The sequence below is a fragment of the Malus domestica genome, chromosome 02 (assembly GCF_042453785.1).
Source record: "Malus domestica chromosome 02, GDT2T_hap1".
NCBI classification, from domain to species: Eukaryota; Viridiplantae; Streptophyta; class Magnoliopsida; order Rosales; family Rosaceae; genus Malus; species Malus domestica.
This window is the reverse complement of record NC_091662.1, coordinates 7,096,587-7,168,675: the sequence shown is the minus strand read 5'-3', so window position 1 is coordinate 7,168,675 and position 72,089 is coordinate 7,096,587. Positions and strand designations below refer to the sequence as shown.

The 72,089-nt window shown below is 37.8% G+C and overlaps 3 protein-coding genes and 5 long non-coding RNA genes across 10 annotated transcripts; 5 read left to right on the top strand and 3 right to left on the bottom strand.

Moving 5' to 3' along the window:
• Nucleotides 1-3,275: 3,275 nt before the first annotated feature.
• Nucleotides 3,276-5,802, bottom strand: LOC139192478 (uncharacterized). Of its 3 annotated transcripts, none has more exons than XR_011576656.1 (4): nt 5,571-5,802; nt 5,257-5,394; nt 4,580-4,638; nt 3,276-3,696 (listed from the first exon to the last, which is right to left on the bottom strand). It is a non-coding gene; the product is annotated as an uncharacterized lncRNA (long non-coding RNA). The 3 variants fall into 3 exon arrangements; XR_011576658.1 differs by having other exon boundaries at nt 3,437-3,696; nt 4,580-4,671; XR_011576660.1 differs by lacking the exon at nt 4,580-4,638 and having other exon boundaries at nt 3,579-3,696.
• A 3,431-nt stretch (nt 5,803-9,233) lies between these two features.
• On the top strand, nt 9,234-12,800 carry LOC103451193 (guanine nucleotide-binding protein subunit gamma 3-like). The gene is made up of 5 exons (XM_008390629.3): nt 9,234-10,290; nt 11,481-11,533; nt 11,711-11,755; nt 11,833-11,877; nt 12,246-12,800. Exons 1-5 carry the CDS (start codon nt 10,144-10,146, stop codon nt 12,637-12,639), a joined length of 684 nt encoding a protein of 227 aa, XP_008388851.2. The 5' UTR covers nt 9,234-10,143; the 3' UTR covers nt 12,640-12,800.
• Nucleotides 12,801-13,028: 228 nt separating this feature from the next.
• Nucleotides 13,029-15,733, bottom strand: LOC103451183 (subtilisin-like protease SBT1.8). The gene is made up of 2 exons (XM_008390624.4): nt 13,976-15,733; nt 13,029-13,883 (listed from the first exon to the last, which is right to left on the bottom strand). The coding sequence occupies exons 1-2, from the start codon at nt 15,591-15,593 to the stop codon at nt 13,207-13,209; spliced, it is 2,295 nt and encodes a 764-aa protein (XP_008388846.2). The 5' UTR covers nt 15,594-15,733; the 3' UTR covers nt 13,029-13,206.
• Nucleotides 15,734-31,372: 15,639 nt separating this feature from the next.
• Nucleotides 31,373-31,887, top strand: LOC103451173 (uncharacterized). The gene is made up of 3 exons (XR_531663.4): nt 31,373-31,433; nt 31,524-31,597; nt 31,840-31,887. It is a non-coding gene; the product is annotated as an uncharacterized lncRNA (long non-coding RNA).
• Nucleotides 31,888-36,118: 4,231 nt separating this feature from the next.
• On the top strand, nt 36,119-38,108 carry LOC103451178 (uncharacterized). Its single transcript, XR_531667.4, has 4 exons — nt 36,119-36,442; nt 36,524-36,632; nt 37,212-37,259; nt 37,862-38,108. It is a non-coding gene; the product is annotated as an uncharacterized lncRNA (long non-coding RNA).
• Nucleotides 38,109-44,881: 6,773 nt separating this feature from the next.
• Nucleotides 44,882-46,853, top strand: LOC103451163 (trimethyltridecatetraene synthase-like). The gene is made up of 2 exons (XM_008390603.4): nt 44,882-45,831; nt 46,003-46,853. The coding sequence occupies exons 1-2, from the start codon at nt 44,914-44,916 to the stop codon at nt 46,627-46,629; spliced, it is 1,545 nt and encodes a 514-aa protein (XP_008388825.2). The 5' UTR covers nt 44,882-44,913; the 3' UTR covers nt 46,630-46,853.
• Nucleotides 46,854-51,606: 4,753 nt separating this feature from the next.
• LOC139189031 (uncharacterized) lies at nt 51,607-52,348 on the top strand. The gene is made up of 3 exons (XR_011572504.1): nt 51,607-51,834; nt 51,932-52,028; nt 52,152-52,348. It is a non-coding gene; the product is annotated as an uncharacterized lncRNA (long non-coding RNA).
• An 11,819-nt stretch (nt 52,349-64,167) lies between these two features.
• Nucleotides 64,168-65,407, bottom strand: LOC139192476 (uncharacterized). Its single transcript, XR_011576649.1, has 5 exons — nt 65,221-65,407; nt 65,040-65,137; nt 64,859-64,956; nt 64,678-64,775; nt 64,168-64,502 (listed from the first exon to the last, which is right to left on the bottom strand). It is a non-coding gene; the product is annotated as an uncharacterized lncRNA (long non-coding RNA).
• Nucleotides 65,408-72,089: the final 6,682 nt, after the last annotated feature.

The following is a 72,089-nucleotide window of genomic DNA, read 5'->3' as shown; positions in this document are numbered from 1 at the left end:
CCTCCATAAATTTTCACCAAACTCAGAGTCTTGAATATCATCCGTCCCCAATTCTAACAATTTCGAAACACAAGACATAGCTTTCCACGGCCTTATGGCGTTACTCTAGGGAACAAACTGAAGGAACCAACATACCCAAGAAGTTTAACAGATCCCAATCTCCTTTTTCCATAAAACAAATAAATAACTGTTGCGCTTATCTGGAAAGGTTGATGTTCTCATACTGAAGTAACATGCGCTGACGTCACAAGTCAATCAATTATTATTCAAACTCCAACCTAACTATTTGGTATACGAGGAAGCTTGTCCATGAAATCCATAGTAATATTCTCCCATTTCCGCCGTGGAATGAGAAATGACTACATTATTCCAAAAGACTTATTTCTTTCTGCTTTAACCTGATGACTGATGATACGCCTACTAACATACTTCGCCATTCCTCTTTTCATACCCGTCAATAGTACATGAACGAATGGTATGATAAATCTTAGTACTTTTGGGATGCATTGTAGAAGTGGAATAATGTACATCGTCAAAATTGCTTTATTTAATTCCACACCATTAGGCATAAACACTTTGTTCCCTTGCATAAGCTTGCCATCTGATTCTCTAACTCTAAGGTCCTTCTTTATCCCGTTATTCCTTACTTTAAATAAATTCTTGAATTTCTTCGTCAAACGCTTGAGTATCGAGTACGATCTACCAAATGGGTCCAACTTAGAAATTAGCAAGTAAGGCTTCTTCTCGATTTTTGATACTCAACTTTACTCCAGTAGATTTCAAATCCACAAGAAGATGAACATAGCAAGCATACCAAGCATTAATTCTCACTGGGGTCTTCCTACTAAATGCATCAGCCACAACATTAGCTTGACCACCCTCGTCACACAATCATAATCACTAAGCAACTCATTCCACCTTTGTTGCCTAAGATTAAGATACCTCTGAATAAACAGATATTGGGTACTCTTTTGATTTGTAACAATCATGCACTTTTCTTCCCATAAAGACAATGTCTCCAAATTCTCAAAGCAAAGATGATAGCTGCTAATTCCAAATTATAATTAGGGTAATTCATCTTATGAGATCCCAATGGCCATGAAGCATAGGCAATCATCCTACCATGCTGCATCAACGCGCATTCAAGAACATTCAAAGAAGTATTACTATAGACCACGTAATTACCACTATCGTTTGGGAGTGCGAAAACAGATGCATGAGTGAGGGAATACTTTACTTGCTGAAGCTCTACTCACAATTTTTCATCCCACTCAAACTAACCTCTTTTCTCATCAATCTCGCCAAGGGCGAAGCAATAATTAAAATCTTGGACGAACTATCGACAATATCCTGCTAATCCGAGAAAACTCTGAACCTCAGTCACGGTTCGCAATTGTTCCAAATTCTCAATCGTTGCTACTCTTTTAAGAATCCACTTGAATACCTTAAGTAGATATAATTAATTTATCCAACATTAGCATTTGCTAAACTTAGCATACATCAACGTTCCTTCAATCTTTGCAACACCAACTTTAAATATCTAGCATGCACTGCTCTAATCTTATCAATCTCGTCAATGGCAACAACAACAAATCGATCTAGATATCACTGGAATACTTCCTTCAGTAAGCTCATAAAAGTAGCAGGTGCATTCGTCACTCTGTATGGCATCCCAACTTGAAATGACCATAACGAGTCCTGGATTCAGTCTTATGGACATCCCCACTGTTAATCTTCAACTAATATCATTCAGACCTCAAGTCAATCTCAGAAAGTACCCAGGCGCCTCAGAGCTGATCAAATAATCATCAATACACAACAATGGATAACAGCTCTCAATCGTTACCCGATTCAATTACCTAATATCAATGCCTAGCCTTAATGTCCACTTTCTTCCTCACAAATAAACCGGAGCTTTTCCAATGTGATATAATAAGTTGAATGGAACTTTTAACTCAACCTGAACCAATTTCTAACATAGGATTTGTACCTAAAAACAATTCAATAATGGAACCCACATCTCTGCCTGGCGGCAATCTAGGTAAGTCATCTGGGAATACACCAAGAAAATGTCTAACCATCTTTACATCTTTCATACTATTAGGATCAACATCATTTAGCACCATATGAACTCAATATCTTGGCAGCCTTTTGATAACAATCTTCTTTGCTCTCTCAACATGAATAATGGCATAACTCACTCCACTTTACTTACCCCCAAAAGTAACCTCTGGTCATCCAGGTCAACAAAAATTAACTGATTCCCCATAGCAATCTAGCTTGACACAATTATACTGCACCCACTGGTGCAAAAAATAATCACCTCAAAATCTATAATATCCAACGGAATAAAATTCACTGACATGACATTTTTCACCATCACTGGACACCCTTAATAAACCAAATCAACATAAAGTGCCTTACTTGTTTACTTACTTAACGAATCCAACAAATAAGTTATAAATATTACGGTCTGCAGCCCGCAATACAAATAACTCATTGTTGTCTCGATAACTAAGTAACAATTCCTGAGGGGTGTAATATTATCATCTTGTTCTTCCTTAGAAATACATAAATACGCCTCGATCGTGCTCCAACATTACTTTCTTTGGCAACATCGACCATAATAAGAAATATATCAGCCGGAGTCAGCTAGAATGACCTGTACGACTGAGTCTACAACTCGACCATCCATGCTAGCACATAAGTCGGAGTCACATATAGTGACCTGTACGACTTACTCGTCAATATTTCCAAGTGATATGTTAAGGAAGACTATTGGGTAACAACTGATTCCAGGGACAATTCATACCTCTATGTCCCATCCGTCCACATGAACACATTCACTGATTCCCACACTCTCCAAAGTGTCTAATATTATACCTATGGCACAAAGGTACATTTCCCTTACTCGAGTCACCTTGTCTTTAAGATCTGGGATCACCCGTAAATCTATCACTTCGCCTCGGACCAGTGGCACTAAAACCTCAGTTGGAAGAATTAGTTCTAACTTCACTTCTTTTGAAGCTCTGAGTCTTTCGACGTCCTTGATATGACGGATCTTTAACTTTCTCACCTTTCCTCTAATTACCATTCTTTTCTTATTCTTCTTTACTCTCGCTGATCATATTCTCAAAGTCCTCAAAGCCCAACAACATCTCGTAAACTCCTGGTAAAAAGTACAATGGATTGTGGTCGCCAAAGAACGTCACTTCTTCTTATTATCCCGCCAAAAACGACATAACACCTCGACCGGATTAGTAACAACATCCGAATGGAAACAAGGCAAGTCTGTATTCAAATTTAACTTATAATCAGTCTCAAAGGTTCCTTTAGATAATAGACTGAATCATAGTGACAATAATTTCCCCCCAAACTACTATATCAGGGAATTTAGGCTCATCCGAACTACGTGGCTCGCTATGAGGCGGTATAGTTCTGACAGAAGACACTAGGAAATTCTCAAGATGTCCAGAATTGCAACCTAGGCTCTGATACCAACTGACACACCCCGTCCCGAAGGAGGGCGTGCTGGCCGTCACGTGAGAGTGACGTAACCATTTACATAGTTCAGAAGCTTTAAAAAAAAATTTCCAATTACTAAGATGACACACCCGAGGGTGAGTCCTACTTTTGTGAATTCTGTCATAACACCGTTGGATTCCTCGTGGCCACCAAAGCTCTGCTAACTTGAACCTGGAGGGGCGCAAAACAAAATTGAGTGGGTCAGTAAAACAAAGTTTTTCGAAAACTTTTCATTTAAAATATTTCTAACCCCTCACCGTAAAACCTGTATACTTTCCCAGAAAATAGCATATGTATAAACATATATATAAGCAAAAATCTCAAATCTCAAACCTTTAACACTTTTCAGAAAAATATATATATATAACCATATGAAATCTCAAAACTTGAATCCCAAATCTTTAACATTTTTCAAGAAAAACATGCCATGCCATAAATCAAAATATAAATCAGGTGAAATAAGGAATCAATCGGAGACCCTGCAGTTGGTCCTATACGATTAATTCAATAGCTCAATATCTCACTAAGCCGGAGTCACCACAGTGACCTATACGGCCCTACTCTGCACATCACTCGGAACTACGTAAGGTAGTCTGTACGATGAAAGGTGTAAAAATACGCTCTAGTGCTTCTCTCATCATATCATCAGCGCGCATAACTAAGATCACCCACTAGTCGGAATCACGCCTAGTGATCTATACGACTAGCATGTCGGAACCCTCACATGGTCTGTACGACATCCACCTACTTGGATCCAAGGCGAGCGTGCGGTGTGGTGAATAAAATAAGCACTAACACCTAGGGTGCAGGTTATGAGCTTGAAACATCTTATCAACAATCAATTAAATGAATAATGAACTCACCTGACTTACCTGTGCCTCCACAGCACCATGCAACATGTATGCATCATATATCAATCATATAACTCATATGAAATTCACATTTTCCAAATAATTCTATGCATGGCATTTTCAAAACATAATTTCGTATAAATTCGTCTTCTGGGAAAAATTTATAGTATAAAGGTAATACGAAAACAAAACTGCCCACTCACCTGGAGTTCGCTCAACAACTCCCTCGCACCACACATCAAGGCGTCATGAAGATTAGCACCTAGAACAATAATCAAACCCAACCTCAGAAATCCTGCCGATAGAATACATAACTTATAGAAGACACGTCACTACGTAGTTCGATCCGGATGATCTGCAATTCAGATTTCAAATCCGAAACTTCCAGAGGTCCACAATATACCTCTAGGACAACATCCTAAAATTTCGTTACCATCCAACGGTCGGATCTCCGTCAATTTCCAAAACTAAGTGACGGTTAACATTCTATTTTATGAACTTACAATTCCAATTCCGGAATATCCGTAAATCGGATTCCCAATCCGTAAGTTCCTATAATCCTCAAATATTACGTATTACAACGTATCAAAGTTTGATGACGATCCAACGGTCGGATCGTCAATTCACATTTTCACCTAACCCCGAATCGTAACCAACTTAGGTTCAATTATTCAATTTACGTCCATCAATTATCAAAACAGAACCTAGAACCTTAATCACAAGCTAATAATGACATTGGCGGCCATTGGCCACGCGCCGCCGCGCGGGCCGCCGCGGGTGGCGGTTGGCCGCCCCCGGCTCGCCGGAAAATTCAACTATTTCCAAAAATTACCAAAATTTGCAGATTTGAAGATCTCAATGAGTAGAACAACTTTCATACCTGAGACCAAGGCCAATTTGGCCTGGAAGTGCTTCAATTTCACCAAAACCGTGAAGAACCCTAGAATTTGGGTGTTTCCAATTCGACCTTCAAACTTGTTCCAACGCCTCAATTACCTCTTGGGCTTTGTTCTAGGTCCTAAAGGAATGCTAACGGTGTTAGTAATTGAAAGAAAACATTTCAAAATTTGGAGAATTTAAACAAAAGGGTCGCGGCACCCGTAGGGGTGTTCTTCGCGAAATCACAACGAAATTCAATGATTCTTGGGGTGAAACGTAAAGAGGGAAGGCCTAGATGATGATTAGGAGTGGTACCTTGACTCAATTCGTCGGAAATTTGGACGGAAATGGCGAAAACCCGCCGATTTGGAAGCTTGGGTCGCGCGGGTCAAGGGTGACCCATTCCTCCTGTTCCCCCGCGCACCACTCTCCCTCCTTTCCCTCCTTTCCGTCCCCTGATTGGTCAGCTTCTTCCTCTCCCTTCTTCTGGTTTGCTCTCACCTTCTTCTTCTCCGATTGGGCATTTCTGCCCAGTCTCTTCTTCTTTTCTGTTTTCTGTTTCTTCTTCTCATACACATACACACACCAAAAACCTTTCCCTCATCCCAGCCATCCATTTCATTCATCAATAAATCTGGGCCGTCCAATTTCATAAAAGAATTTCTATATTTTACTAAAGTTATAATTCCTTAAAATTCCAAATTTCAAACGTTAATAACTTCTTCGATATAACTCCAAATCACGAACCGTCTGCGCCCACACGTCCGTAACGACGAGGATATGTCAAGAAAACAAATCTTAGATGGCACGACACAACGATTAACCTCGAATGATGTGCGTGCCTCGAAGGGCATTTTTGTAAAATCCTTTATTAAAACTTTAAAAATTCTTAAAATTAGGGACGGGCTGTCACAAAAATTTTAATAAACTTGATGCTTTTTACGAATATATGCTCAATGATCCATTAAGCACGGTTTGTAAAGGTATTTATGGTGGCTAATATTTTTATTTGTAGAGTAATATGTCCAACTGAATGATGTTTTATCCTAATGTATGTTAACTTGTGTGATTTAGAATGTGTCATTTGTTATGGCAGTGTTGAATTGTGTGCTATAGTTTGGTTTTGCAGTGGGTTATGTCGTATTGATACATGTTATGAATGTTTATGACTAAATCTGATTAGTTATGAAAGTATATGAAAGGTAAAGACATAAGCACTAATTGAAACAGTAAATCAAATTAACATTCGTAAATGGTATTAAATGATTGACTTTATAGTAAGGTTCTAAAAATCGCTAGACGCTAGTCGGGCGACGGGCAGGGGCATAGCGTCTAGGCGGATTTATGTAAATTTATTATATATCTTGTAAATAAGTATCTATTTATACCTAAAAAAAATTATACTTGTATGGATAATAAAAGAATGATAAAATGCAAAAATTGAAGTAGAAGAATACACAAATTATATACATCCAAAAAGTTCAATATTTAAAAAATAGTAAGCATATAATCATAATGAGGAGGATTTGGATGATAGACTAAATTATTCTTGTTCATGAATCATGATCCTTGTATTGGATTAGACATAGACTAAATTATTTAACCTTGTTGTATCTAGTTTATTTCTTTTCTTTGTATGGATCTCCTCAAAAGTGCTCCAATTCGTTTCACTATTGGATGAACTTGTAGTAAATCCATCATTGGCAAATTAGGTACACCATTTCCATAAGTATACCACCATGAAACAAAAAAAAGAATAAAGCACACAATTAATAAAAATATATATATAAAAAACCGTCTTGGACCGCCTAGGTGCTGCATAGCTCTCTGCCTAGGTGCCGCCTAGCTTCCAGCCGATTTTTCCAAACTCCATGCCCAAAATTGGGGCGGGGCTCCACCACCCAGCACCTAGGCGGCCGCCTCGGCCGATTTTTACAACATTGCTTTATAGACAAGCATAACAATATACAACCAAAAACTTGTACAAGTGTAGCATATAACAAATCATGAAATTTGTACAAGTGTGTCACGTTACATGACAAACACTAAGTACCCAATGTAGCATTTGTGAAGTTCTCCTATTAGATTTCAACTCGTAATCAAGGTTTTATGCTCATTTCTCGGTAAGCATTGTTCAAGGACTTCTGGCAACTAGCACATTGTGATTTTTTTTTGAATTTTTATATGATCATTTTATACGAATTTTTATAAGGTGTCACGTGACATCTTATGATTCATTTTATACAACTTTTCTCAAGCTCTTTTTGCATAAAAACGACGAGCACCCAGCAACGATCCCATTGCAACTTTCGAAATATTTTCTGATTGTTCTCCTATTGTACATAAAATTTTCAACTTATATTACATTTTATTCAAAATCTGCCCATTAATTAACGGGTCATTGATGAACCAATTCCACCGATGAGAGTAGTTTTATTGTAAGCCATCCAGATCGAATCCAACGGAACAACTTGGTCCGCCATGTTGTTCTGCAAAGGGTGATCCGCACAAGAGAATTGGCATAATTGAGATTAAATCTCTGATCGCTGAACCTGACAAAAACGACATTGCAGGGAGTAGGAGACAACGCCTTGGGTTTGGGGGGTAGAAATTAAATTATGGGAAGGATCTTGGTGCAAGAATATTTCCCCAGTACATGAAAAAGTTCTCAAAAGCGGGACTGAGGGTAAAAGAGGACTATTATCAATGTCATTTTGTTTGTAAGATGCAGTAAAAAGGTTACCCCCAAAGTTCAAACCCAAAAGGACAACTTGTTTGGACACTCTTGTTGAGAGAATTTTCAATTGAAATGTGACCCTATCATGGTATATGGGACTACCTGTATTAGAGAGTGCTTAACAAGTACGATGAGCGGTGAATCGGTAGTATGGATTTGGTGGTATGCAGTTGCCCATGATAGTAGCCGCAACGTGAAACGGCGGTGAAAGCGTGGAAGAAGATTGAGCTTTATTTTATTTATTTTCTTCTTATTCAAACCCTGACCAAAACGACGTTGTTTTGGCCATTTCTAAAATAGAAAACGTCTCTTTTAAAAGCGACTTTTTATGAGATTGCGTATGCCTTTTTCAGCATCTTCTCTATTTCAAACCTATTTCAACAAAAATTACTCACTTCGCTCAAATTTCTCTATCCAACTTCTTTCCTCAATTCCTCAGTGAGAAAATAACTTGTTAGCTTTTATATTTCTCTCAATATAATTTTTTTTTAATATTCCATGTCAGTTTATATGTCGAAATAGCATTACTCTTAGCATTTAGTCCATGTAGTTTTAATTTTGACAATTGTGAATATGTAGTTTGTTTACTTTTGCAATTATTGAAAAATCAATAGTTTGGTGACTTACGAATGAAACCTAACGTGGCAGCAATGTGCATTGGCAATTTTGACATTTAAAGTGCGTTGATTTTACAAGAAAGCGTCACTTGCGTGGACACAAATCAATAAGAGAAAAGTGAAGATAACACGTGAATAAATAAGAATGTTCATGGTTTTTTACGAATTTGGATTGTCGTTTTAGGTACATGAATACCCAGTATGCATGTATAGCCATGTCAAATATTTCTACTTCAGTTCAACGAAGTTAATGATTGAAACTACCAAATTTACAAAAGTAAATTAACTATGCCAAAATTGAAACTTCAAAAACTATATGAAAAACTACTGCTTCACCTAAAAATTAAGATAAAAGTTGATGATGGTACAACTTTCATAACACGAGTACGTAATGTCTTATACTAATACTACAACAATGTGTGTAAATTCCTCTTCCCATAAGGTTAAATTTTTGGCACGAAACATCAGTATAGCAGCTAGGTAAGGGCAAAGGTAAAATTGACATGATATTTTACCCAGATGGTTAGTTATTCTCAGAGTCAGGGCTGATTTGTCCAAGGGCTCTGATTTGCCCAAACACCTCTGATTTCCCCGCCTTTTCTCTTTCCTACGCAGTGGTCACGTGCGGTCTGAGGTACTTCCCCATCGTGCTTTTCGCTTCTTCCTCTGCAAATCCTGCAACTCACTCACCCCTTCACACTAAAAATAATGCAAATTGGACCAATTTATTTATTTTTAATTTATAAAAAACCCACAATCATACAAAAAGCTTGAGTTTTTACTTGTTTTTCTATAAATCCAACTCCAAAAATCTCACTCAAAAGCTCTCAACTTTGACAAATGTGTTCGTACAGACTACAGAGAGACACTTGCAGTTGCAGGCTTTTTGCACTGCCGTCTTTACTATTACCATTGCCATTATTAACTGATTAATTTATTTATTTATTGGGTTAATTAATTAATTATCTCTGCAATTACCAAAACATGCAAACAAAACACAGATTAGATGTGCCTCGAGAAGGAAAACAAAACAAATCAAAACCCAAAAACCCATCTTTTTTGAAAAACATTCATTCACTCGAATCACTCCATTGAGCCCTGTGAGTTGTGAGAATTTTCAATTAATGGCGACCCCTTTTTGTAATTCTAGTTAATATTAATGCCCTTTTAATTATGTTTTGATAAAGTTTAAATCTTTACACTCCCCCATTAATCCCCTCTTCTGTTTGCAGAGCATTTATGCACCGTGCAACGTCTCTTTTTATCCCTGTCAGAGCCCCTAATTACTGCTTTCTACCATTTCATTTCTACACCTACCATCATTTGCTTTGCCGTTTCATAAGTGCTTTTCTGCTGAATGCTTTTGATTGATGAGCTTTTTTTTTTTTTGTAATTACCAATAGCTGCAACTGCAGTGCTTCTATCAGCACCAATACTGCTACTGCTTTTCTCTCTGTAATCTCCGCTGTCGTTTTCTTCATTTGGGGTCTGAGTTTTAGGTGATTTAGCAACTGGGATTTGGTTACTATTTGGAATGGCAGCTCCTTCTGGTAGCTCTGCTTCTGTGCCGTCTCTGCCACCGCCACGCCCAAAGTCGCCGCCGCAGTATCCTGATTTGTATGGGAAGCGCAGAGAAACAGCCCGGGTTCAGATGCTCGAGAGGGAAATTGGTTTTCTTGAGGTAACTGTAATTTTTCTTACTTTTTGTTAATTAATTAATTTAAATCTCCTTTGAGTTGAAAAATCAAAACTTTGAGTGCAATTATCATTGGGTTGAAGTTCGTAATTAAAAATTTTCAAGTCCTGTTTGTCTTTGTTTTTGTAAATCATTCTTGGATTAAGAATCTAATCTTTTAGTTAATTGGACTGGAAAAAGCTTAACTTTTATTTAATTTCATTAGCTTAATTCTGTGAAAAGTGCAAAGGTGGGACTTCCATTTTTGTGAACAACAAGATCATGATTAAGAAAATCTTCCTTTGAGGCTGTGCTCATAAAGCTAGACAATATGCTGGTTTAACACTTAATTTAAAGTTAATTAACTTGGAAATGATCAGTTCAAGTTATTTGGTGGAGAGTGATCCTGATTTACTACAAACCATTTCAATGTTGTTCCGTTTTAAGGACTAATTAACTCGAAAGTTTCGGAACTCAATGTAGTCGATCCAATGAATAATACTCCTCTGTTTGCTTGGTTTAGTAAGTTTTGGTTAATCATATTATACAGGTGACTCTAATTAACTTCGTTTAGCAGCGCAAACCCCACCGGCGTGGAGGATGAACTCCGTGAACTATTCTTACCGGTTTTGCATAATCTTCAACCGGAGATCAAACTTGAATGAGTGATAGTGAATTGGAATTGGTGGTATTCTGTTTGTCCTGTCACTTCGTACAATCGATAGTGTTGGCAGGTTTTCATTGACTTCATATGGTACCCTGTTTATCTTTTAACATATCAGATAATAATACCAAAGTAGTTTGTCGGACCAATAGATAGGGATGGTCTTTGGGTTCATACGAGATCCGTATGTAACTCGATCGGATTAGATTAACTCGAGGCATTGGAGACATTTAAGATGTTTCCAACTTGAGCTCAAAACGGTTCATCTCTCATCTTTCAATGCTGATGTGGTAGCTTTCAACTGAATAGTTGAATTTTGTGTGGTCGTAAACAACTTGATGTCTATTTGAACCAAAGGTACTTTCGATAATTGAAGTCCTGCTCCAACGGATCCCCAACGGAAATGCGCCTTTAATCAATCATGTCATAGTTTCCAAACAGAAAAGATATTACTTAATGTGTCATTTCTGTTTAATTGATTCTTCGTATTTGGTTTTTGTGGAAGTTAAACAATTACCTTGTTTGTTCGCAGGAGGAACTAAAATCTGTTGAACGGCTTCAACCTGCTTCCAGATGCTGCAAAGAGTGTGTCACTTTATCCATTACCTTTTGTAGCACGTAGTTCTCAAAATTTGAACTATAAGAAGTCAAACTGAAAACCTACTAAATTTGTTTGCTTTAGTCATTTCATGGCGAGGTGGTGATTCTCTTTAAATGTCGTGTTCGTCAATTGACAGTAGATTGAACATTACTATTTTGCAGGGTTGTTGATTTTGTGGTTGCAAACCCAGATCCGTTAATACCTACGTAAGAACAATGTCACAATGTAAAGTTTAGTGCACCTTATGTGTATATGATCATTAGATTTTCTCTCTTTTAAACAGGAATAGAAAGAAACGCAGGTCATGCCGCTTCTGGAAATGGCTATGGTACCATTTTCTCTTCGTCTTAAAGAATTATGTTAGTTTACGAGTTTTGCATTCCAAAGTTTATTTGCTTTTTATAAGATGAAAATCGGTTTATACTGTACAGTGACTGCAATAAGAAAATCTGTGTTGACATTTTAGAAACATTAAAGGATGTTGACTACTAATACTTTGGGTGATCTTGAATTAGTATATGCTGAGCACCGAGCATCCTTCCGTCAATATTGCAAAGACTTCTAACATTTAAGATGCAGTAGAACCTTTTGAGTTTTGTTGTGCTTTACATTAACGTTAATGGACTTCTACATTCGATAGCAGTATTAGAAAAGTTGAATTGTTCCGAATGTGACATAAGCTTGTTTGTGCTACAGCGGAATGCCCTGTTTCAGCTGCTCATGGATTTGCTGTTGCTGCTGCGACGGGTGCTCTCTCCACCTAGAAATGCCACGCTGCTGTGACTGCGGTCTGTGTAACTGTAATCCATGTGCCTGCTGTCCGCTACCAAAGTGGCGATGTTGCTGCTCATGTCCCCGCTCCAAGTGCTGCAAAAATATTTCATGCAGCAGAAATTGTTGCATTTTTCCATCCTGTTCATGTCCCGATTGCTCTTGCGCAAACTGTTGCATTTTCCCGTCCTGTTCATGTCCCGATTGCTCCTGCGCAAATTGTTGCAAATGGAAATGCTCTTGCCCTAAATGTCCGAAGGTACGACCGTGTTGCTGTTGTAGAATAACCTGTTGCAACCCTTGTAGTATATGTTTTTAGTATTTATGCCATCACTGTGGAAGCTTTGTTTTTGCTTTTTAGTCTAAATTATGCAAATATTATGTGAGGTGAGCTATGAAGAAACAGTTATGTATGAGAAACTCTCGACCTAAATGATCGACAATGGTTTTCAATACAAAAATTTGTACCTTTGTACGCAAGGTAGGTCTTATGTATGTGAAACTCTCGAGCTACATGATTGACTAGCGTCAAATCCGATAACAGTCAAGATTTCCATAGCGGGCGGGGAAACTTACGAGTCAAACTCAAGCAGTCTGATTCCTATATATGAGAATTAAACGCGCATGAACTAATGTGGAAGGTATTTTTAACTTGCTTACGCATCGGTGATCTCTAAACAAAATGGATTGATGCAATTTGGAACAAGATTATATATGCAAGCAAACTCCACTATGCAAATTAAACATCGGTAAGTCATATTTTGATTCTATTACATTAGTTTTCGCCGGTAAACGAATTTCCAGCAGTTCACTTATGAACTCCCACCCAAATTCAACCCAAAACCAAAAGCACTTTCTGGCCCAACAGCAGAAAAAACCGGAATTCTTAGTCTATCAACTGCGTCCATGCAAAAGTAACCGGGCTTTTGACTTGGTGTTGTGGGTTTGCCCACACAATTGACCCAAACTCCGACCTTGCTGTTTTATCTGCACCCGGCAAAGCCACAAATGTGACCGTGTACTTCTGCTTCTCTCCTACATTGTTGAACACGAGCCTTGTGGGCTTCACGATGGTCCTCACCGTCGAAGGACTGGTCACGGAGGCTCTGTATACAGAGCCGGCTGCGCCGACATTCGTCAATTCCCGGGTGTACCTCACAACCCTTTTGTTTTTGCTCCCGAACACGATTGAGAAGGAAGGGTAGTTGAGCTGGCCGGGGTCCGAATACTTTCTCGCACAAGTAACATTGGGCCTCTTGACAATGGCTTGGACATGCTCATTGGTGTACTCCAATGAGCACAAAAATGCAATGTAGTCCTCGGCGGTGGTGTCGTAAACCAGGCCCGGGGAGAGCGCCTTCGAGGGGTCGACATGGCCGGAGCCGTGCGCCCACGGGTTAGAAAGCGTGCCGTCGGCCGCGTCTCGGAGAGGGGAGTTGGTGTTGTCATGGGTGTAAGCTGTGGTCATTAGGGCAGATTTCACAGCGCTTGGGCTCCATTCTGGATGGGCCGCCTTGAGCAGTGCGGCAAGCCCACTAATGTGTGGGCATGACATTGATGTACCTGCAACAAAATCAGAGAGGTCGAGTCAACTTCAAATAGGTCAACATCGTCAACGGTCATGATCAAATCACTGTTAACAAACTAGCCGTTACCTGACATGATGTTGAACTGGCTCTTCCTTTTGTCCTCCTCAAGCCCGGTGGGCCCGATCGCCTCCGACCACGCTGCCAAAATGTTGACACCTGGACCAATCACGTCCGGCTTCAAGATCTGGGGGTTCACAGTATTGGGCCCCCGTGAACTAAACGCCGCCACGACCGGTGACGGCCGTACATTCAACACGGTCCCGCCGAAGGTAATAACAGCCGTAGGATTGGGATCGTGCTGAGCGTATGCCCTGATTTGATCACCGACTTTTCTTCCGACGGCGACAGCTGGTAGCAAGTGACTGTCAGCCACCAACTCCTCACCGCTGGCGGCGGTGTTGGCGATTATCATCCCAATCCCACCAGCTGCGCGCACGACGCCACCTTTCTCGACACGTGCGTTGACGCCTCGGTCGCACATCACCACTTTCCCACGCACCAAATCCGGGTTGAGCGAACCGGGTAGGCACAAGTTACTAGAGCCGTTGGACCCCTTATTGTAAACCAACTGGACCGGTTTGTTTCCCATTCCGGTGCCGCTGTAAAGAGAGACGCCGGTGAACCGGAGTTTGTTTCCTAGCAAAGCGTAAGCCGGGAAATCCCGATCCAAGGTTCCGGCTCCAACGGTCATGATCCATGGGGCTGTGTTGGCCAACGAGGCCTCAGTGGGTCCACTGTTCCCGGCCGAGCATGAGACGAAAATACCCCTCTCCATAGCCGTGAACGCGCCAATCGCGATCGTGTCGCGGTAGTAAGGAGCGGAGCCACCGCCTAGAGAGAGCGACAAGACGTCGACGCCGTCGATGATGGCGCGATCCATTCCCGCGATAATGTCCGAACCGAAACATCCGGTGCTCCAGCAGACCTTGTAGGCGGCGACGCGCGCGTGAGGAGCCATTCCGCGAGCCGTTCCGCTCGCGTATCCGAGGAGGCTGGCGTTGGCCACGAGGGACCCGGCGGCGGTGCTGGAGGTGTGGGTGCCGTGACCGTCTATGTCGCGAGCGGACACGACTTCCTTCGGCTTTCTCAAGTTGCTTCCGCCGGAGGCCATTTGATAGCCTTTGGAGAAGCTCCGAGCTCCGATTAACTTCTTGTTGCAGAGAGTAGCAGCAAAATCGGGGGCAGATTCGCACTGGCCGCGCCACTTGGTCGGGATCTCGGGCATTCCGGTATCGTCGAAGCTCTTGGACTCGGGCCAGACCCCTGTGTCGAGAACTCCAATGATAACGTCGTTGGATGCCTGGTTCAAATCCTGGGTCGAGTGACCCGCCCAGAGTCCCGATTCGGTATCAAGACCCAGGAACTCGGGGGTACGAGTGGTGTGGAGGTTGTAAACCGTGTCTTCGTAGACGCCAATGACAGAGTCGGACTGGCGGAGCAGCTCGGCCTGGTCCGGATCTAAGGAGGCGGCGAAGCCGTGGTAGGCGTCGGTGTAGGTGTAAAGGAGGGAATCTGAGTCGGAGGAGAGGGACTGGAGGCTGGCGGAGTACCAGTCATGGTGGGTCGCGTAGGATTCCGGCTTGGAGTGTTGGTTCATGTGCACAATGTAAGTCTGCTTCGCCATGGCTGAGAGACATGGAAGAAGAAGGAGCAGAGCTCCGAACCAGAAGGCCCCGGAGGCCATGGCTAAAAAGCTTGAGCTGGGTAGATTTAGTATATCCAAATGTGGAAGATGAAGAGAGAGTGAGAGAGTACAGTCGCTCTGGAGCCGCGACTGCCTGAAAGGAATAGAGGAGGGTAGAAGGAGAAAGAGACCGATGTCGGGCTTATAAGCATGCGGGGATCTCGAATGCGACATTCATTTGGGTTTAATTACTCCGATGCCATTTCCCTACAGTAATAATCAAAATTTTGTTTTGGTTATAGTTTAATAGTTAATTAGGATTAGTAATTTAGTATCATCGAAGTAAGCCCTGGTTTGGTACTGAGGTGATTATGAAAAAATGGCTATAAAAAAAAAGCTTTTTTTTTTCACAGTTTTGGATTAAAAAAAAAGTCAAAAACATTCCGCTTCAGCTTTTTTTGACAATTTTGGATAAAAAAAAAAAGCCAAAAACACAAAGCTGCAAAACCCAGCTTTGAAAAACCAGTTTTTTTTTACAACTGTTTTACATAAAATTTTATCAAACACTATAATACTGCTTTTTTTTTTTCAAAAGCACTTTTACAAAAAAGTTTACCAAACATTTTGCTGCTTTATTTCACAGCTACTTATTCTCACAGCACAGCAGAAACAGTTTTTTTCAAAGTACAGCAATACCAAACCAGCCCTAAAGCTGGATTCTACGTGATTAAGGTGAGGTTTGGTATTTGTTAATTATATTTGCGTTGAAATTCAGTGTTTTATATGGTTTTTTTTATTAGCACCCCAAAACAATGTTGAATACACCCTACACTTTAAATAACTTATAAGTTCTAATATGCAATGATAATTTTGATCTAATTAAATATACAAATGGAACACCGCCAGAAAATGGAAGACATGGCCAACCACCACTGGTTAACACTACCCTATCTGGATGGAAATGAACAAAGCTTCCCATTTGGGGATTAAGGTCACTTGACCATCTCGTATTGCTCTGAACCCCGTACGTGTTTGTCATAGCAATAGAAGCAAAGGAAAGTAGGATGGTGAAACAATCCATTACGTGGGTAAAGCCCATATGGATCAGGATTATTTTCTGCATAATGTCCAGAAAAGTATGAAAGCGACGGTTGCTCGTATTGCCTGGGAAAGGGACGAGGAGCTCCACTGTGCATGTGAAACCCAAGATGATCGCCATATCTAGGATAATTGTTTGAAATATGCACAGAACAATGTGGATTGTCTGTACAAAATGTGGAGTTTATGTTTAGAGTGTAGTGTGTGATGATATTATTGGAAGTAATGTGAGGTGTATTAAGATAAATTTTAATTAAAAAAACAAATATGTGATGTATTAGTATGTTGGGTGTATTCAACAATATATTGGATGTTAATAAAACAACCCGTTTTATATTTCTAATCCTAGGCATGTTCATGGAACTTTCTTTATAGTATTCACTTTATAATTAGATATTAATTTCAATCTTTACCTTGGTTTCTACCAATAAAAAGAAAGATGGTGGAAAGACTGTATTTTGTAAACAATCAGATCTCTGTATAAAAATAGGGGCCTGATCCATGGCATCGTTTTCTTTACACAAATTTTTACACATGTTTTTATGGGTCCATTTTATAGTATATTTCAACAAGTTTGAAATCATATAACCGTTAGATTAATTGTTTAGGGTTTTATGTAGAATTGTACACATCCATTTTGTTGCCTATAAATAATGCCTAAGTGGTTTTGGATTTATAATTTTTTTACAAAAATGATCTATGAATGATGATATAAAAGATAAACAATCCAGATTATTAAAATATATTACCGATTGGACCTCAGAAAAATGTAGGTAAAAAATTGAGTAAAAAAGTAATATCACAAATCCGTCTCTTGTTCAATAAAAAGAGGATTAAATAGATTAAAACGAAATGCAATTATTGTAAAAGCATTCACGGGCGTGTTGTAGATCTTTCACTTTAGCGAAAGGAACAAAATTGTTTGACTATAGGGTTAATTTGTCTATGGATCAAATTGACGCATGAGGACACTACGGATGAGAGCTGGAAGCCGGTCACTTGGTAGGGTCCATGCTCAAGCATCAATTGTTTTCTTAATTTTAAGGAACCTTAACGAAAAGTTTTTAGTACTGTATATTTCAAAGAAAAATCATATTTTTATACTAAAAAAATCAGTCATGGTACTATTCACTTTACCATTTATTTTGTCCTTATCGTTAAAATTTAAAGTTTTCAAATCATTTTCATTAATTTTTCTTAATTTTAATTACTAACAACAACTTATGAATAATGTTGTCAGGTTCAACCGCGTGAGGGCTTTTTCTCTGTGTGAGAGTTTTTTTAATTGTGTGTGAGTGTTTTCTTTCCTAGTTTTTAGTGTCAGAACCAAAATTTTATCACTTTGGAGGCGTAAAAGAGAAACTCTTTGATTTTGTTTACACTACTTTAATTTATCATTACATGGTGGCTCAGTAGTTGATGATGAATTTCAGACACATATTTCATACAACATATCCTGGGTTCAATTCCTTATGTTAGTGAATCGCATGAGGTGACCAGAAAAGGCTAAAAAAAGAAACTCTTTGATTTTGTTTACAATGGAGGCGTAAAAGAGAAACTCTTTGATTTTGGTTTTTTTTTTTTTTTGGCAAACATTCTTTGATTTTGTTTACACTACTTTAATTTACCATCACAGATGATCCAGTGGTTGATGTCGAATTTCATGCTTGTATTTCACACAGCATGTTCTAGGTTCAATTTCTAGAGCTAACGAATCGCACGAGGTGGCCAAAGAATGCTGAAATGTCTTTGTAAGTTTTTCTGACTATCGAAAAGGTGATCTGCTATAACGAAACTATCAACTGATCTCTTTTTCAAAATAAGAAGAGAACTCCGAGACCAAAAATAAAAAAAACAGTTGTCCACAAACAATTGTACGAGAATCGAGTGATATGGAGTGCAGATCTGCTAAGCCCGCAAAGCCTCCGCTCACCCTCACTCTCCGCCTGCATCCTCGCTTCAACATCTGTCCTCCCATTTGACAGCAATTTACAGAATTAACTCAGTGATATGATATTTCCTATTGAACAATGTCGGCATTGAGCAAGGTTTTCAACAAGATCAATAAACAAATAGGTTTTTTAATTTCTTCTTAATTAGATTGCTTAATTAAGAGTTTACCCATCGATGAGTCATCAAAAATGTCTAAGCAGTAAAACAAAGCAAAAGACAAGGGTAAAGTCGTAATTTCCGGTGGCACGAGGTTCAAGAAATTGAGTCATGCAAAATAATTTTGTCGTTTATTTGACTAATGGAGATAGGAAAAGACTAAAAAGCACAGCAGCGTTCAACAGTGGCAAAGGAAAAGTAACGGCTACATTTTTTGGTTGCCTTATTCGCCCTTTTTTTGACCGGGAATGGGTTTCCCAGCCATTCTCAACTTCAAATGGGAAACGTAACTGTGAAGGGTGGTTGGATCTCTCAATTTTCATTATAATACGTGGCAGTTAGGCTTCCATGTTCTTTGATCAAAGGTAACCTTTGATCTTCTCTTGGGGGAGCAGAATTCTCTCGTATATTATTTTTTGTCTTATCATTTTTATAAAAAAATTAATATAAGATATCGACGTGGTTTAATCATAATTATTTAAGTAGGAGGGGAGGGAATCATTCTACTATGGTCTAGTGATATTTATCTTCACTTGTAAGGGAGATCTTACGTTCGATTTTTGCCAAAGATGAATTTGAACTGATTTATTGGTAGCTCATTGTGAGATTAAGCCCACCTCTTCCCCTTTAGTGTAGATAATATTGTTTGTTTGGAAAAAAAAAAGTTGGAGGGGAGGGAAAGGAAGATAGATTAGGAAGACAAAGAATCCTCGTTCTTATGCACATCCTCAACCGGTTATCTTTTTAGGGTTGATGCATGGGATGTGTTATGATTGGTAGGTTTGAGACTCGCTATTTCGCTTATCAAATTAACTAGTCGATTATATCTAAGCATCTCTTAATAATCATGACATAATTAGGTATGGCATATAATTATCTCGTTTAATTTATTACGAGTGTGATCTAGTTATATTCAGACATCGACATACGTGTCCAAGCAGACGTCTTGGCTATCTTTGCTTAACATGTGGATGTTTCCCACATGTAAGTGAGAGGGTAATCTCGTCAAACACACCCTTGCCCGTTCACATGTAATTACTTTGTAGGGAACCGGATCCCTTCCTAAGCTTAGGAGGCTGAGCCTCCTGAGCAAAGGATCCGGACCATTGAAATTTAATCAAACGGCTATAAACAAGGGGTCCCTCTAAAAGTTATAATAATTGCAGCTGTTGGATCAAATTTCAACGGCTCGTATAATTTGCTCAGGAGGGGGTCTGGTTCCCCCTTATAGGGTGGTGAAATTTGATTACCACACTTACCTTAGTGTTTCTTAGGATAGAAAGAGAGTCTAATTGACAATGTTAGAATGAGAATATTTCTACATTGTGCTTGATGTTAGAAACACACGGTTTCAAGATGTAGGTTTGTATTCAAGTAAAGCAGGTAAGTAGATGCATGTTTCTATCACGTATGTACATCAAAATGGAAACGTTGAAAAACAACCGTGCTTGTTCCAACTTGCAATTATTCGAATAGCCACGATCAAGCCAAGCGAAAGTTGACTTCTTTATAAAAAAAATAAAGACAAGAAAAAAAAGAAGAAAAAAAAAGAGAGAGATGATGAGAGTGAAGAGGAGGAGAACTGACAGAAATAGAATCTTATCCACATACAAAACAAAGTGTGAACACATGACTGCCTCACTGTCATACTTTGGAGAAAGAGAGATTTTTTCAAGGAATATTTTGGATACGGTCTTTAATTCTTAACATTCTTTGATTAAAACCTTAATGATATTTAAAGTTTGATCAAAGTCCCTTGACTTTGTACACCTCATTATATTACAATATATATTTATAGCTTTATAGTTTTGACATTAATTGTTTGATATTTTATGAGATTTGTAATCCTATAAATTTAAAATTCCTTATTATAATACTATTAGAAATGGTTACAATAAAAAAATTCAAACATTTTGATTGAATAAATGGATAAATACTGGGGAACTTTAACGAAAAGCTCCCGGTACTGTTCACTTTAACGAAAAACCACATTTTTACATTAAAAAGTCAATCCTGATACTATTCACTTTACATTTTATTTTGTCCTTATCGTTAAAACTCAAAGTTTTCAAATCATTTTCATTAGTTTTCCTTAAAAACTATGTAAAAATAAGAAATATAAATGGAAAAAGAATGTATCCACAGTGTTAAAAAAAATTGTTACATTTTACAAAAAAATTGGTACATTTCACATATAACAAAGTGGTACATATTAATAAAGAAGAATAGGTACATTATAAATAAATTAAGGTATAGATAAAAGATTAAAAAATTATGAGTACAAATGAATTTAAAAAAAATATAGGCGCTAAAAGAAATTAATACATGTGTACAAAATAAAACTAAAAAGAAAATACTACAAATTTAAAAATGTTGCAAATTAAAAGCGGGTACAAACTAAAAATATAAATATATGATACAAAGTTTAGGCATAAAACATAAATATATGATATGTAATTTTTTTTATAATTGATTAAATATACAATGTCACGTGAATGTATACACATGGGTACAAATACAAATAAAACTTTAAAAAATATAGGCAAAAAAAGAAACTAATATATCGGTACAAATTAAAAATGAAAAAAAAATTGGTACAAATTAAAAATAGGTACAAACTAAAAATATAAATATATGATAAAAAATTTAGCCATAAATATAAATATACTAATTGTAACATTTTTCACACTAAAAGAATATATTTAAAAATAAAAATATTTTATTATTCAAATAATTAATGATGTTATTAATATCCAAGGATCTTGATCAAAAATTAAAAATGAATAGGATTTTAATCAATGGATTAGCAAAAAGAAGGATGTGAACCGAATACTCAGAACACAGGGCGAGACATTATCTGTAATTAAACAAGTTGTGAGATACTTATTTGAAAAATTAAACAACTTAAAATATAAAAATTCATCTAACTTATAAAGTGACACGTAATGTATCATCGGACCCTATAAAAGATCTCCCGCAGATGGCGCTAATAGAAGGATCCCCAACGTGAAAAGTGCATAAATTACGCACGCCCGCGCTGCTTTTCAGCAGTTTTCTCTCACTCTTTTCGCTTCCCAATTATCATACTATCCTCCACGCGCCCTCTTTTCGTTCCCAATTATGTCGCCGACTTGATCTTTCATCATCTCCTTTGAGTCCAAGAAACAACCTCAACATCAATACACCATCATCTTTTCCTTTCATTACTATCATATGCATGTGCCTAGTTTAATTATTTTACCTAATTTGTGTCACACTTTTGATAATTCTTTCGATTATATTGGTAACCCCTCCATGCCTAAGACTATTTGAAACATTTTTTCAAGCATCTTGTACGTGACATCCATGCTCGTCGACAATATCAGAGAAACGTTGGAGAACTTTATATCTAACAATAGTCGAAGTGAGGGCAATTGCATATACAGAAGTTGGTAGCATTTGAATCATACAAAAATTAAGTAAATGGTCTAAATTAAGTTAAGGGGTCTTTTTTCCTATGCACTGATGCATAGTAAGGATTCACTTATATCCTTAACCGCATATTCAATTATTGAGTAAACTGCCGATTAGCCATCTGAACTGTTATCTAACTTTCGATTTTATCATGAACTTTTCAATTGGAAAATTAAGGACTTAAACTAATTTTTTTGCCGATTTGCCCCTGATGTTAATTTTTCATTCATTCCATCCAAATTTCTGTTAAATGGAAGCATGTGCACAACATGTGTGGGTCGTTCGGTCGTTTCATTATTTAAAATAATTGAAAACCTTATATTTCTATAATATAAACCTATGCAAATATGTGTGATTCTATAGCTTTTGTGTTTGAATGTATAGTGAAGTAACGTTTTTGTTCACAAATGAGAGTTACGTGGTTTGCACATGATAAGAGTTAACGTTAATTTGGATAAAATCTATTAAAAACTAACGGTAGGGGGGAAATCGGCCCAAAAAATTAGTTTAAGTCCTTAATTTTCCAATTAAAAAGTTCAGGGGGGAAATCGAAAGTTGGGTGATAGTTCAGGGGGTAAATCGGCAGTTTACTCTTCAATTATTCATTGATCTAGTGCAATATATATATCGGAGTGCTGTATCTCAACAGAATTGGCAGCTTGGAATAATATGAGTATAGGTAGGTACAGCCCGCCACTTTATATGTTATGTAACTTATGTTCTGTTAATCGTTTCCAGATCTGGGAGAGAATATCACCATAGACATGGAGCCTACCGTGATGGAGCCATGATAGGCAGCTGTGGGCCTCTCGCACTACCCTCATCGTTTCTAATTTAGGTTGGCTTCTCACATCAGCAGAGCACCAAGTGAACCACAAATGAGGCAACTCACATGGATGTCAGGCCAATGGAGTTTTCCATTTTTTTTTTTTTTTAATGGGGACATATGATTGGATTGGTAAATGAAGAAATGACGGAATTTTTGTTCAAGTTGATAATAGAAGATGAATTACTGATAAATGAACTTGTCTTTTTGAACCCCAACAAAACGTCGAGATTCATTTATATTCAAGTTGATAGTAGAAGATGAATTACTGATAAATGAACCTGTCTCTTCGAATCCCAACAAAACATCGAGATTCAATCTTTCACTTTTACATTCATTTCTTATTTTAATAAGCTGTGACTTTTTTACTCATTTGATTCTATCTTAAGCACCAAACAAGTCTTTCGCTTATTTTGTTCTTTTATTGTTGTGTTGTAGGATAGAAACTTTCTTGCCCCGACTTTTTTTACTACATTTTCTTATCTCCCTCCTCATACGACATATGGTATGAGGAGATAGATAAGATGAAGAGATACATGTTGCAGGATGAGAGAAATAAGATTAGGGGATTATGAAATTGGGGGAGGGAACTATATTTTATGTTGTAGGTAGAGAGCAATATTGGATACGAAGAGGTCCACCCCCAACACCTCTTTGTGCAACAACTCTCATACACATTTTCGCAAACTCACTGTGTGGAGGTGGAGCTACAACTTTTCCCCACTTCAATATAGTGCTAAATATCTGGTGGGATTTGTAAAAATCTTAATGTTTATTTTTATTTTTTGAGAGTGAGGGTCTACTACTTTTTAACAGTCGAGATTTTCTTCAGATTTACATGCTTGGAACCTAAAGATTCAAAGATCTAAGTTGTTGAATAGAGACAATAAAAGATCGAGACCTTTATTTGTGTGAGGTGGATCAGTAGAATAAATTAATGAGGACCACATAATTTAAAATGAGTAGTTCAAATTTTATAATCCGTCAGCTTCATACAAAAAAATCTGGAAATAATCTCAATTCACTTCTTAGTGGCAGTACAGCAATTTAAGGGTACACATTATCTTTTTAATTCCAAAGTGGAACCTTTATACATATAAAGTAAACAAAGGCTGCCCATTATATGAATGAAAAAAGTAAATAAATTGGATGTCCTATAAAGCTTGTGAAGCTTTTAAGTGACAAATAGTTAAAGGCATCCAGCACTATGAGTGGCTACGAGGTCCAATTTCCACTACACATGATGTACAATTGCGCATGTCAATTGTCACACAATTATTTAATTTCTCTATTGATTCAAACGTTATACCTAAGGAATAGGGATAGAGAAAGAGGAAAAAATCAAAGATTTCACATATTACTTTTGATCGAAAAATCAATTTGATTTATTACGTACTTTTCGCTCAATGATAAAATAGGTCAGATTCTATAAGAACAAACTTATAGGACTTAAGGAATGATGGAAGGGAAAAAAAAAGGGAAAAAAATTATGAAGTAGAAGATCCCAGATTCCAAATGAATGAAAACGTGACTAAATTGGTCCTAGTTACTTACTCTTTGGAATGGAGTGGAAGAAGGGAAGAGATTCTCGAATGAGGAAAATGATCCAATGACTTCAAAAGAATTGAACGAGGAGCCGTATGAAGTGAAAATCTCATGTACGGTTCTGTAGAATGACAGTAATGGTGACTTATCTGTCAACTTTTCCACTATCACTCCCAAAAAAACCAAACTCTGCCTTACGTAAGGTTATCAGGGTACGCTAAGCAACAAACATTATGCACTACCATCAATTTTCTGCTATACTCTATGCAAGAATAATGCTTTTCTCTAGCTAGTGGATATGGTAATGTGTCGAGACTACTATTCGGTATACCAAGTGGCAAAATATAAGTTATTGAATTCTTAAAAAGAAATTCCAACTACTTATATAATATGACGTTTGACGTACCGAATCGTGTTTCTGTCAATACAAAATTTCGCATATAGTAGAATCCATTTGCAGTTGAGAAAATGTAAATCTTTAAGCTATATTTCATAATTTTTTCCAATGTTTTTCTGGGCCCATCATGCCTTGGTCAAATTTCATGAAGTTCCTTGCCCAATGTTGATGGTATTTTATGTATGTGGTTGCAATTAGTTATGTTCGAGTTTACTTGCAGATCGTGTATGTCTCAACCGATTAACAAATTTGTAAAATAGTGTAACAATTATGTTCAAGTTTACTTACGCATCGTGTAATTGTCTACACATCGAGTTGTATATTCGCTCATATGACATCTGGTGCTAAAGAAACAAGAAAATGTGTAAGTCTCGAATTTCTAATCATCTATACTCTATTTTCAAAATTGCCACACTGTGATTTGTTAGGATGTGAAAGAAGAGAGATGCTAAGGAGATTATCTCAAAGTGAGACTCTCATGGACTCTCCACCACCTCGTACTTTTGGCACAATGTTTTTTGGCACTGAGATTGTGCCAAAAAACATAAAATGACAAATAGTCTATGGAGAGTCTCATTTTTTGAGAAAGTCTCTATAACATTTCTCGTGAAAGATTGTTTCACATTGGAGAGTTAAGCAAACCTTGCTTGAAAACTTATAAGATCACCTAGCTTTAACCTCATACAATAATACTTTATAAACAAAATGATTAGTTTAAAGTGCTAAAAACAACTCCCGTCATATGTTGTTGGGTTGACTGGTGAAGAAAAAGAAAAGATTCGAGTAAACAAGAAGTTAAAATATTGATGGCTTCAAGTGTTTAGAGGAGTAAGCATTCCAAAATGTAATTATTATTAAAATAAACACAATCATATCCCTCTTTAGTTGTGCCTTCTCAAAGCTTGTGTGCAAAATTAAAAAAAAATAAAAAATAGAAAAGAAAAGAGTGTGAAATGTGAAGAAATACAAATGAGAAAGTTCGGTTGGTGTTTCTTACTTTCTCTGTTGGCTGCTGGTGGGAGTAAGCACATGCAGAGATGCTCTGTTTCTTCCTTGTGCTCTCGGTCTCAGACTTCCAGCCAACAAAAGCATCGGTAGTTGGAAAGCAGCTGCTGTCAATCGTCAAAGTATTTCAGATTTTTCGCTCTTTATTTGTACAATTTTTTATGTTCCATATTTTAACAACAATCCCTATTGAATATCTAGGTCTCAAAAGCTACTTTCGCACTCTAATTTTCGGCTCAGCATATTTTTGTTTATTTTTTGTCGATAGAAACACAAAATAGTCAAATAATTGAAAATTTGAAATGCATGACATAGTATATATAAAAAGAGAAAATGAATGTGGAAAATCATTTTCTTCAAGTTTTAGGACTTCCTTAACCAGGTGGTCAACTTTCGTATTTGATTACTAGTGATGTTGACAAAGTTATCTAATAAATAGACAAATAATGTTTCACATATAAACGCTGAAATTTTGACAAAATTAATTGAATGATTAAATAATTTATAATTTTTCATTTAATCTTCCGTTGAGTTAATCTTTACAGCTGACTGTGAACTTAAAACGGTTTTGATTATTAAGCAACAAAAAGGTCTGAGTAACAAGGTTCTTATCATTCTCATTCTTTCATTTCTATTGCCAAATAGCATAATTCAACCACCTCAAAATCCGCTTGATATCCAAAAAGGCAAAATTTAGATAAAGCTGAATGAAAGCCGTTGGATTTTAAGTTGTCAAATTGACTGAGTTAAGAAAGATTAATGGACAAAAATTAACAAAAATATGTGAAAAGTAAAAAAAAAAAAACCGTGTTAATAGCATTGCCCTACTTTCTTTGCAGTGAAATTTATCTTTTCGAACCAAAAAAAAAAAACAAGAAAAGAAAAAACACAGAATTACGTAAATAGGCTCGGGCTACTCCTCAGTTTGCTACACTCCAGGCCCAGTATTATTGATGGGTTTTAGCCCAATTGTTGTTATATTGTAGAAAGGGATGCCCTGATTTTCTACGAGGCTCAAAACAAACTACCTACTGGTCTAAGGGAAGTACATTTTTTACCGTCATATAAGCTTTCATTAAAGAGAGAAACCCTACACACCGGAAATATTTTTGCCGGTGGTGGTGACGCCCATCACTTCATTGATTTTGATTAGATGAGTTTCATTTAATTTAGGGTTTTTTTTTAATCACAAATGGTCCATGAAATTAACCCTCACCATCAAGATGGTCCCTGAAATTGAAAATTAATCAATGTAGTCCCTGAAAATAGGTGTTGCCAATTAATGTGGTCATTTTGTCATAATTCTGTTAAATTTTTTGTTAAGTGTTGATGTGGCACATAAATATGCCACAAATTCATTTTTTTTCTCACAAATTGTCATTGAAGTTGACCCGCGACATCAAAATGGTCCCATAAATTGACATCCGACATCAAAATGATCCCTGAAATTGAAAATTGATCAATGTAGTCCTGCAAGTAAGTGTCTCAAATCAATGTAGTTTTTCCATCACAATTCTGTCAAAAATTCTGTTATGTGATGATGTGACACATAAATGAGTCACACAAGTCTAATTAAATTTATAAAAAAAATTACAAATAGGATTAATAATTTAATAGTTAATAAAAAAATTGTCAACCCAAAAACCAGTCCTACAATCACCTCTGATCCCAGTCCACATTTCTCTACCTCATTCGTTATTTGTTCTCCAAAAAAAATCTCAGTATACACATTTCGATGCCCTTCACCGAGTTAAACCTGGATCGAGATCACATTTGGTGACGACTTGGCTATTGGCAAAGACTTCTGGGACATCACCGTTGACATTTAGGCGATCAACATCCTCATAACCTTAACTTGTTCAGTGCTTCCCTGGTGGTCTAGTGATGCAAAGAATGATGATGTCTGCCTTGAGATAATGAGGTTATAACTGAGGTGTATCTATTGTTGGTTGAAAACTATTTCCACACCCCCTTTTAGGCCTTGGTTAAGTCTTGTGCCTTTAAGAATTTATGGAACGAATCTCTCTTTAGAGTAAGCCCTACTATAAGAAAAAAAAAATTTCATTGTGCAAAATGGTATTTCGACAGCGTTTTTAATTAATTATTAAACCCACATCAGGACATAACAAATTTTTTTACAGAATTGTGCCGGAATTGTCATATTGATTTGCGACACCTACTTTCAAGGACTACATTGATCGATTTTCAATTTTGGAGACCATCTTGATGGTGTGGGTCAATTTTAGGGACCATCTTGATGGTGTAGGTCAATTTCAGGAACCATTTGTGGTAAAAACTTGTAAATCTTGTGGGGCCCATTTATGTGCCACATCATCACTTAACTTAATTGTTAACAGAGTTGTGATGGAAAGACCACATTGATTTGCGACACCTATTTTCAGGGACTATATTGATTGATTTTTAATTTCAGAGACCTTCTTAATGGTGATGATCAATTTCAGAGACTATTTGCGATAAAAACGTTTTAATTTATTTATTGGTCAAATTTTAATTTAAACTTAACTACAATCTATGAGTTGATGAGTAGCACCACCATTTAACTTAATGGTAGTGAGCAAAAATGCACTCTAGTGTAAACAAGGCCAACATGGGTCAGAAGATAATTCACAGTTCAGACAATTATTAAGAATAAGACACTACTACAAAATTATCTATAGCTGTCGGTCCAAAAACAAACAAAAAACGTATATTACCGTCAGATTTTAAGCAAAATTCGACAGAAAATGGATGCAATGACAGATATAATAAGCGACATAATTGCATGTGTTAGGAAATGAATTTTCCGACAGTACTCTAAAACCGACAGAAATTGTGTCAGTTATAACCGACAGAGAATATATCAATAAGGAATAAATAACAGTATTTCTGTCGGCTAAAACCAACATAAAATACAAAAACCGACAGCATTTCTGTTGAATTTAACCGACAGAAAATGTATTAATAAGAATAAATAAAAGCATTCTTGTCGGATAAAACCGACAGAAACGATATTAATAATAAAAAATAAATAAACAACCACTTTCTGCATTTTCCATATTCACTGCACTTTTTGCATTTTCCATATCTCCTGCATTCACTGCATTTGATGAGATCTATGATAATGGAGATCTATCATAGAACCTGCAACAAGTGGGAGGTGCTTAACATAATCCAATTTGAAGTAATGGCCACACATTTCATGAATGCACCACAACACTTTTGCGAGAACACGGGGAACATTTTCCCGAAGAACAACCTCCAACCATTTCCCAGAAACTGCGATGTTCAATACAACCAAATCAGCTATAGAAGTAGTATTAGAAACATGGAGAAGTTACAAAGAAATCTAACCTATCAGAAACAGGAAATGACACACAGAGAAGACCAAGCCAGACAAGGCCATAGTATAGATCAAATCAGATAGGAAGCTAGATTTACTTAGCATAGTTTCCTTAGCAAGTGGCCAATATAGTACAGTTGGACAACATATTGCTTCCAAATCATGAAATATTGAGATAACAAAAATAACTACGTAGAACAAAGACAACAACTAGACTGCAAAAGAAGACGTCCAAAATAATCTCTTAAAATGTTAAAAGGTGAAATTTGTACCTGCACTCCTTGGTCCAACATCTTATGCTCCAAACTGTATGTTGATGCATCTGTATCTGACGATTTCATGGTTGTAACCCAATAAACTGCAAGTGTTGAACCTGGCAAAAGGAAGGGAGGGGAGAAAAGGGGGAAGGAAGGGGGAAGGGAGAAGGAAATGAGGAGAGAAGGGAAGAGAAGGAAATGCAGGGAGGAGAAAAGGGGGAAGGAAGGGGGGAAGAGAGAAGGCACCGGCGCAAGAAGAGATGGAGGGGTATTATGTTGAAAAAATTTCGTTACTGTCGGTTAAAACCGACAAAAACATTTTTTTAAAATATAAACCGACAGAAAAAAAATGGCTGCAAAAATCCCTCCAAAATTCCCTCCCAAAATTCTAAATTCCCCTACAAAATTTTGTTACGATTTTAAAAAATAAAATAATAATTGTTTGGTTTTATAAATAAATAAATAATAAGTATTTAAATAGAATACGTTCTTAAAAATTAAATAAATAATTGCTTGGTTTAATAGATAATAACTCATGTAAAATATGCAATAAAGAAACAAAAAGATAATTGTACAATGAAAATGTTATCACATAAACTAAATATTGTCTAATCAATACTTGAAAAACATAAATAAAAATTTAACACAAATTACTTTTCGCACTTCAAAATTTAGGCAAATTTAACAGAGATATGCATTCTACGAAACTAGTTTCAATGATCTAACCATCAAACTTGTTTGTAGATACTACAAGATCGCATACGTAAAAAATCACAAAAAAAAAAACATTCAGAGATTAGGTAACGGAACAAAAGTTTTCGACGGTTATAAACGAAAAATCACAATTTAACGGTTATTTTAGCTTCGATTTTGATGATTTTTTTACAACTACACTCCTCGATCCTATAATAATGCAATGAACGAATTCAATCTTCAATTTAAAATATTTACAGTAGTGGATACCACAAAATCCTATTTTATTCTTATTGGAAGTATAATATTAACTCCAAGTGTTTGTTTAATCTACCGTTTTGACGCAATATGCATTATACGAAACTTTTTTCAACGATCCAACCGTCAAACTTATTTGTACACACTCCGAGATCACATAAAAAATCACAAAAAACAAACATTCAGAGATTAGGTAACGGAACAAAAAATTTCAACGGTTATAAATGAAAAATCACAATTTAACGGTTATTTTAACTCCGATTTTGATGATTTTTTACATTTACACTCCTCGACCCTATAAGAATGCATTGAACAAATTCGATCTTCAATTTAAAATATTTACACTAGTGGATACCACAAAAATCTTATTTTATACTTAATGGAAGTGTAACATTAACTCTTAAGTGTTTATTTAATCTACCGTTTTGACGCGATACACATTCTATGAAACTGTTTTCAATGATCTAACCGTCAAACTTGTTTGTACACACTCCAAGATCACATACGTAAAAAATCACAAAAAACAAACATTTAGAGATTAGGTAACAAAACAAAAGTTTTCGACGGTTATAAACGAAAAATCACAATTTAACGGTTATTTTAGCTCCGATTTTGATGATTTTTTACACCTACACTCCTCGACCCTATAACAATGCATTGAACAAATTTGATCTTCAATTTAAAATATTTACACTATTGAATACCACAAAATCTTATTTTATACTTGATGGAGAAGTATAACATTAACTCTAAGTGTTGGTTTAATCTACCGTTTTGATACGATACGCATTCTACGAAACGTTTTTCAACGATCCAATATACGAAACGTTTTGATGCGATACGCATTCTACGATACGCATTCTGAGCGTGTCAATGCAGAGATGCTCAGGGATTTTTCACAGGAAGTTTATATATTGAGGTGCATCCATATACCTACTTATACTTGTTGATGACGGTTGTCATTTTCCATGCAGCGTTGTAAACTTCTTGATATCATGACATTTGGCAGGAAGATTCGGCACAAGAATGTTGTGCAATTTATAGGAGCATGTACACGACCTCCAAACCTATGCATTGTGACAGGTTTATCTGAGAGAATATATATATATACACTAATGATTCTCATGTGCACAAGTATCTTATTTCTTGAGTAGTCATGATTTCTATGGATGGGTGCCGTACTTTCATCTTTGTTATACCACGTCTAATTGGTTACAATTGAAGAGAATAGTGATATATTGATTGTCAACACTTACGAATTTTAATTTAATGCGATTTGAATTCACTGATGACCACCTTTTGATGCTCATGTTCCTGCTTATCAGAATTTATGTCCAAAGGAAGTGTATACGATTTTCTGCATAAGCACAGTGTTTAAGCTTCCAACTCTACTCAAAGTAGCAATTGTAGTCTCCAAGGGAATGAACTATTTGCACCAAAATAATATAATCCACAGGGATCTTAAGACTGCCAATCTTCTTATGGATGAACATGAAGTTAAATAATAAAATTTTCATTTCTGTCGGTTATAACCGTCATAATACTAAAATAATAACCGCTAGAAAGTAAAATAATAAAATAGTCAAATTCCGTCGGTTATAACCGACACCATGAACTTAAAACCGTTAGAATATGTCAAAAATATATTTTTTTTAAATTCAAAAATACTGTTGGTTATAACCGACATGATTTTTTTGATATCCGTCACTAAATATCCGCCAGGATTTTATGTCGGATATAACCGACAATATTTTTCTAATATCCGTCACTAATTAAATGATGTGTCGGATATAATTTATCCGACAAAATATTTATAATATCCGCCACTATTATCCGCCACCTAAAGCTAATATTGCAATAGTGAGAAGGGATAAGACAATTGGATTGGGTTCATGGGTTAAACTAGGTCAGAATACATATCAATAAATGATTTTTCTATCCGAAACCCTCACAATCAAAGATAAAAGTGTTTCTTGCTGCATAAGGAAGAGTGTACAATCCAAAAAATAAGTACCAGAAACAATACAGCACGAGATATTGCACTTTAACCTTTATTTTTGGTCTCGGAAACTTTTTAGTTTGATCATCTAAACCTTATGATTATTCCTCCATGTCATGTAGTATTATTCCTTCGTTCATGATAAATGTCTATTTATTTATCAGTATCATATACTCCAAGTCAAACATAAAGTTTTCGTCAACACATTATAACACTTGACTTAATAACGACACATTTACAGTGATTGTTACATTAAAAAATCCGCGCAAATGATTCTCATAAAAATTGGTCAATTTTGACCATAAAGCATTCATCTATGACTTATAGACCAGTTCACTTGTATTGCCTAGTGTTATCAAACTTTAGCTTATGCACTTTAAATTTCGTTTCTCATTCAAGTCCCTTTCAACTTGAATTCGACCATAATATTTTTGTTCAACATCATATTTATCATCGATAGATGAGTTTAAATTTCAAGATCTGTATAGTAAATAGGCACAAATATCAAAATTAAAATTCACCATACAGTAATAAATAGGTTAGTGAGTAAATATATGCACCCATGCTGCTAACTTGTTTGACCTTACACCAAATTATTGGAACGTTTGATCAAACATAGTTGGACAAGCTAATCCTTTTGTTTTTCTCTATTTCTTCACAAAAATACAAAATTAATATTCTTCTAATTTTTCTTTGATCAACAACGATATGAATAAATAGAAGAAAAAACACAAGGATCATCGTAAAAACAAGAAAAATAATAAATAATAACAAAAAACACTTTTATATCCAAGAAAAATCCAGTATTGCTGGGATTTGCTACACTTTTATATTCGTATTTATGAAAATAAACTGTACTATATTCAATCCATCTTATTTATTTTTGATACAAGTGATGTTTAACGCTAAATTCATCTCAAATATAAGGAGAAATATTTAAACTTTAATACGTAGATGAGAAAACACAAGCTCTAACCAACTTAATTACAACTTAATTAAGTCTTTCAACACATTTTGTTCTTATTTATAAATTGTATATGTTGAAGTTAAAGGAATATTGTTATAAAATTAAGGTGCATGGAGCTCCATCCAGGCATCCACCCACCCTTCCCAACCATCGATGTACAAAACATTTTGTCACCACCCTCATGTGTCCCGGTACGATGCACTGTCAAAAATCAGATGCCAAACATAAAGAAGAAACAAAACCAAGATGACAAGAAGGATTTCTTTAAGACACCAACAGTTGGTAGGACGACAGCCGCTGTTGCCACGGCGGCGGCCGCTATGACCGCTTTCCTTCTCCTTGTGTCTCCGTCGCCGCTGGTTATGCTGCTTGGTGACTTTGTCTATGCTTTTATCCCTCCCCATTTTTTTCTCTCAAAAGTACTATCAATGCTAAATTTAACAAGAAAACGACCCAAAAGTTTAAAGGAAATATCTGGTAAAAATATACAAAAAACAAATCGTGTTTGTGATTCTGCGAATGCTTTTGGAAATAAAAAAGAGTTAAAAGAAAAAGCATACCATGATGATCTATGAGTTTCCAGTTATGGTGTGAGCTAGGTTTTATAACTTGATTTTTTCAATTTTTGTTAATTTAATTAGGTGGTTTCTGGGGATAGTGGAAGCAGCTCCGGGGAAATTAAGAGGCGTGCGCGTCTGAATTCTACTCGGCTTCCGGCTAATCCAATCCACGAGTTATGCAAATTTGCGAATGGTCGGAGTTTGGAGTTTTCTGAAGGCTTTTGGCTAAAATAGTGGTTTGGTATATCTCTTTACTTTGGTTATTCCGTGAAAAAAAAACTATTAATATTCTCATTAAATAGTCACTGAACGATCACGTGATTACCGTTTAAAGGATATTTTGGTTAAACCAACTCATCTGATTAACGAGGATACTGACAAATTTTTTACGAAATGACCAAAATAAGTTACAGTTGAAAAACTCAATAACCACTTCTATCAATTTTTATTGTAAAGACCAAAATGAAGAATTAGGTTCCCAATCTCATAGAATATTAGACACGTCTAAACGAACTTTTTCTTTTTAGGAAAACTAATGAAAAAAGTTTCAAAACTTTGAATATTAACAAAAAATCATGTACTTATTTAATGGTTATGACAAAGCCTAACTCTAAATCAGTCCAATTAAAATGACCCAAAGATTGAATTTCCAATTTTACCCCTGACAGCAACACAACACGTCGTCCCTCCCTCCTCCTACTTCTGTTGCATTTCCTCCGTTCATATAAAAAGTACAAAAGTATTCTCCAAAAAATAAAAATAAAAATAAAATAAAAAAGACAAAAGTTGATTTTTCCTACCTCTGCTGCATATCCTCCATTCATATAAAAATGACAAAAGTTGATTTTTTTGTTAAGCTTTACATTTCATTGTTACTCATGGTGGAATTGAAGCGGCGCTCCCGGAAAGAGAGAGATCGAGAGAAGATGAGATAGAGGATGTGCTTCCCGTGGAGAGAGAGATCGAGAGAAGATGAGATAGAGGATGCGCTCCCTGCGGAGAGAGAGATCGAGAAAAGATGAGATAGAAACCTCATTTGCCCTCTGCAATTTCTGAAATTGTAATGAAAGTTTGATGGACGCCATCTCTCTTCTTGGAGAGATTTTTTAGTGTGACCGGCACACGAAGTGGTACACCACGTGTCATTATACAAATGGTAGGATATGTGTGTTAAAAAGTTAATAACTTAAAAAATAAACAATTTCACCACTTACATAAAAACATGTAGTGTACCACCCATGTTCCCGTCACAATAAAAAATTGCATCTTTCCTTGGAGAAGAAGGTGGGTGGGCGGGTCCCTTATAACTTTTAATTTAGTTTTATTTTTAAAATGGTTTTTTAATATTTAATTAATTTTTTTCCCACATCATAAACACATGTAAGTTTTATATTTGTCATGTCATCACTTAATGATCAAAACTGAATAACACACATTGTTTCTCATGGTTCTAAAAGATGTTAGGTGCTAGTCGAATGGAAGTCTAGGCAAATATAAGTAAATTTATTATTTATTTTTAGTACTTTGGTGAATTTGATAGAATGAAATGAAAATTTAAATAATTACAACTCCATAGTACTTTAAGAAATATGTTATAGAAATCATATGAATTTATTGTAAATTTAAAACAAAATGAAAGTGTAAAACATATGATGTAAAAAGCATTTGAACAACTATATATATATATATATGTATGTATGTATGTATGTATGTATGTATTTTTTTAAAGAGAGAGCTAAATGATGTGACGCATAAAGGGTGAGAGGTGGGGCACCACATAATTTCTTAAAACATGTAGGGATGCTAGATGTTCCAATTTCATTGGAAAACAATTTAATAAAAAATTAAATATGAGAGTGAAGAGAGAGAAACTTTTATTCTTCTCTTTTTCAATTATGGAAAGTTACATTCGAGCGTGTTGGGCCTTGTAACTCAGCCTGTGTATAATTTAGGGCTTTTGTCTTTGTTAAACCCCGTCCCAAAATATGTAATTTCGTTTTAACGAAAATAATGAAGTTACGAATTCGCCCCCTTATCCTTCTACCCTATCCAGATTTCCCATCCCTTTTTAGATGCTTGTTATCATTTTTATAACTTCTCTTCCTTTTTCTGCCTGTCATGTGGCAACACCCCATCTCCTTCTCTCTTTCTCCCCCCCCCCCCCCCCGAGTCAACACACACTCTTTCTCTTTCAACTCTCACTCTCATCTCTCCTTCTTATAGATCTCTCTCTCGCGGACCCTTTTCTTTTTCCCTTCCTGGCGACATACAACCACCCACACATACACCATCATCACCATTTGTTGGCAGTGACGACGACCCTCGACCTTGACCAAACACCCAACTCTCCCTTTCTCATTCCCTACACCGTTGCAGTCACGGTGCAAGCTCTTCCGACAAAGGTAAGTCGAAATCACCCTTCAATCTCTTTCCCTCGTAGTCTAGACTTCTTAATTATTAAATGGAAAATGGTTTTGGTGAAGGTTTGAGCACGAAAATAGCTCAGGGAAGCAGTTTTCAATTTTCCAGCAAGAGACCATAAATTGCAGGCAATTTTCTAGCTAATCCCAACCTCGACACAACCTCATCTTGGTACAACTCGGATCTCTACTATTTTATCTTCAATTTGGCTTTAGAATGATCATTTTTGGTTGAGTTTCAACCCCTAATCGAAATCGGGGGAATTTTTCGATCAGATTCCAGCTTTCTCTTCTAATGGGCCCAACCCTTTTAGCCTAAACCCCAAACCCTATGTCACTTAGGCCTTTGGGCCATTTAGGACTCGAGCCTTAGGCCCCCCAAGACCCAAGCCCTTTAGAACCCTCAGACCACCGTTTGAACTCGGGCATTCAGCCCGTTGGACTCCAAACTTAACCCATTAAACCCAGGCCTCTGGGCCATAGAACTCGGCCTAGTTGTGAAGCCCAGGCCCATCAAACCCAAGCCCAAACCCCATGCCCGTTTGACCCGGTCCGTGATCCGACCCAGTTGACCTGATCTGACCATTTGACCGTTGACCCGTCAACGTTGAATTTTTGTTGACTTTTTTGGGTTTCGGTTGGGACCTCCCCTAGGCTAATTTTGACGTCCTGGATCCGTTTTTTTATGTTCGTTTTCTGAAATTCAATCATTTGAGTAGAGTTTTATTAATTGGACCATTTATGTGCTTAGGTGCAATTATCGACGACGGAGTATCTGTGAGTGGACCCATTCTAAAATGTATGTTTTAATAGTAGAAATGCATACATAAAAATCATGATTTAATGGTTACGTTTTATGAGTAAATTAGATTCACACTTTATGATTATCATGCTTACTGAGAATATTTTGGAATACCAAACTTTATCGAACTTATGTTCTTTGTAGTATATATGATGGATGACTATATACTATTTATGAACATGTTTTTACACTCTTTGTAGTATATACGATGGATGACTATAAACTACGAAGTGGTTTTGAGATATACGCATTTGTGTTGGAAAGATTATATTAAATGTTTTGTGCCTATCTAGTGGTCACTATATATGTCTTCAGATGGGTGATGTAGGAGCCTATGGGCGATTGATACTTGTGAAGGAACTGTTCTGAAGGAAGAGTTCTATGTGCCTTCGGGCAATACTGATAGCACTAGTTAGCACACTATACACGACATATGTTTTCTGAAAAGTTTTATGGCATGCTAGGATTTTCGGAAAATCTATTACATATTATGCTACCGAGTTTTCATAAAACTTGGGGGGTTAGTATGTTGATAACTGTTTCAGTATTATATGTATATATCAACTTGGTCCACTCATGTTTGTTTTGCGCCCCCTCAGGACATAAGAACGAGGCGTACGATATGAGCTACAAGGCATTCTCTTACCAGTGATATCATATCATCCTCTCTGCTTTGACATCTATTGTAATATCACCTCTCTATTTTATCTTCTGCTTGTATTCTGGATTAGTTGTATGCTCTGAACATGTCATTGTTGGCAATTGAATATTATTATATTATTTTAGTAGCTTGTATTTAATTATTACATTGATATTTATGTGCGAAATTTAGATGCATGTTTCACATGTTCTCAGCATATGCATTCATTAAATGGTTTGCGTCACCCTCGGGTGTTAGCCAACACGTGGCCATCCCGATGTTCCTCGGACATCAAGATTGAGGCGTGTCAGCCCTTATGGTTAAATTTAAAGAGTTTTTTGTTAAACAATATTTTAGGTAGGTTTTTTGTTAAAATAATCTTCATCCAAGCCCTTTTTATTAAAGCTCTATTTTTTTTTGTGTGATAAATATATCATTATTACACACGGCTAAAAGAATTTTTTTGAAGGGAAATTTTATTTGAACCCATATAACATCTTTCTACACCAAATTTACTCTTCAAACCCTTATTATTTTTAATTAAAGAATTAATATCTCTTTAAACCCAAAATTATTACCTAAATTACCCTCCCAAATCCAATTAAAAATGTAATTTATCTTTACACCCATTTAAAAAATAAAATCCAAAATTAATTAATTTGGTGAAGCTTCTACTTGTTTATGAATCTTCCATATACCTAACACTTTTCAATTTCTTGTTTTCTTGGTATTCATGTACCCTTGATTTTATTTGCATGTAGGAATAATAGATTTTCTTGAGCAGAAGAAGATGCTTCAAAGGTTGTGTATTCAAAGAAACTTGAAATAAAAAATATTTTGGGTCCTTTGTCTCCCCTCCCACCTTGAGCTCTTTGAAACAGAGCTTTTAGCCCTTTGTCTCCTCTTAAGCTTTTAGCTAGTGGCTAAGCTTTTTAAAATTTCTTTCTGAAATTTTTCTATCAATTGCTTCACTGCATCTTATTTGATTTTTTTGTTAAGTTTCAAATTTCCAACCGGAGCTCTTTTACAAGACTATGGCATCTCCTATGTGTGCATCTTATTTAATCTTTTTTGTATAATCTTCCTAGTAAAGCAAATGCCCCTCAATTTTCACGGGCTATCAACTTATTCATGAAAGGTCAGTGATAGCATGGTAACTAATGGTTGCTTAATATGGGAGGACAAACTAATATGGCAACAAATTGTAATGCCAAAGAAACAATTTTTTCTTTCTAATATGCCAAACAAATTATTAATACTTCAACCTTCCATAGAAAGGGTTTAGTAACCAAGAAATTTGGTGTCTGCAACAAATTCTTAATACTTTCACTGCGATTGTTGCAGATAGGATTTCGTATCAAGTAAATTTGGTGTCTGCAACATCTTTTGTAACATCTGCACTATTTCCCATAGAAAGTTTATCAAACTATGCGCAACCTGGATTGACGAAAAAAATGAAACCCAAATACTCATTTTCTAAACTCTAAAAAATTGAAATCAAACGATTTTTTTTTTTTTCACAAATTGATTTATACCTTAGGAGTATTCAAAACTTCAAAATCACCATCTATCGATAAAAAAAAAAACTTGTTTTTTTCTATAAGAGCTATTAGGGTTTTAGCCGGAATGAACATAGAATAAATAAGGAATGATGGTGGGTTTAATTATAGGGTGTGAGTTTATTGATAAATTTAAGTTTTATTATTAATTTTATATTGTATTTGATTGTAATTATACAATATGATAAAAAAGATAATTAACATTTAAAATTTAAGTTAAGTGTAGAAAGAAGTTATGTGAGTTCAAATAAAATTTCCCTTTTTTGAACGAGCATGTTTTTTTTTTTTTGAATGAGCATGTTGAGTAGGACTTTAATTTGCTTCATTATTGGGCTTCCAGGTTTTAAATTATCATTGGGTATTTTTTTTGGGTGAATATCATTGGGTATTTTTGGGCTTATGGATGGCTGGACACACTTTGTTTTTGTTATATTGGGAAATTAGGACTTTCAAGTTTCAACAATTAGAATTTGTAGCAGGATGAGTTTTTTTTTTTTGTTTTTTTTTTTTAAACAAATGATAGTATCTACACTAAGATAATGAAAATTTTAGTTAAATCTCACTGAGGATTAGCCATAACATGCAGTAGGATATATAGTTTTTTGCACTTTATTTTTTGGGATATAATAAAAGTCAACGAAGAATAAGGGACATGAGAAATAAAAGAAGCGCAGGAGGATAAATCATGAGTGTGAAAATCATAACCCTTTGTAATGCAATATTTCTTTCAACACTGGTTTTAGAGCTTCTAGTGTTTTTGTGATGTGGCCACTTTTTAGCCTCATACATTACTTTTATTGGGATGAAGCCCAAGTTTGTAGTTGTTTTTATGGTGTGTAGAAAAGAACTATTACTTGTGTTATGTTTTATAAGTAGTGTTCTAAAAATCACCACTAATGTTGTTTAGGCGTTAAGCGGCTGGTCACAATTCCAATTTATTTTTAGGCGTTTGAAAATTAAGAAACGACACCTAATTTTCTAGGCTTTTGAAAACTAAGAAAGGGTGCCTAGGCAGGCAAGGCGCCATTCTAGCTCATCTAGACTTGCCTAAGCACCTGCCTATGTCACAACTCTTACTTAGATAAAAGATAAATAACTTTTATTTTGCATTTATTTTTTTAATAAATTGGAAGTGACTTGTTGAATACTTGGTGCACACTCATTATATGTTTGTTCCCTATGTTTTTAGTATGATCTAATACTTTATAATCTATATGTAATTATACTTTGCAATTTATATATCCAAGTACAATTATGTAATTTTCAAAGTATAAATAAACATTTATTTATATGTTATATATTAAATTTCACTAAAATTATTATAAAAAAAAAAGCCTAGGTCCCTCTAAAATTATTATATTAATTTTCAAAACTGTCACGCCCCGGAACCAGAGTTGATGGGACCCCACACCCAATGCACGAATAAAAGTAAAATAAAACTAAAAACGTAAAACAAGAACTTCTTTTATACAAGTAACTATTACAAAATCCTACAAGAGTACAAAAAATAAGGAAAACTCTTAAATCCCTTGTCTAAAACAATCTCAGCTCGTCTAGCATCTGTCTTGTCAAATAACTCATTTGTAAAATAAAAAAGTGAGGGATGAGCAACAACCACGTCGCTCAGTGAGTAGAATATGTAATATGCCAGTCAAGCGATGTCATTTTAATCACTATAGAAAATACAATAATAATATCAAATCATTATGCACGTAGTGCCATATCACATCATCCATTTACGTGTTTATTATATCCTTCATAAATAGTAACTCACCACGTGACTCCTATTGGTCATTCTGCCCTAATGTCTCTGTGTGCAGTTTACATTTATCCCTCGGATTAATGCAACACTAAAGTTCTCATGCTCCATGAACAATTCCAAATATCCACATATACTATATTAATAATTCCGAAAGCATTTCCACCAATCCAACATGCTTGAATTGAAATAGAGATATTTGAAAATAAATATAAATTGTATCACATTACAAAAGTCACTCATCTTGATAATTCGAGCTTTGACAAGACAACCCATCTAAAAATCTCCAGAACTTAAGCTTACATGCATATTGACTAACTCCTTTGCATGATAACAAAGGAGAGCATTTGCTCTCTTACTTAGAAAAAACTCACAAGTCTTGGCCTCTTTGTGCATGCAGAAGAATGAGAGAGTTTGAGGGAAAGAGAGATGTAAAATAGAGAGACGAAGTGGGATGGCAGAAAATCAGGGCCGACCCTAGCCCAGAGCAGCCAGGGCGACATCACGGGGCCCCAAAAAATCAAGGGCACACAAATATTTAATTTCTATTGTTATAAAGTTATGTCCAGTAAGCATATAAAATATAAAACTGGATTATTTGTCATAATTTGTTATTTGCAGCAGTGTTTCACTGATTTCTTGCAATGGAAAAGAACACGGTTCGAATCTCAAAACTGACCCCTTTGCTTTATGAATGATTTGATCTTTGGTTTAAATAAGTAGCTATATTTATAAGGAAAACTAATGAAAAGGGTTTGAAAACTTTGAGTTTTAATGATAAGGACAAAATAAAGGGTAAAGTGAATAGTACCTGGATTGACTTTTTAGTGTAAAAATGTGGTTTTTCGTTAAAGTGAACAGTACCGGGTGCTTTTCGTTAAAGTTCCCATATTTCTATACGTACCTTTGACAAAAGTGGTTTTACAAATTCCTTTTCAATTAATTACCACCCTTCGGCAAATAATAATAATAATATAATAATAATAGCCACCTAGGTTCAGATCAAACTGAGGGCCTTTTTCTTTTTAGCAGTGATGTTCTGTTTCAATATAATGTTAAGGTTTAGTGTTACTTTTATTTCTTATCCAAGAACAAATGAGTTATATTTTTAAATAACATATATGTGGTACTTGGTTTTTCAATAATTTGTTTGGTTCATTCATTGTTTATAACATTATATATAAAAATTAGAGATAGTAAAGTATGACAATTCTTATGATGTCCCAAGGGACGGTAAATTAGAAAATTATCCCCATAACTATAAGTTTTATACAAAAACACCTGTTATACTTTAATTGATTTTTGCTTGTGAAATATTTGTGTACCCTTATCTAATTACAAACTAACGTGTAATGTTATAGCTTAGATGTGAAATTTATATTTTCTTCACTTATAAGTAGGATGTCTTAGGTTTGAGTCTTTTAAATAATAAGTTAGATACCAAATTATAACTAACCCATCTTATTGCTTAGCATAATCTCTTACACCCCGCTATCATTTTATCAAAGAAAAGTTATATTGGCATGCACAAATACGAACACTAAAACAATTGAATTTTGTTTCTTACGTGGGGTTATACTAGAACACTTTTTTTGATATTGTGCCTCAAAAATCTCTAAGACCAGCACTGCAGAAAATATAAATAGAAGGGGAAGAGTTGAGTGGAAGTCAGTGAGAAGAGAGAGTAAGGAAGAATATTATATTGGTTGAGTGGATAGGCAGAGACTGTGTGTGTGGTTCGGCTGAAAATGGGGAAAAAGGAGGAGAGGTAGCGTGTGAGAGAGAAAATGTATGATGATTGTGTTGGCTTTTGGTAATAAAACAATAGGAAAAAATGATTGTGTTGGCTTTTGGTAATAAAACAATAGGAAAAATGATTGTTATGAGGAATGCTTTATGTATAGGCCCGTGATAGAAGTGAAAGAGATTTTTTAGTGTGACCGTTATATAAGATTGTACATTACATGTTTCTAAATAAATGCTGGATTATGTATGTTAAAATATTAATAACTTAAAAATTAAAATTTTACACAACTTACATAAAAATACTTGATGTACCATCTGTATTTTCGTAACAGAAACCTAACCAAAAAGGGGTTCTCACAGTCACAGAAATGATCCGGTGATGATCATGTTTGATGCTTAAAAAGGTTTGTACAAATCACATCACCTAGCACAAAGGACTTGAACGTACAACGTACCCAAGCCTATTGCATGTTAATATTTTTCAGAATTATAATGTAGCATTCATGTTAATATTTTTGTAGTGTTGTGATAAAATATTGAAACTATTATTGACACACTCAAATTTTGATTAGGCACTTCTCATATAAGTATTTTTATTTTTACTATAAAAGATTTAAAGTTTATAATTAATTTTTTAAGGAATGGATGTGTGACATCACTTTTTTACATAATTTTTTATATAAGTTTTTGTGAAGTCCACTTTGTAATTTAAATCGTCTATCTTTTAGGTATTCACTCAAAAGTCATGTCTACAAAAAATGTCTAATTCTAAAACCATATGACTATTTGATTAAGGGTTTAGGGGTTCTTTGTGAAACCGTATTTGTTTACAAATGAATATCTTAATGATTTTTTATTTACCTAAAATTAGGGTTGTTCTACAAATACTTGGGGGAAAAAGTAATATCACACATCCACGCACATTTCTAAAATGCCAGTAATAATTTATGAGGAGCAGAGGTGGAGAATGAATCTTTGGCGAGTCGCTTATCCTATATTTGTAAGGAAAACTAATGAAAATGGCTTGAAAACTTTGAGTTTTAATGATAAAGACAAAATAAAGGGTAAAATGAATAGTACTAGGATTGACTTTTTAGTGTAAAAATATGGTTTTTCGTTAAAGTGAACAGTACCGGATGCTTTTCGATAAAATTCCCATATTTGTACCCACCCCAATATCTGTCACTGTTTGCAACGAGATAGGTGTGTGAAAAAAAAAAAAATTCTGCAAATATTTTGGCAGTCATTTTCAAAACACCATCTCTGGAACCATCTCCATTACCAAAAGTCGTGTATTTTTGAAAAATTATTTCCTGCGAATCTTCCGCATCCGTTAAACAACATAAACGTTTTAAATGATCTGGCGCGGTTTTAGGGTAAAGTTAAAATCGAAACTCAAATTATTTCAGTTGGGTTCGATTTTAGGGTAACAAATTGAAATGGGAGCAAATCATTTAATTTTGATTCGGTTTAGTTTCAAACGGTTTTAGTTTCGGTTTGTGCTTTAGTTGTAGGCTCAATAAAAAAATTGACTTTAATACAAGTATTCAACAACATCCAAACAAACTCAAAAGTTCAAAATCTAGTCATCTACAAACGAAATGATTTATGCCATTAATAATACTCAATTAACAAAAAAAACTTATGATGATCACCATACTAAAATTCAACTTGAAACAAAGTTCAACATCAAAATTTCTTATGGCATACTAGTACAACTCAATTAGATCTTGAATGATTTTTAATTAAAATTCCAAACAGTTAAAAATTATAAAATATCTTTTACTTGAGAGCTCCATAGATATTTTAGATTATTCGGTGAATCTTCTGCATCCATTAAACAGCATAGCGTTTTTAATTCTGATATCAACTAACCATCTACCACGTACTTCACCTATATAAGACCACAACTCTTAACCGTTCACCATTGCAGCCACAATCCACACAATGGAGTATTTTTCTTGTGCTGTAATTTTAACCTTCGCATGCCTCGCCACTCTGGCTCTTGTCTCAAAAACCTTGTTTCCCCAACTCAAGAAACGAAAATTTCCACCAGGTCCCAAACCCTGGCCTATTATTGGAAACCTCAACCTCATTGGTCCTCTCCCACATCAATCCCTTCACAAATTATCCCAAACTTATGGACCTATAATGCAACTCAGGTTTGGCTCCCGCCCAGTTGTAGTTGCCACGTCTCCAGAAATGGCTAAACAATTTTTGAAGACACATGATCATGTGTTTTCCTCTAGGCCTCAAACTGCAGCAGGCAAGTACCTCACCTATGACTACCAAAATGTCACTTGGTCACCTTACGGTCCATATTGGCGTCAAGGCCGGAAAATCTTCCTCTACGAGTTGTTTAGTTCCAAAAGACTAGAGTCCTTTGAGTACATTCGAGCCGACGAAATTCGCGCTTTTACATCGCGACTCTGTGCCATCGCCAAGTCAGGTAACCCAATTGTGCTCAAAGAGCATCTGTCACGCCTTAATCTTAGCATTATGAGCAGAACTGTGTTGGGTAAGGATTATTTTAGCGTGGCCGAATACGAGGGCTCTATAATGTCACTCAAAGAATTTCAGGACATGATAGATGAGTTGTTTGTGCTTAGTGGGGTGTTTAACATTGGGGATTGGATACCATGGCTTAATTTCTTGGACTTGCAAGGATACATAAAGAGAATGAAGGCCATAAAGAAAAAAGTCGATCGGTTTTATGATTTTGTGCTCAACGAACACAAGGCGCAGAAGGAAGGAGTGGAGGAATTTGTGCCTAAGGACATGGTGGATTTACTACTGCAGCTGGTTGATGGTTCAAATGATCTTGAAGTTAAACTCAACTATGACAGTATCAAGGCATTCACTCAGGTATATATCATAAATGATCCCAAATCTATTCAATTGTTAATATTTGTAAGATATGTACACATCATACACGCATTCTATACACTTACGTACATATTTATCACGTTTAATATATATTTCTCGTATTCGACTAACCATCTATAAAACATAATTGTTCATTGCAATTTAAACCAGGACTTAATAGCTGGAGGCACTGATACCTCTGCAACAAATTTAGAGTGGGCAATGTCTGAGCTCATAAAACAACCAAACCTCATAAAAAAGGCAACAGAAGAACTTGACAGAGTGATCGGGAGAGAGAGATGGGTAGAAGAGAAAGACCTAGCACAACTTCCTTACATCGATGCGATCATGAAAGAGACAATGAGGAGGCATCCTGCGGTTGTAATTCTGCCACCACATTTAGCAGTTGAAAACTCCAACGTGGCAGGTTACGATGTTTGCAAAGGAACCATAGTTTTTGTGAACACGTGGAGCATGGGGAGAGACCCTAAACTGTGGGAAGAACCCGAAGAGTTCAGGCCAGAGAGGTTCTTAGGGAATACTGGGATTGATTTGCAGGGACAGAGTTTTGAATTGCTGCCGTTTGGGTCGGGGAGGAGGATGTGCCCTGGTTATAAGCTAGGGCTGAAGATGATAAGAACTTGCTTGGCTAACATGTTGCATGGGTTTAATTGGAAGTTGCCTGGGAATGTGAAAGTGGAAGATTTGGGTATGGAGGAAGCTTATGGATTGGTCACAACTCGGAAGTTCCCACTTGTTGCTGTTATGGAACCTCGGCTGCCAGTCCATCTTTATTAGTTATATTTGTACTTGGCAAGGTACTCGTATCTTTGTTAGTTAAGAGCATTCATTTTAGTACTTGAGATTTGGAGCTTGATTTGGACTTGTACAACTCTGTTGGTTAAGAGTGTTAACCTGTGCACTTGCGTGAGAAAACACTCCTCATTACTCTCACATCCCTGAAATCGTTTGTATCAACAACATAGTTATGTTTAATTCTGAAAGTATCCCTCCTTTATTTATATTATCTGTGTAGTGTTCGTTTTTATTCTTACGAATATTAGTGTAGTGAGTTTGATTGATCCTCACTCCTGCAGTCCTTTATATTCCCCATACTTTACCATCAAGTGAGTTTAATTGAATATTATTCTTATTTATTCTCATACTTCCCCATCAAGTGGTCGTCCAGGAGTGGTTATCGGGCATGACTAGAAATCATGTGGGCTTTTGCCCGTGCAGGTTAGAATCCTGCCGACCACGCATTTTTTCAAAGTTTTATTTATTTTTATATATGATTTCTGCTCCAATACCCTTCCAACGTTGGGAGAAAATAATGTCGACGTGTATGAATCATAAAAACTTACTTTTGTGTTGCTTGCCCATTTTTTTGTAGGTTCTAGGCTCAATGTTGTAGTTTTCATAGGGTAAATTACCTTTCTAATCAGTTGTAATTTCACTAAAAAATAAAGATAAATGTCGATGAGTGTGAGATATTTATTGAATGGTGTTAAGTCCGCACAACATTATTTACTTTTGTGTTGCTTGCCCATTTTTTGTTGGTTCTAGGCTCAATGTTGTAGTTTTCGTGGGGTCAATTACCTTTCTTATAAGTTATAATTTAAGCTAAAAAATAAGGAGAAATGTCGATGTGTGTGACGCGTGTGAGATATTTATTGAATGATGTCAAGTCCGACAACATTATTTTCTTTATAATTTGTATTTTTTCAATGTTTTTTTTTTAAAAATTTTTGTTACATATGATTTCTGCTACAATACCATTCCAACGTTGGGAGAAATTAATGTTGACGTGTATGTATCATAAAAACTTACTTTTGTGTCGCTTGCCCATTTTTTGTTGGTTCTAGGTTCAATATTATAGTTTTTATGGGGTAAATTACATTTCTAATCAGTTATAATTTCGCTAAATAATGAGGATAAATATCGACGCGTGTGAGATATTTATTGAATGGTGTTAAGTCCGCACAACATTATTTTCTTTTGTGTTGCTTGCCCATTTTTTGTTGGTTCTAGGCTCAATGTTGTAGTTTTCGTGGGGTAATTTGTCACATCCTAGACCGGGCCCCCACCACATCCCGGGCTCGACTCCGCCTTAGCACGATATTGTCTGTTTTGGGCCTCGACCACGCCCTCACGGTTTTGTTTCTAGGAACTCACACGAGAACCTCTCAGTGGGTCACCCATCATGGGATTGCTCTCGCGTGAACTCGCTTAACTTCGGAGTTCCGATGGAACCTGAAGCCAGTGAGCTTTTAAAAGGCCTCATGCTAGGTAGAGATGAGAATATACATATAAGGCTTACATGATCCACTCCCTTGGGCGATGTGGGATGTTACAATCCACCCCCCTTAGGGGCCCGACGTCCTCGTCGACACACTTCTGGCCAAAGATTAGCTCTGATACCAAATTGTCACATCCCGGCCCAGGCCCCCACCACATCCCTGGCTCGACTCCGCCGTAGCATGATATTGTCTGCTTTGGGCCCTGACCACGCCTTCATGGTTTTGTTTCTGGAAACTCACACGAGAACGTCTCAGTGGGTCACCTATCATGATATTGCTCTCGCGCGAATTCGCTTAATTTCAGAGTTCCGATGGAACCCAAAGCCAATGAGCTCCCAAAAGACCTTATGCTAGGTAGAGATGAGAATATACATATAAGGCTTACAAGATCCACTCCCCTGAACGATGTGGGATGTTACATAATTACCTTTCTAATCAGTTATAATTTCAGCTAAAAAATAAGGAGAAATGTCGACACGTGTGAGATACTTATTGAATGGTGTCAAGTTCGACAACATTATTTTCTTTATAATCTGAATGATTGCCAATGCTAGCCAAAAGAAAATTCTTATGATAGATAGTCTATTGTCGGATAGGCTCTAGTCCCCTTCAATTATCTCTTTGGTACAATTGTGTTTAACGTTGCAAACTAGGTCACAATGTCAACTATATACAGTGGCAGATCTACAGAGGGCCATGGCAGGTCCCAAGACCCCTCGGCGACCCTAAATCGTTGTTAGAAAATAGGACTTTTTAACAATTGGTCCAAAACAGAAGTGTTTTGGCCAATAGTTTTAAGTTAAAAAAAAAAATAAGACAAAACGTTGTCGTTTGTCCATGACTGATGACTCCATGTTGTTTTAATTTTAAGAAAAACTAATGAAAAGGGCTTGAAAACTTTGAGTTTTAACGATAAGGACAAAATAAAGGGTAAAGTGAATAGTACCAGGTTTGACTTTTTAGTGTAAAAATGTGGTTTTTCGTTAAAGTGAAAAGTACCGCGGACTTTTCATTAAAACTCCCTTAATTTTAAAGCCTAGCCCCTGAGCCCCACATCTTTCCCCAGTTCTCTTTTCCCCGCTGCTTTTCCCCAAATTCCCCATTATTTGGTTCCCTCTTTCCCCCCATTTCAAACCCTAAATTTCTAATCCCACCCCTGACCCAATCCCATATTATAATTACATAAGTCCAATATCATACCTCCACTTGTTACAATTCTCCATTCCACCACTATTTGCTCATATGTATCTTAAACATTTCATGGATCGAGATAGATTGGCACTTCAAAATCAACTTAATATTTATATTCATTTTGTGCGTTCTGATAATGGTTTTTCTCAATTGCGGGGGATTAATGATCTTGCTAAGAGAATGGTGGAGAAAGGGTTGCATTCATTTGCATATGTATATTTGCTTGTTCAGTTGGCTTTGGTTTTACCGGTTACAACCGCTTTAGTGGAGAAGACATTTTCCACTATGAATATCATTAAGGGTCAACTTCGCAACAAAATGGGAGATCAATGGTTGCGTGACAGCTTAGTTGTTTACATTGAGAAAGATGTTTTTTCATGTATTGGTAATGAAACTATCATGGAACAATTTCATACTATGAAACCTCGTTGTGGACGCTTGAATTAGGATTTTATAGCTTGTAATGTTGTTTTGTGTATGATTTTTGAATGAAATGTATTATATTTAACTTTTCGATGTTACTTTTGTCTATAATTTTTTTTACCTTTATTATTGGGACCCCCTGAGTTTAAAATTTTGGATCTGCCACTGACTATATATGCAAATTTTTGGATCGTCCTGTTTTTTGGTTTTTGTGGATTGGATCGTCCATTTAATGCCACACATATAACCGGAGCACGGAGACTTGACAACTGAACAAGCAAAACAACCACAGCTCATCAAAGAGTAAGAGTTGCATACAATGATTGGGAGCGATGGGTGGAAGAAAAAGACTTGCCACCTGACAAACACACACACACACACACATATATATATATATGCCCCTTGTGTGGAAGTGGAATCACTACTAGAAAATATCATTTTGTCGACAAACTTTAAGCTGACAAAGCAAAATTTTGTTGGCACAAGAGTTCTTTCCCAACGAAAATTTTAATTTATCGACTCATAAGTGTTAAACTTATGTCAACTATAAATCTATAGACATAAAATATTTGTACTAACGAATAAACTGACAGTCGCAAAAGCATGCAAGTTTATCGTCTCTGACAATTAAAAGAAGGGCGCAGACTAAATCATTCTCGCGCCTTCTCGTTTTTGGTCTTTTAATTCACCAGCTTTTTTTTTTTTTTTGATAAATTCCCCCTTAGTTCTATAACCACTGTATTTTTTTTTTTTTTGTAAAATAAAAAGAGAAAACATTGTATTTTCATTCAACCCTAATATTGTAGGAAGTCCACCCCCTCTAATTCTCTTTGACTTCATAACGCTCTGCTCTCCATCGATCTCGCTTCATCTGCTCGTTGTCGCTCTGTCTACTCATCATCGTTGTCGATTCGTCTGCTCGTGTCACCGTCGATTCGTCTGTTTGCGTCACCGTCGCTCCGTCTGCTCTTCATCACCGTCGAAGTGCCCGATCATTCTAGTTCCGAAATCTCTAATGCAAAGTGCTTCTCTGCATTTTGTTCTCTAAAACCTTGGGTATGTTCTCAATCTCTATCTACCCTATCTTTCCCCTTAGTTTTTTGTTTAGTCTATACTTTATGGTGCTTTTCTTAGTTTTGTTCAACCACTGTAATTTTGAGGGATTTTAGTTAATCAATTTGGTTGAGAATCTCATTTAGGTTTGTAGTTTCTTCTGGGTTCCCTGGGTTTGAGGATGATTAATCCACTTTCTAAATTTTATTTACTTTTAACTTTGATTTCTGGGAAACTGCAATCAAAATGCAGTTATGGTTATATAGTTAGAATCGATTATGAATGTTTCCACCACATCAATTAATACCTCTGTGTAACCAATTGAATTTAGGGCCAGCTTTAACTAAAAGCTTGTATTATATTCTGTACGAGTAACAGTTATAAGAAGATCATCTTAAACGCTTCCCCCTAATTATAACAGTAGAGCAATTTTTTTAGGCATTACTGCAAGAAGAGTTCATCTTTTCCTGATTTACTTTCGTTTTGAAATGTTACTTTATGGTGCCTATATAACTTATTTTTGGATAGTTGGAATAACATTTGAACTTGGTAAATGTTGCAATTCTGCATATGTAGCTGCTTTTGCTTCATTAATCCGTAGTTGGTAATTATTACACTTGTGGTTAACTTCTGTAATTTCCACCTTCCAGTAAGATGTATGTGATAAGCCATAACTTGTTAATACTAGTTGAGGTGTTTTGACTGATATGATTTTGAAGTTTTATGTTATTCGATATTATGTTAAATAGTTAAGGTGTACTTTAAGAATCTTGGTTAAGGGTTTTGTACTAGATTGAAGACATCATGCTGGTTTTCAAGTTGTCTTGTATAACTACTCGGCAATTGAATTTTTCACTCGAGGCCAATTAGTGAAATTTACATGTTGTACTATTGGTGTACTGATTCGAGTGGTAATCATGATTTAAATTATTGGTTGTGAATCTTGTGATTCAAGTGAAGTACTCTTGCTTCCTTGTTCCTATGCTATAGTTTCAGGTGTTGTTGGATCATTCAAAGTGTTGTTTGCAAAATCTATGTAAGTTGGTTTCGCAAGATAGTTTTCTTTGTGTAACGCAAGTGGCGCAATCATGCAATTCCCTTATGTTTTCTAATTCCTTTGTTTTTCTTGGCAGATCTAACCTGCTAAGTTTGGCCATGTCTAGCAATGAGTTATATAGCTGGTTCACATACTCCATGCTCATTTTATTTCTATGTACGGCTGGATTTTAGGTATCAGTTATTGCATAATTAAGTTTAGATTGCTTGGTTTACAAATTGTTGCAATTGCATGCTATGGTGCTAGTTTTATTTAGTTTTTATATATTAATACTTTCTACTTCTACTTGTGTGCAGATGGCTCGATTGAATGAAGGGTTATCCTTTTTCAATGCAATTCTTATTTTTCCTATGTTTCAGATTGCTTAGACATTCTTTTCCATTTGTACAGGATTTGTCTAGTTTTAAGAATTCCAGGATTTGCATATATTCACATTCAACTTCTAGATTTACATTTGGAATTAATCAATCAATAAAGTATTATTTCTTAACAATTTTGTGTTGTATTTTGATATGCATATATAGTAGCTGAGCAGTAAAGCATTTATTTTTATAAATTAAATGTCTTTCCCGACGAAACAATTTTTTTTGGGAGAGAGAAGACTACGCTGATGAAATATTCACGGCGATGAACACATTTTGTTGGCTGAATAATACTATTTGTCGGCTTAAAAGCCCTGTACCGACGAAAATATTTGTCGGGAACAATGAAAATACCGATAAAAAGAGTTTGTTGGGAAAAGTTGAACCTTAGCCGACGAAGTATCAAAATCCGTCGGGAAAACTCTTACGCGACATGCTTTGTGCGACAAAATGACTGACAAATTTTTTCGTCGGCAAAGGATCTTTGCCGACAAATTTTGATTTTTACTGACAAACAAATTTTGTTGGCAAAGTCAAAATTTCTAGTAGTGAATACAAACACTCGAGACCCCTCCGAGCAGTGTTTGAGCTCTCTCGAGACCCCTTCAAGTAGTGCTTGAGCCCTCTCGAGATCCCATCGAGTGGTTGTAATTCCTAAAAGTATGAAAAAAGAAAAGGACTAGAAATATCTAACGTGCATATGCTTAAAATTTGGCTATACTTTTCAAAACCCTAGCTGCATACAGCTTTGGATAGCATGTTACATGAATTCAAGTACTGGAAATATCTACTCATCATGATATTTTGTAATCCAAAGAGTCCCAATATTGTTACTGAACAAAAAGCATGAATATATAACAAACTAAGGTTTAGTAGGTATGAACTTGTTACACTTTACCTCGATCTAGGTTAGAAATGACTAGCAAGCTAGGGTTTATGCAGCTTTTACGAATTACTACGTTTCCGGTAAACAGGTTTTAGCTAGACATCCATGGATGATTAGGGTTAGGATTCATCATCCAGTTCTGCATCAAAATTTCCAACTATTTAAAAACCTTAACTTATCCTTATATAACAATTCAATGGCTACAAGTTTATGATGCATTTAGATTAGATGATGGGTTTTGTTCGCACCTGTTGTGGAATTTTTTTTATTGAAAAAGGAATTATTCGTGTCGGGAACTTGGTAGAAGAATAATCATCAAATAATTAGGAAATCGGTAATGGACTTGGTGGTAGTCAACGGCAGTATCAATGAAATGACAGTTACAACACCACCAAAAGGTTAGTGATTTCTACTTTTATTTGTTTATTTTGGTAATATTGGAGAGAATTAAAGCATGTTTGGAAGTGTTCTTCAAGTGCTTTTGGGACTTCAAAAGCACTTGAAATGTATTTTTAAAGAAGTACCAGTTATGTAATTCTTGTAAAAACCATTCAAGAGTTTTTTTTTCTAGATTATTTGCATTTTTACCCAGAATAGGTACCCAAAACATTTTCGTTAAAACTGATTTTAACAATTTTAAAAACACTTCCAAACATGCTCTAATTATTAAGTCTACTACATGTGTTCTTAAGTAACCTTAGACCCAACGAGAATGCACGAGAGGCCACAATTTTGTGTAAAATGGGCCCAATTCAAGGCCCAACCTTATTAATGACATGACGTTTTCTAGCCTAGCCAGTACTGTTATTTTTTCTTATACAAATAATACTTCACATTAACTCATGACTCAAGTGCAGTGGAGGGCACATATGTTCTTGCCTACTACTGTTTGTAACTCTAGCGTGCATCAAGATTCAAGGCATTCTTTGTTTCTTAATTGATTAACTGACATTAGAGGACGAGACAACTCTAGAGTTTATATATCGGTACATTTTTCCATAACTATTCACTTAGTAGAATGATCGTCGTAGATGATCATTCGATCAGTTAGTATTTAGCCAATATTCTATCAATAGAGAATCTGAGCCGAAACCATCCTTGATATTGCCGGAGATTGGAGAGAAATGGTGGAAGATCCGGAACTTCCCGGCGTCATTCCACAGACAAGTGTTCAACCTAATCACTCATAACTGAGATTGAGTTTAGCTTGGCATACACATGAGGGCAGACCGGTGGATGTGGACGAGGGCAAGTCTGATCTGAGGTTTTCCTTTGACCAAATAAATTCCAGTCCAAAATAATGATCATCAATTATTGAGTGGCTGCCATTGTCATTTTCTTGTAGCCTGCCCATTTAGATTCTATTTTTTTCTTTCTAATAGTTTGCGACCTTGCACAAAATAATGTTAACTAAAATCCAATAATAACTTATGTGTTGTAAATGATGGATATGTTTGCCCACATGTGTATAGTAATGTGTATAGTAAAGTATCACATGTATACTATATACTCATAAGCTAAATAGTAATGTTTTGTAATTTTCCATTGAAGTAGCTCTATAAATAGAGCAATTCAATTGTGCAAAGATTAGTGAATGAGAAGAAGAAAGAAAAGAGAAATATATCTAATAGCAATAATATACATTACTTCCTCTGCAACAGCTTGTGTCGGTATATTACTCTGCAACTGCTTCGTTCCTTCACCGAGTAAAGGTTATCTCTCTATAAATTTTGCCTATTTATAACACGTTATCAGCACGACTCTCTAATCTTTTTCTCATTTCCTTTCACCGAAAGAAAAAAAAAAATGTTTCCTCTAAGGTTTTTTCTGTTCTTCTTCTTCCTCTCCCTCAATTGCTGGGTATACCCTCGCGAAGAACTGTTTGCACCATGTTTACTTCTAGTTCTCCAACTAACTGTCACTTATATCTTTGATTTCTTGTTTGGTGTAGATATTGACTACTAACCCACTGATTATTTATGCAATCCAAGATTGTGCGGTTCTATCGCCTATCTTGGACTGCAGATCTAATTTTACTGCAAATTTTAAGTGGAGCGGTATAATCGCCCGCTCTATCCTGCATATTTAAATTTTCCCGTTATTTAATTTTATCGCAATTTTAGGTGGTGTGAAATAATCACCCACCCTGCTTTACATCTTTAATTTTATCGCAATTTTAGGTGGTGTGAAATAATCACCCACTCTGCTTTACATATTTAATTTTATCGCAATTTTAGGTGGTGTGAAATAATCACCCATCCTGCTTTGCATATTTAATTTTATTGCAATTTTAGGTGGTGCGGTATAATCGTCCACCCTGCTTTGCATATTTAAATTTTATCGCAATTTTAGGTGGTGCGGTATAATCGTCCACCTTGCTCTACATATTTAAATTTTCCTGCTGTTTAAAGTAGTGCGGAATAATCACCCATCCTATACTTATTTCGATGAGAATGGTGCGGTACAATTGCCCTTCTCATTAATTGTGTAAATCTCGAGCCTGAAGTTTCGAGTACTTATCATTTTGGCCTGAAGATCAAAAAAAAATTTGTAAGAACCAGAAGTTCTAACAATATATTTCTCCAGTACACATATTACTGCAAGTTCTTACACACCTCATTTTTCTTTCAGAAAAGAAAATGGCAAACTTAGCAAAGCTTGATTTTGCTGCCCTGGACATTACTGGAAAGAATTACCTTACATGGGTACTGGATACCAAGATCCATCTGGAAGCAGCAAATCTTGGAGATACCATCAAGGAAGAAAGCAGTTCATCCTCTCAAGATCGAGCAAAGGCCATGATTTTTATTCGTCGCCATCTTGATGAGGCACTAAAGAGCGAGTACTTAACGGTTGAAGATCCGTTAGCCCTTTGGAATGCCTTGAGAAGCAGATACAATCACCAGACAACGGTGATTCTTCCAAAAGCTCGCTATGACTGGACTCACCTAAGGATCCAGGATTTCAAATCAGTGGCTGAGTACAATTCGGCGTTGTTCAGAATTACCTCTCAGATGAAACTCTGTGGGGATACTATCACTGAGGAAATGTTATTGGAAAAGACTTTCAGCACATTCCACGCCTCTAACATGGTACTGCAACAACAGTATAGAGCGCGAGGCTTCACTGAATACAACCAGCTGATATCTGTGCTCTTGGTGGCTGAACAGAACAATGAGCTTCTCATGAAAAACCATAATTCCCGACCTACTGGATCAGCACCGTTCCCAGAAGTGAATGTTGCGTCCCTTGAAAGAAATACCATATCCTCCCGTGGCAATAATTACAAACGAGGACGTGGTCACAAGCAAGGTCGGTGGAAAGGAAAAAGCAAGAACCATGGTGTCCAGTTTCACAACCAGGTTCCAAGGTATAATCCAGGCCCGAGCTTTAAAAATACCAATCGCCAGAAAGGAAAAGCTCATGTGAACACTCCTAGAAATCATGAAGGAGGTTGCCATAGGTGTGGTGGCAACGGACATTGGGCGCGTACTTGTCGCACCCCAAAGCATCTGGTGGAACTATATCAAGCCTCCTTCAAGGAGAAGGGTGTCGAGATCAATTTCCTTGACCAGGCTAAACCAATGGAAACCCCTGATCCAGTGACCAATTTATCAGGACTGTTTGTACCATACTTGACCAATCCCGAAACTACCGAGCACCGGCCAACGCTATACTGTCAAGGACCCAGAAGAGTTCCCCTCCGACCAGGAGGCCAATCACTACTCGACACGTGTCAAGATTAGAAGCCAATCAGAGCGCAGCACGTGTCAACATCAAGAACCAATCATAACATGACACATGTCAATGTGACAAAGCTACAAGTTTTTCTATAAATAGGGGTCATTCCCCCACAATATTGCCTAATGCCATTTTGTGTTAAATCATTCACAAGAACTCACTAAATTGAGAGCTTGATCCTTTGTACTTGTGTAAGCCCTTCACTACTAATAAGAACTCCTCTACTCCGTGGACGTAGCCAATCTGGGTGAACCACGTACATCCTGTGTTTGCTTCTCTGTCTCTATTCATTTACGTACTTATCCTCACTAGTGACCGAAGCAACCAAGCGAAGGTCACAAAACCTGACACTTTCTGTTGTACCAAAGTCTTCGCTGATTTTGTGCATCAACATTTGGCGCCGTCTGTGGGAAACGACACTTATTCCTACTCTCTTCAGCTGTGTCAAGCTGGTTTCTATCATTCGTACACTTTCTTTTGATCAGGCATCCCTCTCCAACATGGGAAGCGAAGGAAGCCACAACACACAGAATGACACCCCCCTTGCACATAGTGCGAAACAACGAAAGAAGGAAGGAAAACGAGTTCTTCTTCAAGCTAAAGTCGATGAGTTGGAAGCTCAGAACAACAAGATAGCAATGAGGAATGAGGTCCTCCAGGAGCAATATGAGAAGCTCTTCGAGACACTCCACGAAGCTAGGCAAGCTCAGACACGCGAGCTTGTTGCCCCCGTGGAAGTCAACCATCAACTGGGTGCCCGCCAACATGGAGGGTCACATGTATTCGACATAGATATCCCTGATAGGGAACAGATTACCCCTCGACTTGATAATCAACATGAGGCTTCTCTTAACCCAGTTGCTTCGACCCGAACCATGAGAAGTGGAGGGAGACACCTCTTTGCTGAAGGGGCAGAAGGATCGAAAGCCGTCTTTCGCGATTGTCGGGATTTCCTGAAGCAACGTCGAGAGAATTCCATCCATATAAGCTCAAAGATCAATGACCCAAGGATTTCTGAGAGACTCGGTCCCCTGCCACGGCCCGAGCCGGCCACCAATTTGGGGAAGGGGCAACAAGTCCTAGAGAGACATGAGGGTACAGGGGACTCAGAGGTGTTCCGACAGACATACCCTGGAAGCCAGTACAACGAGTCCAGGGAAAAATCACATGCCCTTGATCAAACCTTCCTAATTCCAAGAGGAGATGGAGATTTACGAAAGAAAGCTCCAGTGGCACATAACTCCGCTCAGGACCCCCTTGTCCTACAACTTATTGAGGAAGTAAACAAGTTGAAGGCTGAACGTCAGGCTGAAATACCTGACTGGAACCAACCCAGGCCTGGCCCTCTTACAAGGAGGATCCTCAACACCCCCCTTCAAGCAAAGACAAAGCAAAAGCTTGGCTTGCAACTTTATACTGGAAAAGAGGACCCGATTGAGCACCTTAACCTCTTTAAGTCCACCATGGCATACCGGATGCACACCGACGAAGAGCGATGTCTTCTCTTCCCCTCCACCCTCTCTGGCGGAGCTCTAAATTGGTATTGTCGTCTTACACCTGAGACGGTAGACTCATTTGAGGAATTGAGGAAACTATTTGTTTCCCAACACATTTTCCAAACCGATCGCTTGCACTCTGCAGATGACCTGTACACTATCCGCCAGAAGCCAGACGAGTCATTACGTATGTATGCTGGCCGCTTCAGCCATGAATACTCCCGGTGTGCCGAGGCAGACGACAAGACTGCCCTCAAAGCCTTCACGGCAGGCCTACGTGATTGTTTCTTTAAATACATGATCAATGCCAATACTTGGAAGACTTACTCTGAGGTGATGGCGCAGGCTTATAACCATGCCTCCGCCGAGGCAAAGACATATCAGGAGAAACCCCCTACAACCATCCTTTATCAACAAGTGGGAGGTGGAAGCCAGACTCACCTAAATGAGAAGACCTCGACTTTCCAAACAGCAGTGGCACCTCCCCATGCCTTGCATAATGCTTCGCCGAATCAACAGACATATCAATTTCAAGGCAAGAGGAAGGATTTCCATCCTCACCACTCTCATTTCAGTAAAAAGAGTAAGGGACACTATCCCGATAACCAAGGGTATCGCCACAATAACGCTCGCCCCCAGGCAGTCAATGCAGTGGGTCAAACCCGCGTCAAGATACCCCCTACCCCAAGGTATGAGACATACACGCCCTTGAATGCCACATGCGCGGCCATTTACCCCAGCATAGCTCACCTGATACCAAAGCCAAAGCCGAGGCACCCAGATTACACGCCCCCGAATAACGCGGGCATGTTTTGTTGCTACCATGAGCATAACGGCCATGATAGCGAGAAATGTATCATCCTCCGTGATCGTATTGAAGCTTTGGCACGAGAAGGAAAAATTGATCAATTCCTCCTTCACCCTCAAAGGGATAAGCGTAACCAACGCCAGGTGAATGTCATATATTCCATAAGCGGCGGCACACCCATATCTGAATCTTCCAATAGGGCCATGAAAAACAGTGAACGAATTCTGAGGCCTGGTCACCAAGTGTTTCACGTGGAAGACATCAGGGGAGGGAAGTATCAAAAGCCTAACTGGGATCCGATATGTTTCTACCCTGAGGAAGAAAGAGGCATCATCTACCCTCATAACGACCCATTGATCGTGGAGGCTCACATAGCCAACTTTGATGTTCGACGAATCCTCGTAGACACAGGGGCTTCGGTCAATATCATGTTTGCCGAAGCTTTCAGGGCACTCAGTGTAGCTGAACACTTGCTCGATCGCTCGATTTCTCCTCTGATAAGCTTCTCCGGTGATATCGTGCAACCCTTAGGGAGCATACATTTACCCTTTACTATTGGTACAGGCCCTTACACGGCTACCATTACCACTAACTTCCTAGTGGTTGACTGCCCAACGGCATACAATGTCATCTTTGGGCGCACAGGCATCAATGATCTCAAGGCTATGGTATCCACGCATATGCTGTTGATGAAATTTCCAACCCCCCATGGCAACGGCTACATCAGAGGAGATCAGCTTAGTGCACGATCATGTTACAACACTTCAGTTAAGCAACAACACTTGCCCGGACCCAAGGAAACCCTGTCTGTACATGACCAAGTCACAAAGACCAGCCTAGATGAAGCGAACTTGGATCTTCCTGATAGCAACAATCAACCCGATGATCCTCGAGATGACTCTTTCACCCAGCAAGCCCAACCTGCTGAAGAGTTGGAGAAGGTACCTATCTCAAGAGATTATCCAGATCGCATGGTGAAGATTGGCACCACATTGTCACCACCCATTCGGTTAACATTGATATCTTTTTTGAAAGAGAACACTGAAGTCTTCGCCTGGTCATACGAGGACATGCCAGGCATCTCTCCCGATGTCATCTGTCATCGTTTGAGTATTGACCCCAAGATCAAGCCGGTGAGACAGAAGCGAAGATCTTATGACGCTGAACGATACGAGGCAATGAAAGCAGAAGTTGAAAAACTCAAAGGCATAGGCTTTGTCCGCGAAGTCAATTACCCGACATGGGTAGCAAATGTGGTCCTTGTTAAGAAAAATCCGACCAAAGAAAGTCTTTTGCTTCAAAAGGTCTTGTGGAGAATGTGTGTTGACTACACCGACCTAAACAAAGGGTGTCCGAAAGATAGCTTCCCTCTTCCTCTTATTGACAGACTTATAGACTCTACGGCCGGGTGTGAACTCCTGAGCTTCATGGATGCTTACTCAGGATACAACCAAATCCTCATGAACCCTTCGGATCAAGAACACACAGCCTTCACTACCGATAGAGGACTATACTGCTACAAAGTCATGCCTTTCGGCCTAAAGAATGCAGGAGCGACTTATCAGAGACTAGTCAACTCAATGTTCGCCGAGCAGATTGGGAAGAGCATGGAAGTTTACGTTGATGATATGTTAGTCAAGAGCAAACATGCTGACCAACACATCACCAACCTATATGAAACTTTCACTATTTTGAAGAGGTATCGAATGAGGTTAAACCCCAACAAATGTGCCTTCGGCGTAGGCTCTGGCAAATTCTTAGGTTTCATGATTAGCCAACGAGGCATTGAAGCTAATCCCGAGAAGATCAAAGCAATCCTCGACATGAAGGAACCGGTAACTTCAAAGGACATCCAGAGCCTTACTGGCAAGGTGGCAGCCTTAACCAGGTTCATTTCTAAGGCCACAGACAAATGTGCTCCCTTTTTTAAAGCACTTAAGGGAAGTAGGAAGTACATTACATGGACTGATGAATGTGCCGAGGCATTCAAAAACCTCAAGGAGTACATGAGTAAAGCCCCTCTACTCTCCAAGCCCGAGGTATAAGACATTCTCATTATCTACCTATCGGTATCAGCTTCAGCCGTAAGTTCCGTTCTCATTCGAAAGGATGGGAATATTGAGCGACCTGTCTACTACGCTAGCAAAGCCTTACAAGATGCGGAGACACAGTACTCTAACATTGAGAAATTGGCTCTGGCATTGGTCATGTCTGCTCGAAAACTCTGCCCTTACTTCCAAGCGCACTCCATCATCGTGCTTACCAATTATCCTCTTCGACAGATACTCCAAAGTCCTGACACTTCAGGGCGAATAATCAAATGGGCAATAGCGTTGGGTGAGTTTGACATCTCCTACCAACCAAAGCCAGCTGAGAAGGGCCAAGCAGTAGCAGATTTCATCGCCGACTTCACATATCCTGTTGACATTGCTTATACACCTGAAGCAGTAGCTTCATTACCATCGGAAGCTTAGAAAGTAGAATCAACGACCTCAGCATGGAGTCTGTATGTTGATGGCTCATCCAACCAACAGGGCTGTGGAGCGGGACTAGTCTTGACTACGCCCGACAAAGTAGCAATGGAGTATGCTCTTCGTTTCAAATTCAAGGCATCAAACAATGAGGCCGAGTATGAAGCCCTTCTAGCAGGATTACGTTTGGCCAAACACCTCGGGGTTAAACAAATTGATATTTTCAGTGACTCCCAATTAGTGGTCAACCAGGTTACCAACAACTTTGATGCTAAGGACAGCTCCATGGCAGCATATCTTGCGCAAACACAACTTTTGCTCAAGCACTTCCACTACCAGATCACCCAAGTTCCTCGAGCGGCAAACAGTCATGCAGACGCCCTGGCTCGCCTCGCCTCAGCTGTGGAAGACAAGATTGGAAGAAAAATTCATGTCGAACTGTTGGCAACACCAAGCACCATGGCCGCAGAAGTATGCAACTTACAACAGGGGGATAGTTGGATCACCCCGATCTATAATTTCCTTGCTCATGGCACCCTCCCAAATGATAAAGTCCAGGCTAAGCAAATTCGATACAAGTCTACCCGCTACCTGATCATCAATGATCAACTCTATAAGCGAGGTTTTAGCCTGCCATACTTAAGGTGTCTTACGCCTGCCGAGGCGGAAATCGTCCTTCGGGAAATACATGAGGGAGTCTGTGGAGATCATGCTGGATCTCGGTCCCTAGCACACAAGACTTTTCGCCAAGGATATTACTGGCCAACACTCCACCAGGATGCCATCAAAGTATCCCGCTCATGTGACAAATGTCAACGATATGCGACTATTCCTCATTCCCCTCCAGAGCCTCTTACTCCTATGATCAGCCCTTGGCCCTTCGCCCAGTGGGGACTTGATTTGATCGGCCCAATGCCGGCAGGGAAGGGCAAAGTCTGTTACGCAGTCGTTGCAGTGGACTACTTCACAAAGTGGGCCGAAGTAGAACCCTTGGCAACCATTACTGAGGCAAAGATAGAAGACTTCGTGTGGAAGAACATCCTTTGTAGATTCGGCATTCCCAATGCGATAGTCACTGACAATGGGCGACAGTTTGACAACAAGAAGTTCAGGTTGTTCTGCTCTAAGTTCAACATCAACTTATGCTTTGCCTCTCCAGCTCATCCCCAGTCTAATGGACAAGTTGAGGCCATCAACAAAATAATCAAGCGCACTTTGAAAACCAGCTTGGACAAAGCTAAAGGCTGTTGGCCAGAATTTGTACCCCAAGTTCTTTGGTCATATCGCACTTCATATCGGACTTCAACAGGAGAAACTCCATTCTCACTTGCCTTTGGCACAGAGGCGGTTGTCCCTGTTGAGCTCGAGCAAGCAACATTCCGAGTCCAGAACTACATTCAAAGTGAAAATGACAAACAACTCACCCTCAACTTGGATTTAGTCGAGGAACACAGAAACCAAGCTCACTTGAGGAATGTCGCCTACAAGCAGCGCATCTCCAACTATTATGACTCTAGGGTCAAGCCTCGTTCTTTCAAAATAGGAGACTGGGTCTTAAAGAAAAGATTACTCTGCGACAGAGTCCCGAGTGAAGGCACACTTAGTCCAAACTGGGATGGACCGTATGAAGTCATTGGCATCAGTTGCCCTGGCTCTTACACACTTAGAAGCTCCGATGGCAAGACCCTTGGCCATCCATGGAACGCTGATCACTTGAAGTACTACTACAAATAGACTCACGATGTACAAGTGTTGAGCTATAGCCGTTCGGCATCCTATGTAATGAAGGCCATTTGGCAATGAATTCAATAAAGAGGTAATTTAGCCAACTCAGTCCTCACTCTTTTACATTCATAGCAAGCGATGCCGGAACCCTTCTCAATCAGAAAGCAATCTGTCTTCCACAGTCACTACAAAACAAGCAAATGAAGACCGTGTCAAGCGCCCAAAAAAAAAAAAAAAAACAGCTTCATCCAAAAAGCTTCACCCGAAAAGCTTCACCTCCAAAGCTTCACCCACAAAGCTTCACCTAAAAAGCTTCACCCAAAAAGCTTCACCATCAAAGCTTCACCTAAAAAGCTTCACCCAAAAAGCTTCACCTAAAAAGCTTCACCCAAAAAGCTTCACCATCAAAGCTTCACCTAAAAAGCTTCACCCAAAAAGCTTCACCCGAAAAGCTTCACCCGAAAAGCTTCACCTAAAAAGCTTCACCCAAAAAGCTTCACCCGAAAAGCTTCACCTAAAAAGCTTCACCCACAAAGCTTCACCTAAAAAGCTTCACCCAACAAGCTTCACCCGAAAAGCTTCACCTTCAAAGCTTCACCCACAAAGCTTCAACACCAAAGCTTCACCTACAAAGCTTCAACACAAAACCTTGCTCCAAATAAACAAATTTTGTTCACAAAACCCAAGATGCCCTTGAACTTGTACAAAAACACTTGGGTAAACATAAACATTTTTTGTTTTACACCCACAAGGGCCCAAAATTTTCCTTCTTATTTATTCACTTATATATGTTCCCAAACATATTATAATAGATCCAACAACAAGCCAAAGTCCCAAATTTCATAATGGACAAAAGAACAAGCAATTCATCAATAATGAAGGTGCTACAAAAATTGGAATCTGCCCCAAAATAGAAATCCAACCCAAGAGACTTTTTTTTCTCTCTCCCTCTTCCGCCTCCTTTCATCTATCAAATTTCTGCAACCTCTGCTCTTCTCCAATGGAGCTGAATTTTGGACACCCTATAGTTCTTGAGCATATGAACAACTTTCAAGAAGGAACCATTTCTGTTTGAGCGACGGAAATTAAAGTGTTGAAGCTCCAAACATGATAGTCGGCTTCTTGCAGATTTCGAAGCTGTTGTGATGTTTCGAAGATCTGGAAATATTTAACCGTTAGTTCATCCTGAATTTTTGATATGTTATGAAAGAGTCGATGAGGAACAACTTCAATGAAGAAAGCATACCGATCTGAACAAGAGAAAATGGAGTTTCGAAACTCACAACAAATCTGACGGGTTGACAGACAAATAATAACCAGTCATTCATCATACCTGAATTTCTTGAGTTATACAGCTCTGAGGGATCTCAAATTTGGATATGTTGTAGTTCACAAGCTGAGGAACAACTTCAATGAAGAAAGCATACCGATCTGAACAAGAGAAAATGGAGTTTCGAAGCTCACAACAAATCTGACGGGTTGACAGAAAAATAATAACCAGTCATTCATCATACCTGAGTTTCTTGAGTTATACAGCTCCGAGGGATCTCAAATTTGGATATGTTGTAGTTCACAAGCTGAGGAACAACTTCAATGAAGAAAGCATACCGATCTGAACAAGAGAAAATGGAGTTTCGAAGCTCACAACAAATCTGACGGGTTGACAGAAAAATAATAACCAGTCATTCATCATACCTGATTTTCTTGAGTTATACAGCTCCGAGGGATCTCAAATTTGGATATGTTGTAGTTCACAAGCTGAGGAACAACTTCAATGAAGAAAGCATGCTGATCTGAGCAAGAGAAAATAGAGTTTCAAAGCTCACAACAAATCTGACGGGTTGACAGACAAATGATAAACAGTCACTCATCATACCTGGATTTCTGGAGTTGTACTGCTCCGATGGCTCTCCAATTTGGATATGTTGTAGTTAAGGAATTAACGAACAACTTTCATGAAGACAACTTTGTGATTCGACCTACAGATGATGGTGTTATGTTGAAAAACAATTCCGGTTGTTAGGGGAAATGAAAAACAATTCCACCAAAGAAACATCATTATGATGTTTCATCATTATGGTGTTTTCATCATTATGATGCTTTCATCATTGTGATGCTTCCATCATTGTGATGCTTCCATTATGATGTTAATGCACCAACGGTTACACCTTCTGCAATTCCACTTATTCGGGCCTAGCAACCTTCATAAACAAAATCTATGAAGAAAAAGTCCGGGGCTACCACTTAGAAAACAAAAGAATGAAGTTTTGGTACTTACGACATGGACTATTAGCAAGACACCTCATTCGTCAACTCCCTCGACTAGAGACTTGGGGGACTCCCACCATATGCTACTACGCCTTGGTACTCAAAAGTTCGTGACTACTCAGTGACTTGGATTTTTCAAGTCTCCAACCGAGAAGTTTTCCTCACTCGGGAAATTAAGGGAACACTACCTCAAACTACATGCTTCACTCACAAAGCTTCAACAATACAGGTTTCAACAAAAGCAAAAATTCAAAGAACTTTATGAAGAAGGCTTTGGTGTATTTAACACAATATGTTGAAATGAAGCAAAGCTTATTTATTAATATTTTCGATAAGCCACAAATATGTACATATACATGAGTCAAAATAAACAAACAAAAGGGAGCCTTCACAAAGGTTGCTTAGGGGAAGTCTCAGCAGTCGGTAGAGCCCCAGAAAGAGAAAGCACCGGAGGGTGGTTATCCGGAGCCTCAGTACTTGACAAAACCCCAGAAGGAGGAGGCATTGGAGGTTCATCATTTGAAGCTTCATTACCAGGTACAGCCCTAGAGGACGAAGGCAATAAATGCCTTTGGAACAAACCCACAAACCGCTGATGATCAAGTAAAACCTTACCATCAGATTCCTTCATCTGGTCAAGCTTCCTCTTCATGTTTGTAGCATAGTCATGGGCGAGCCGGTGCAACTGCTTATTCTCATGCTTGAGCCCTCTAATCTCCTGTTTGAGACTCATCACTTCAGCAGCCAATGATTCAACTTGGCGGGTTCTAGCAAATAGGCGTTGGGCCATATTAGACACAGAACCTGCACACTGAACACTAAGAGCCAGAGAGTCCTTAACAGCCAACTCATCAGACCGTTTGGAAAGTAGTCTGTTATCTTTGGGAGTGAGAAGGTTCCTGGCCACCACTGCAGCGGTCATATCATTCTTCATCACAGAATCCCCAACGGTAAGAGGACCAGTAGGGGATATGAAGGATGGGCGCCATATGTTGTCTGGAGAAGGCATGGCTGTCTCTTCTCCAAGGTTCAAGTCAAAACGACGGTCGGAGGGTCCAGACATTTTCAAATGTGTTGAAGAAGGAAGAGGTCAGACAAATCAAGATCTTAGAAGTGCAAGAAATGAGCTTCTACTGGTAGAGATTCAAGTGTGCTGTGGAACTTAATGCCAGCCTCTATAAAAATCTGCACTCGACGGAGCTTCAGAAATCGAAGAGGCGTTTGCTTTCTCAAAAGCTGGGCTGCTCAGAGACCACGAGGGCCGATCTCAGAAATCGAAGAGGCGAATGCTTTCTCAAAAGCTGGGCTGCTCAGAGACCACGATGGCCGATCTCAGAAATCGAAGAAGCACCTGCTTTTGCAGCCTCGTCAGCACCTGTCACATGCACAATCAGCTTTGCGGAAATTACGGGCAATCTGTCGAAGATTTCTGGTGAAGTAGAAAGCACGTGAATCTTACTGATCAATCACCGCTCTCCATATGCACCATCAACTCCTCGGGTACCACATATAACTTTGTCAAAGATCTCTGACAAAGTTTAGGCACGAGAATTTCGAAGTGCCAGCTACCCTACTATTACCCATAAGGGTAAAGGAACAGCACCACTGCTTGACAACTGGAAAGTCCCTATGTGTGTCGACCTCCGTGTTTTGCGGCAAGACAGGTTGGCAAGAACGACCAACCTTTACTCACATTCGAGAAAAGACTCCCAACATAATTACTTTCTCAAAAACCGGAGTAGCACCGCTTTCCGAATCTCGAGAGTCAGATCCTCGACGGGATTGCTTGTTCGAAAACCGAAGAGGCACAACTCTCAGAACTTCGAGAGCCAGATTTCCTTAGATAAAGCTTGTCTGTAATCTCCACACGTAATATCAGCTTTCCAGATACCACATACCACTTTTTCAAAGTGCTCTGACAAAATTAAAACACGTGAAGCTGGCAGCTCCCACTACATTGCTGTGACCAAGAAGGGTAAAGGAATAGCATTACTACTTGTTATTGGGAAATCCCTATATACATTGACCTCCCTCCTTAACGGACAGGCAAACCTGCAAAAATGCTCAACCCTTTCTCGCATTCGAAAAGGCACCCTCAACATAACCTCTCGAAATACTCAGCTTTATTTCCCCCCGATAATACCTCAGCAAATAAGCCACACCAAGAACAAGAGTATCTCATATCATCAGGGTCGAAAGCAAGAGTATCCCATATCATGCTTTCTCCCTGTCTTTGTCTTTGTCCTTGTCCACACCTGCAGGACAAGGAGAAAGAGAGCAGTCAGTCGGAACCTGAAATCAAACCTCCAATTTGGAACTGACTGCCTGGAGCCTTTGCCTGGTTGCTTACTTAGCATTGCTCTCGAGTACTCATCCTCAACTGCTGTCAAGGTCACGAATTCCACCGGCAAATACCTCATGACAGTTGATCAGATATTGGCTCTTTACACTGAAGCTGCCAAGCGTGGATGAGTCACTATGAAGGAATGTTCTGAAGGACCATTTAAATGCAAAGGTTGCACACCACTTCTGCCATGCAAAAGATTGAAGCAGAAGGTTCAACGGTGAGCTGAAACAGATCACTACAGCACGACACCTTTCCATACCACATTCATTATTCCGTCAACAGCAAAAGTATCCCATATCATCAAGGTCGAACGTACTCTAGATTTGATGGACTTGTTTTGACCCTCAAATTTTTGAGTCGGCCTTATACTCTGAAGGGCACCAGGAAACCCTCCAGCACAGTTCAAGAATAAGCCTGTGGAAAGTTACTTCTTCAAAAGCAAAAGTATCTCATATCATCTCTTATCCATTTGCTTCTCCTTATCCTGGCAGTTGAATGAGAGACAAGGAGAATGAGAACAATCAACCGGAAGCCGACGTCAAACCTCTGATCCTGGGTTGCTTACTTGGAAGTTTGACTGCTTACCTTGTCTGTCACCTCTTTCGGCAGATCTCCTAGCTCGGCGACTTGGGGGACTCCTACTATAGGGTTTGTATCACACTTGACTAAGCCCGAAACTACAACTAAGCTTCAAGTGAAATTGATACATTACTTTGTGCGTCAACATCAGCTAAGTACACCATTCCCGGATGGAGGAAAGGTACTTCCAGAGAAGGGCAGATGAAGATCAGACCACACTTCGGTACTTAGAAGTTTCGTGATTACTCAAGGGATTGGATCTTGCAAGTCCCCAACCGAGGAGTTTCCCTCACTCGGGAACTTAGGGGAGCACTGTTTGTACCATACTTGACCAATCCCGAAACTACCGAGCACCGGCCAACGCTATACTGTCAAGGACCCAGAAGAGTTCCCCTCCGACCAGGAGGCCAATCACTACTCGACACGTGTCAAGATTAGAAGCCAATCAGAGCGCAGCACGTGTCAACATCAAGAACCAATCATAACATGACACATGTCAATGTGACAAAGCTACAAGTTTTTCTATAAATAGGGGTCATTCCCCCACAATATTGCCTAATGCCATTTTGTGTTAAATCATTCACAAGAACTCACTAAATTGAGAGCTTGATCCTTTGTACTTGTGTAAGCCCTTCACTACTAATAAGAACTCCTCTACTCCGTGGACGTAGCCAATCTGGGTGAACCACGTACATCCTGTGTTTGCTTCTCTGTCTCTATTCATTTACGTACTTATCCTCACTAGTGACCGAAGCAACCAAGCGAAGGTCACAAAACCTGACACTTTCTGTTGTACCAAAGTCTTCGCTGATTTTGTGCATCAACAAGGACAGTTAAACACAACCCACCTGGATGCTACAGACTTTATTAATGAAAGTGGGAATGAAGTTTATGGGTCCGATTGAATTATTTATGTTTAATGTACTCATGTTATTTGTACCTGTGGTTTAATGCTCGCATTTTCAATTCAATAAAAGTAGTATTCCAGTATGAATAAACTGCTTTTTCTTTACTCAGAGATCATGGATAAAAATTATGGTTATTCTCAAAACAAGATCAATGGCGGAGACTTTTGTCTTGCAGATAGCGCAACCACGCATTCAATACTTCGAGACCGAAAGTATTTCTCGAATTTGGTACTTGCAAAAGTAAAGGTAACAACAATATCAGGACCATCAGATGTAATTGAAGGCTCAGGAAAAGCCCAGATTATGTTACCAAATGGAACAATATTGTCTATAAAGAATGCATTATATGCTACTCGGTCCATTCGAAATTTGTTGAGTTTTAAAGACATACGTTTAAATGGATACCACCTTGAAACGAAAAGTGTAGAAAATGTGGAATATTTATGCATTACCTCCAACGATACCCAGAAGCGTATATTGGAGAAGTTGCATGGTTTATCGAGTGGATTGTATTGTACATACATAAAGACAGTTGAGGCATATACTGTCATGAACCAGAAGTTCATTGATTCAAAGGTTTACATGCTTTGGCATGACCGTCTAGGTCATCCAGGATCCACCATGATGCGTAGAATCATTACCAACTCTAATGGACATCCATTACTGAGCAGACACATTAATGTCCCGAATGATAATCCTTGCAAGGCTTGTTCCCAAGGGAAGTTGGTAATTAGACCATCACAACTAAAGGTTGATGATGAATCCCCATCATTTTTGCAAAGAATTCAAGGGGATATTTGTGGACCTATTCAACCACCTTGTGGACCATTTCGATATTTTATGGTTTTGGTTGATGCATCTACCCGATGGTCACATGTTTGCCTATTGTCTACTCGAAATGTAGCTTTTGCGAGACTTCTTGCTCAGATAATTAAGTTGCGAGCACAGTTCCCAGATCATCCCATTAAGTCCATTCGACTTGATAACGCTGGTGAATTTACGTCTCAAACCTTTGATGATTACTGTATGGCACTGGGCATTAATGTTGAACACCCTGTTCCTCATGTCCATACTCAAAATGGTTTAGCAGAGGCATTTATCAAGCGGCTTCAATTAATAGCCCGCACTCTGCTCATGAAAACGAAATTGCCAGTTTCTACATGGGGACATGCCATATTACATGCTGCATCATTGGTTAGATTGAGACCCATAGCCAACCACCAATACTCATCAATACAACTCGTGTTTGGACATCAGCCAAATATTTCACATTTACGAGTTTTTGGTTGTGCTGCTTATGTGCCTATTGCACCACCACAACGAACTAAAATGGGACCTCAGCGCAGATTGGGAATTTATGTGGGTTTTGATTCACCATCTATCATTAGATATTTGGAACCTTTGACTGGTGATGTGTTTACAGCTCGTTTTGCTGATTGTCATTTTGATGAGACAATTTTCCCGTCGTTAGGGGGAGAAAAGACCGTTCCAGAAGAACGACAAGAGCTAACATGGGTTGTTCCCACCTTATCTCATTTTGATCCAAGAAGCACTCAATGTGAAAACGAAGTGAAAAGAATCGTTCATCTTCAAGGTATTGCTAATCAAATGCCAGATGCATTTAATGATGCTTCGAAAGTGACACAGTCATATATACCGGCTGCAAACGCACCTGCAAGAATTGATGTCCCTGTTGGACAAAATAAAGTGGCAGCGAATGATTCATCCAGTGCACGCCTGAAGCGTGGTAGACCCCCAGGTTCAAAAGATTCAGCTCCTCGAAAGAGAAAGATGAGGGCCCAATTGAACCCAAATGATATCATTCAAGAAAAGGAATTGAATGATAAATCCACAATTCGTGACTCTGTACTTCCAGAAAAAGAAAATGTCCTTGATGAGACACATGTCCCTGAAGAGACAGAAGTACATGAAAGCAAAGAAATATCCATAAATTATGCATGTACTAATGAATTGTGGGATCGAAATGAAATAATCATCGATGACATGTTTGCATTTGCAATAGCCACTGAAATCATATTAAGTGATGATATTGAGCCCCGCTCTGTTGATGAATGCAAACAGAGACAAGATTGGCCTAAGTGGAAAGATGCAATCCAGGCAGAATTAAAATCCTTGGAAAGACGAAGTGTTTTTGGACCAGTAGTCCAAACCCTGCCTGGTGTGAACCCCGTAGGTTATAAATGGGTATTCACAAGGAAACGCAACGAGAAAAACGAGATTGCAAGATATAAAGCACGACTCGTTGCACAAGGTTTTTCACAAAGACCTGGAGTTGATTATGAAGAGACATACTCTCCTGTAATGGATGCAATTACGTTTCGTTACTTAATAAGTTTGGTGATTTCAGAAAAACTTGACATGCGACTTATGGATGTCATCACCGCGTATCTATATGGAGAATTAGATACTGACATATATATGAAAGTCCCAGAAGGACTTAAGTTGCCTGAAGCAACTAACAAACCACGGGGTATGTTCTCAATCAAATTAAGGCGATCACTATATGGGCTGAAACAATCTGGGCGAATGTGGTATAATCGTCTCAGTGAGTATTTGATTAAAGAAGGATATGCCAACAATGTCATCTGCCCTTGTGTGTTCATTAAGAAATCAAATACTGGA

Coding starts and splice junctions, on each gene's coding strand:
- LOC103451193 (XM_008390629.3), top strand. CDS start 10,144: ATGGCAGCTCCTTCTGGTAGCTCTGCTTCTGTGCCGTCTCTGCCACCG. Junction 11,756..11,832: donor CCAGATCCGTTAATACCTAC/GTAAGAACAATG, acceptor TCTTTTAAACAG/GAATAGAAAGAAACGCAGGT. Junction 11,878..12,245: donor CGCTTCTGGAAATGGCTATG/GTACCATTTTCT, acceptor TTTGTGCTACAG/CGGAATGCCCTGTTTCAGCT.
- LOC103451183 (XM_008390624.4), bottom strand. CDS start 15,593: ATGGCCTCCGGGGCCTTCTGGTTCGGAGCTCTGCTCCTTCTTCTTCCA. Junction 13,884..13,975: donor CCAGTTCAACATCATGTCAG/GTAACGGCTAGT, acceptor ATTTTGTTGCAG/GTACATCAATGTCATGCCCA.
- LOC103451163 (XM_008390603.4), top strand. CDS start 44,914: ATGGAGTATTTTTCTTGTGCTGTAATTTTAACCTTCGCATGCCTCGCC. Junction 45,832..46,002: donor GTATCAAGGCATTCACTCAG/GTATATATCATA, acceptor AATTTAAACCAG/GACTTAATAGCTGGAGGCAC.